The sequence below is a fragment of the Ursus americanus genome, chromosome 7 (genome assembly GCF_024610735.1).
Source record: "Ursus americanus isolate L20-20 chromosome 7, mUrsAme1.1.p, whole genome shotgun sequence".
Lineage (NCBI taxonomy): Eukaryota > Metazoa > Chordata > Mammalia > Carnivora > Ursidae > Ursus > Ursus americanus.
In genome coordinates this window covers 70,705,359-70,775,614 of record NC_142133.1, presented here as the reverse complement: position 1 = coordinate 70,775,614, position 70,256 = coordinate 70,705,359, and the positions used below count along the sequence as shown (strand labels likewise).

At 54.7% G+C, this 70,256-nt stretch overlaps 1 long non-coding RNA gene across 4 annotated transcripts; it reads right to left on the bottom strand.

The window, feature by feature from the left end:
- Window positions 1–33,333: 33,333 nt before the first annotated feature.
- Window positions 33,334–65,448, bottom strand: LOC123802621 (uncharacterized). 4 transcript variants are annotated; one of them, XR_015725332.1, is made up of 6 exons: window positions 64,632–65,448; window positions 55,978–56,834; window positions 51,490–52,200; window positions 49,179–49,337; window positions 43,016–43,156; window positions 33,334–42,760 (listed from the first exon to the last, which is right to left on the bottom strand). It is a non-coding gene; the product is annotated as an uncharacterized LOC123802621 (long non-coding RNA). The 4 variants fall into 4 exon arrangements; XR_006782588.2 differs by lacking the exon at window positions 64,632–65,448 and adding an exon at window positions 46,398–46,590 and having other exon boundaries at window positions 55,978–57,445; XR_006782587.2 differs by lacking the exon at window positions 64,632–65,448 and having other exon boundaries at window positions 55,978–57,445.
- Window positions 65,449–70,256: the final 4,808 nt, after the last annotated feature.

Sequence of the window (70,256 nt, the reverse complement as noted above, 5' to 3'; positions counted from 1 at the left end):
GGTTTAGTCCGAGGCTGTGGGACCGGCTTGCCAGACTTCACATCCCAGCTCTCTGGACTACACGCTGCTCCCTCACTGAGCCTCGCCTCCCTCACCTATAAAATAGCGGAAATAATTGTGCCTACCTCATAGGCCTGTGGTGAGGACACACGAGTAGGTTCTGACACATGTGAAGGGTCCAATAAATGTTAGTTACTAGACTTCATCCAGCAACACTTAGCGTGCACCTACGGTATACAAGGTGCTGTTTGATTATTTTTTCACCTACGCGATTGGGAGAAGAACCCAATACAGCTATTTTCTTTTTTTTTTTTAAAGATTTTATTTGTTTATTTGAGAGAGGGGGTGGGGGGAGGAGCAGAGGGAGAGGGACAAGCAGACTCTCTGCCAAACACAGAGCCCAATGTGGGGCTTGATCCCAAGACCCTGAGATCGTGACCTGAGCAGAAATCAAGAGTCAGATGCTCAATGGACTGAGCCCCCCAGGAGCCCCCTTTTTTCTTTTTCTTTCTGTTCTTTTCTTTTTTTTTTTTTAAGGCAGCAGAACCTAAAGAAATGGAGAAACATACTGTGCCCATGGATTGAACAACTTAAGCATAATAAGGGTGTCATTTTCCCTTGCACCTACTGACCTAGCGGTTAAATGCAATGTCTATGAAATTTCCAGAAAGGTTTCTTGCAGACATAGACAAATTTATTCTAAATTTTATATGGAAATGCACAAGATCCAGAATTGCTAAAATAATCTTGAAAAAGAAGAATAAAGTAGGAGGGATGACTCTACTCGATATGGAGGCTCATTACACGGCGACAGTGATCCAGAGGGTGCGGTATTGGCCAGGGATGTATCCCCAAATCAATCGAGGACCCAGATATGGACACGTCCGTCTGGCCAGCTGCTGTTTGGCAAAGGTAGAAGGGCAATCGAAGGGATGCAGGAGAGCCTCTCCGACAAATGGGGCTGGAGCAGTCTGCCCAGGTGGAATTCAACCTCAAACTCACACTTTATCTACAGTATTAACTCAAAATGGATTGTGGACTTCGAAGTAACATGTAAATCTAGACGACTTTCAGGAAAAATAAAATGGAGAAGATGTTTGCGATCTCGGGCAAGGCAAAGAGTTCTTAGACTTGGCAACAAAAGAGTGACCCATAAAAGGAAAGATAGGTAGAGTGGACCTCACCAAAATTAAAACTCTTGCTCTACCAAAAAAAAAAAAAAAAAAAAAAAAAACTCTATTGAGAGGGTGAGAAAAAAAACCCTACAAACTGGGATAAAATATTGGCAAACTACGTGTACAACCAAAGAGTAATATTTAGGCTTAAGGAACTCTTAAATGTCAATAGTTTAAAAAAAAAAAGCAAGCCCCATACCCAACCCCATTAGAAATGGATGAAAGATGCGAAGAGATGATTCAGAGAAGAGGATGCAGAGGTGGGAAGTGAGCAGGGAAAGAGGCGCATCACCATTAGCCTTCTGGGAAATGCAAATTAAAATGCAATGAGCCATTATGGCGCATCTAGCAGAATGGCTGGAATGACCAAGGGTGACAGCTGGTCACGTGGCCAGCAAGGGGCCTCCTGGTGTCCAGCCGGCGCTGTTCGGAAGCCAACACCGGGAAGATTCAGTCCAGAGAGTGGACACCTCTCTGTCTGCAAGAGCCCGCCCTGTGGCCTCCGTCGGCGCCACCACACGGGCGAGGAGCCAGCCAGGGTCACGCCGCCCTCCATCCAGCTTGAAGCCAGGCTCCCTGCTCTGCCTCTCTGGACCACTCAGAACAAACTGTTTTGTTTTTTTTTTTTAAAGATTTTATTTATTTATTTGACAGAGATAGAGACAGCCAGCGAGAGAGGGAACACAAGCAGGGGGAGTGGGAGAGGAAGAAGCAGGCTCATAGCGGAGGAGCCTGATGTGGGGCTTGATCCCATAACACTGGGATCACGCCCTGAGCCGAAGGCAGACGCTTAACCACTGTGCCACCCAGGCGCCCCCAGAACAAACTGTTTCTAAAATCAATTTAGTATGAATTCCCAGCCTGCTAATGTCGTCCAGGATTTCCTGGGGGGCCAAGTGATTGCTTTGCTTTCTTTTGTCTCAATTTCCACTCATGCTTTTTATGAAATAAATCATAGTCATATGGACCACCTAACCGAACTCTTCTGACCTCTTTGTGAACAGGGAGATTATTCTTTTTACAAATGGGGAAACAGGTTCAGAGAAATTAAGTAACTTTCCTGAGGTCACACAGCTTCTAAGTGGCCCCATCAACACAGGAACCCAGCCACACCTCACTCTAAATCCTCCGCACCCACACTGCCTCGCCACAGAGCAGCTAAAATGTCAGCGTCACTGGTGTTGACTCAGGACAGGCTTATTGCTGGCACAGGCACACTCACATTTCAGTGACAGCCATGTTATTCCGCTGGTTAGCGCTTCGTTTCACGGGCCTCACCTAACTGCAAAAGCGGGTGGGACATGTGGCCCCACGGAGTGCTGAGGACACAGGACTTGGTTAACACACAGCAGTGTCTCAGGCAAATCCACCTCCAAATATTTTTCTTCTCACTGGAGCTCATGTCCAAAGTCAGGGTCCAATCGGGGTGCACAAAGGCCCCAGTTCATATTCGTGGTAGAGCCAGCGTAAGACACCGTTCTCCATGGAGGACTTTAGAGAATAGATTTTCAGGCCCCTTTGTCCTCTGTCCGTTCTTGCCCTAACTGCTGAGAAGTTGTGCTGGCCAGACTGGGCTGGAGGCTGGGCTGGAGGCTGCACAGGGGTGAAAGGAGGCTCCATCATGCCTTCCACCCTGGGTCCTGGGCTGAATGGGAGCCGCTCCCCTCACCACCCCCCGCCTCTGAGCTCCTTGCTCGACTTTGCCAGGCGACATGTGTGAGCAGCCAGGACCAGCTGGGCATTGGCACGGGTCTCACGGAGCCCGGCCTCTGCGCCTGCCCTGCCAACCCAGAGCACATACAGGTCCAAGCCGAGCGAAGGCCTCCGGCAGCCCAGGCAGCAGTGCCACGAGTTCTCTGCCGCTGCCTCCCTTAGCCTTTGTCTTTCTGACCTGCCAAGTCAGCCTATTTCGTGGACAACTCAACTCTAAGAGACATCAGGAATTCGCACTAATGCAATTAAGCAATTAGCCTATCAAGTGGTAGGAAATGCCTGGACTATACCCTCTGTTGAATGGAGCAGGACTGTGCTCCAGCTTCTGTTTCTGGTCTTCAAAAGGCAGGCGCTTGCCCAGGGGACCGTGCCTGCCTCCCGTCAAGGTCGTATACCAGAAACAATGGCCTGTCTTTGAGGATTATCTGGTTCATATATTTTATTGGGCATGCCGTACGCACAGCTGGGAGCTAGGAAACCGAGCTCGACGGCTGGCTCAGTCATGGACTTTTTGTGACTTTGGACAAATCCTTTCTGGCTCTGGGCCTCCGTTTCCTCACCTATAAATGGAAGTGAGTAATGCCTGGTCTTCCCACCTTGCAAGGGGATCCGGGGATAACTGGGGGGGGGGGGATTCTAATAAGTAGCCAACATACACAGAAGGAAGCCTCGGGGTCATGATTGTCCGTGTGGTGGACTGCTGGCTGGATGACCCGTTTCCCGTCCCCCTGCCCTGGCCATATTCGGGTCTCAAGGCTGAGAAGACAGCATCCTCATTTTCTCAGCCTCCGGAGGAGCGTGGCAAGGCGTGGCCGCATGGTGCAACCTCAGCCCCTGAACAAAGCGGAAGTGGGCTAGAGGTTCCTGGGAGGCCTTTACTCTCCTGATTAAAAAACAGAGCAGAACGGGGCGCACCTGGCTCTTCTTCCTTTCTGCTTCTTTCCACCTTGAATTCTGAAGGGATGCTGAGAGCTGCCGTGGCATCTCGGGACCATGAAGAAGACATTTAGGGGCTATCCTAATCACGTATGCGCCATCTTAATTCCATCTGCAAGGACCCTTTTCCAAATGAGGTCACAACCTGAGCTTCTGGGTGGGCATGAACTTGGGGAGAATGTTATTTAACTCACTACCACTCCCCACCTCCATTCCCTGAATCTCATCAACTGGCAAGTTCTACTAACCTGACCTCCTAAGTATACTCTGGACCTGGCGCCCTCTTACTATAGCAACCCAGCCACCCTACCCCAAGGCCTATCATCACTTACCTGCCCTGACACCTGTCTCCTGATGGGCCTTGCTGCCCATGGCAACCCTCTTAGGCAGGGAAGGCAGGTGGTGGTGGGGCAGGGGAGGTGGGGTTTCAACCCTGAGTCAGCGCGAGGTAAAATCTTCTTTATGGCTCACGGTTCTAAAGGCTTTGATGCTCTCTGCTCTCAGCCCACCCTCAGGCCATGTGACTCCCGAGGCCCTGTTGTGAGAGCCACAGCAGCACTGAGAACATGGAACCCTCAGTGATGACAAGGTCAAGGAGGGAGAGGCCAAACCTGTCCCCACGGACCTGTCAGAGAGGATGGAGCTGGGCAGATGTCCCATGTGCGTGCGGAACTGGCTGCCTCTTGGGTGTGGACTTGGATCTGGGTGGGTGGGGAGGCAGTGTGGGAAAGCGTCCCAGGTCTGTCCTGCTGGGAGCCCTGACACTGAGAAGCCGCGTGTCCTCCAGGAGGGTCCCCAGATGGAGGCCTCCCCTTCAACAAATTGACTAAGTTTCTGGGCTCCCTGGAGCTTCTTCTGTGCCCTGCCGGTGGCAAAGGTCCTGAAACTTGATGGAGGGACAAGGCTTTGAAGCTGCGGAGTGCTAATCAGTCACAGGTGACTCCAAGGAGACGGGCCAGTCCGCCGCGAAGCGCGAAGAGAGGCTTTGCGATCGGACAGGCTGGTTGGTGCGCGGGCTGATTCAGGCCACAGGGCACTGAGTAGGCGCCTGCTGTCTGCTTGGCACTGTGGGTTGGTGGGTTGGGGGGGGGGCAGGGCAGGGGACATGCCAGCATATCCCTGCAGAGGTTTGAGGAGACAGCCGTGGGGAGGTGGCAGGTGGGAGGATCCGAACCAGACGGGCAAAGTCTCCGAGCGCCGAGGGTGTGTCTGTTGTTAACCCGAGGTAGTCCTCGTGGGTCGTTTCTGCAGATAGAGGCTGCCACAGCCCCCGGCCGCAGGATCCTAACTGAATGTATTAGACAGAGGACAGGCCCTTCTTAGTTTTTAAGGATGGTTCCCCAGGAAGCAGAGGTCTGTCAGAAATGACTGGGGAGCCTGTGATTCTAAAAGTAGACAACCTCGAGCTCTCTGGGTTTCTGCCTTCCCAGCCTTCCCTCCACCTTCCTTGGACCAAGGGGTCATGGTGGGATCTGAGGCTCATTCTTAGCTGAAAATAATATTAAGCAGAGTTTCTATTTTAAAGGGAAACACTTTCATAAGGTATCTTTCAAAACTTTCAGTTTGTTACCTATTGAGGGAAATATAAAACAAACCTTACAAACACAGCTTGGGAGAAGAGGCTTCTCTCCCCTCCCCGTACCCCTACCCCAGGTGGGTGGAATGTTTTCTGCAGCTGCACTGGCTTCTCAGAGGGACATCCTGGCAAATGCCATGAGCCTCCTCGGCCAGGGCTCGCATCCTTCTGCTCACTGCCTGTCCTCTGGCTGGGTCAGCAGCGGCCGCAGGGCACCTGCTAGAGACTCCAGGGAGGGCTGGGCACCCCTGCGGGGGCCGTCAAGAGGACCACAGCTTCTAGGTTGTGTTGATCTGGGACCTTGATTCACACCTTCTGGCTTAGATCCCATATAATTGTCTTTGCACCACAAGCTTCTTGGGGATGAGTGAATGAAAGAGAGGGAGAAATAAGAAGGAACATTCTATGAAGTTACTTTGTTAAATCTTTCCCATCTCCATCACAGACACAACTTCGAAATTCCAGAAGGAAATGAAATGAAAAGAAAAATGTCACGTCTCAGACCGTCCCCTCAGTGACTCATTTCAGAAGTTGGGTTTCGTCTTTTTTAAAAACAGAATCAATACCATCTTTCATGAAAACAACCTTTCATTCATCTTCAGCTTCAACCCAGATCCACCCCTGCTGGCTCTGTGCAGAACCAGAGAAGGAAGCCAACGAGCAGCTCTGCTCATGGACCTGGCGGAAGTGTCAGGGCGGAGCCAGAGAAGGGGCTTTTAGGAGGGGGAGAAGTTGGAGGGACCTTCTGTTTTCTTCAGGAGGGGCCTCCACCATTAATAACTCCCTCCCAACCAGCTTCTAGGCCCTCAACCCACACAGTAAGGCCAAACACCAAACACTGGAGGTCCCCATCTTCTTGGAGCACGCTGACCGGTGGGTTCCAGAATGGACCCTGGTACCCTGGAGAGACATTTGGGTCTCTTCTTCAGGCCCCACTACTGAATGGGGTGGGTCAGTGGACAACATTGGCAATGGCTTAGGACATTGTTTATTCCAATGTCTCGATGATTTGGGGGGAGGAGAAACGCAAACGTCGGCGGCCTATGCACCGTCTCTTCCGCAGTCTGATACACAGTGCAGTGCAGATAGAACGTGTGCGTGTTTGGAGCACGTTCCTCGGATCTGGGAAATTAAACATGCTTAGGTTCATTTATTTCCCCTGTTACCTGTAATAGTTTCACAGAAGGAGAGAAATGTAGCTCCAAGAGGGCTACTCCATTCTACTCACCCATGTGTTGAGGGTCCTCTCCTACATTACTGAAGAGCTATGGTTTGAGCTGTGTTTGAAGATGAAAAGACGTTTTCCAGAAAGACAAGGAGGTTAGTGCTCTGTGCAAAGCAGCATTGCAGCCAACAGGTTTGGTCTGCGTGGGATCCAGCAGTGAACCCAGCGCTGCTGGGGCCCAGGGAGCCTGTGGAATGGCAGGGGTAGCTGGAGAGGGAAAGTACAGGGTCTTGTAAACTACGCTGAGAAGTCCAGCTGTTATTCTGGTGTGCATGGGAGCCCCTGAAATGATTTAGGGGGAAGTAAGCTTCTGAGAGCGACATTTTACAAGGAATCTTAAGTCCTCCAACCGGGAGCACATCTACAATGGTCCCCTTTCTCCAACTTACCCTGCTTCTCAGATCATAATCTGGACTAGGACCGTCCAGATGGCGAATGATGACTTACCAGTCCCCTGGGGGAAGAGCCCCTGTCCGGCCTTTGTCCCTCACAGGGCCTGGCACGAGGGGCCATCTAAGCAGATGCCACAGAGATGGGGTCCTGCCTGAACCCCCTTGTTGACTGCGGTAGCTAAGCACACTGTCTTGGCCAAGAGGGTCCCTGGGGTGATCTCAGATGTGTACAGGCCCCAGGGGAGGAGCTATCCCCATTCTCGGGCCATCAAATCTGTTGAGTTTGGACTTGGCAGGATAGAAAGCAAAGAGGAAGAGAATGAAGGAGAAAAATGACTCTGGACACTGGGGTGTGCCCAGAGTTAGTGATGCCCTTCTTGCCCCAGCTTCCCCTTCCTGTGCTCCTGAGCCTGGAGCCTTCCCTGGAGGGGCTGCAGAGCCCCAGAAGAAAACCCTTTCACTTCCAGAGCTATGGACCTACATTTGCATTTGGCCCACACAACCGACCTCCATCTGCCCAGAGGCTGGGGCTGGTGCCGTTTCCGGTATCCGGGACCCAGCAAAGTGCTGACTGCAGACAGGACATATGGTGAGAGTCTGTCAAGTGCCGGATGGAAACAGGCTCCCTCTTCCTCAGCCTGAGCCCCGTGTCTCTGAGACCCCCTTACGCTACAGAGCACAGCTCTGAACACTCTCTGTGGTTCGAGGGGTCTGTCCCTGTGAGTCACCACTTGGCCAAGAGCCACTGCTGACTCCTCTTCCAAGTCCCACGTTCCTGCCATAATGTCCAATCAATCCCCTTTGTTTTCTTCCCTTCTGTCTGCTGCCAGAAACTTTCTGTGTTTTACCAGGAAGGAGATGCTCCTGTCCTTTCTGCTCCCTGCCTCCCTGATAACTTTGTTCCTTGATGAGATTCCTGGGACCCGGCCAGGAGCAAGTCCCGTCCATGCCTCCACCCCTCAGGTGCAGTCCTGGGGCAGCCAGCACCTCAGGGCCTCCCCAGGGATTAGCAGCACCAGGCTCCGCCAGGACCTGGAACCTATTTGGTTTTACGCCACCCAAGACAGAAGCCCAGGCCCACGTCTTTCTCCCCCAGATTCTGGAACCAAGCTCAGTGTGGCTGTAAGTAGCAACTGTGCTGATAAGAACACCCTCCTGTGAAAGCTGGCGGGGACCTTACGAGGCAGCCGCAGGGGAAATCTGAGTGGCAGTGGCTTGAAAGATCAAAGTCAGACACGTCTTTTGGGGGGGAGGGGAGATCAGGTTTCAAAGGGTTTCAGGAAGGAGGGATTACTCCTGCCTTTATTTTGCTGGCACCAGTTCTTTCATGGGGGTTAGTGGGGTCCTCTCCTTACAGAGGCTCCATCCCCAGATGCAGAGGAAGCCTGTTTTCTTACCGTGAGGGTGAGGAATGGGGTACTCTTCCTAGCAGCCGGGATAGGCAAGCCTCAAGGACACAGCATGTGCCTAGAGCCCCCCCCCCCCATTACTGCTGCCCCATGGTGAATGGTCAGCAACTCCTCGCAGGGCTACTGTAACCTGCTGCTTCTTATCCAAGGTGAGGCCAAGGCTGAGTTCCTCTGTTGCCAGTGGCATAACTCAAGGCCAAGTTCTGATCCTGACCTCACTCCCTGGGGCCAACAGTTGACTATTCACTCCACTTTGGGATACTGTTCACCGTCCCACCAAGGGGCCCACGGTCTCTGGGATAGATGTCAATGAGACATCAATGAGGAGCAAGCCAACAGAGTAAGGTTGAAACTACAGTGAAGGGAGTAAGAGGACAGGGTGTGGCAGGAGGGTGGCCTTTGGTGTAAGATGGACCTGAGCTTTAGTCCCGGCTCTGCCTCCTAGTAGCTGTGTGACCTTGGGCAGATCCCTTCACTTCCTGAATCACCATTGTCATCGATGTCATTTAGTACGTACTGTGTGCCAAGCAACTACCGCCTCATGTAATTCTCATAACGACATTATTCCAACAGACATTATTCCTATTTTAGAGATAAAGAAACGAGTTTCTGGGTGATTACCAACCTTGCCCAAGACCAGTTTAGCCAGTGAATAGTTAAGACAGGATTTCTGCCTGGCTCTGTCTGATTCCAAAGACTGTGTATAATAGGTTGAATGGTGGCTGCCAAGAGGACATGCCCTATCCTAAGCCCCAGAACCATGACTGTGACCTTACATAGGAAAAGGGTCCTTGGAGATGTCATTAAGTCATGGCTTGAGATGAGACTGTCATGGGTTATTCAGGTAGGCCCTTAATTCAAAGACAAGTGTCCTTAGAAGAGACAGCAGAGGAGAAGACGTAGAGAAGAGAAGGCCACGTGAGGACAGAGGCGAGTTGGGAGTGATGTGGCCACAAGCTAAGGAACCCCTGGGGTTACCAGAAGCCGGAGGAGGTAAGGGCGAAGCCTCCCCCAGAGACTTTTTAGGGAGTGCAGCCCTCCCAACATCCTGATTTTGAATTCCGGCCTCTAGAACTTTGAGAGAGTACGTTTCTGCTGTTTTGAGGCATTCGGTCTGTGGTTTGTTACAGCGGCCCTAGGACTTTCACATACCGTGCAATGTATGGAATTACATTTTATTGCTATAAAGTGGTCATAGAAAATCTTCTTGCTGGAGCAAACGGTGGTGGAAATGTTCATAAGGACTCTTTGATCCTCCCAGACAAGCTGCACCCGTTTGACCCCAGTCCTATGCAGCATATCCCAGCGGCCTTGAGCCATTTTACTTGGGAAGCGGCTCTCTGCAGGGACAGAGTGATTCCCAGATACGGAGCGGGCCCAGCCCGGGCCAAGGGCTCTCTCCTCCTGGCAGCTACCCTGCTTTTGTGCTGCTGTTTCGGGTGTAAGCCCCACTCTCACTGACTGAGGTGCAGGGGAAGGATCACTGGCTGGCTATCTGGGGGGTGGGGACAGACCATGTAGGCAGGGACTGGTGTCCTCAGGTTATTAAGGAATCTGACTGAGTAACTTCCTTTGCTCAGGAACAGCCTGAGCCTTCAGAATCAAGTCCAAACTCCTGAGCCTGGAATGCCGGGCACTTCAGCATCTGGCCCTGGGCCACTGCCAGATTCCTGGCCCCTGGGGATCCCAGGTGCTGACCCCGCCCTGAGAGGCCTGGCTCTGTACCTAAGATGCCAGGCTGCGTGCCTGCACCTCCGAGCACTCGGCTGGCCCCAGCATAGCTCTCTGTCCATGAAGCCGGAACGAGCTGCCTGGACACGCCTTCCCCAGGGCTCCTCCTCTACTCTCATCTCACCTTGCAAATTCTTGAGCCCACTCTGCCCTGCATGACGCCCTCGGTCATTGCCTGGGTCAGCACCCAGCAAGGAACCCGGAGATGCAGGCCCCCACGGCCCCCACAATTTAGGCAGATGGCTCCTGAGTCGCACAGCCCTTAGTTACTGTCGAAGAAATCTGTAAAACTCAGGAAGTAACAAAGTTGCCACCTGCAAAGTCTGTGGGATGCTGTTCTGCCTGAGAGGACACATGCGATGCGCCATGTTTGCAAGAAAAAAATCACACCAATAGTTTGCAGCTTGATGAAAGACCTAAATGCGAGACAGGAATCCATCAAAGTCCTAGAGGAGAACACAGACAGCAAACTCTGTGACCTCGGCCGCAGCAACTTCTTGCTAGACACGTCTCCAAAGGCAAGGGAAACAAGGCAAAAATGGACTATTGGGACTTCATCAAGATAAAAAGCTTTTGCACAGCAAGGAAAAGTCTACAAAACCGAAAGATAACTGACAGAATGGGAGAAGATATTTGCAAATGACATATCAGATAAAAGGCTAGTATCCAAAATCTATGAAGAACTTACCAAACTCAACACCCAAAGAACAAATAATCCAATCAAGAAATGGGCAGAAGACATGAACAGACATTTCTCCAAAGAAGACATACAGATGGCCAACAGACACCTGAAGAGATGTTAAACATCACTCGGCATCAGGGAAATACAAATCAAAACTCCAATGAGATACCACCTCACACCAGTCAGAATGGCTAAAATTAATAGTCAGGAAAAGACAGATGTTGGCAAGGATGTGGAGAAAGGGGAACCTTCCTACACTGCTGGTGGGAATGCAAGCTGGGGCAGCTACTCTGGAAAACAGTATGGAGGTTCCTCAGAAAGTTGAAAATAGAGCTACCCTATGACCCAGCAATTGCACCACTAGGGTATTTACCCAAACATACAGATGTAGTGATCCGAAGGGGCACATGCACCCCAATGTTTATAGCAGCAGTGTCCACAATAGCCAAACTATGGAAAGAGCCCAGATGTCCATCGACAGATGAATGGGTAAAGAAGATGTGGTATATATACAATGGAATACTATTCAGCCATCAAAAAAGAAAACTTGCCATTTGCAATGACATGAATAGAACTAGAGGGTATAATGTTAAGTGAAATAAGTCAATCAGAGAAAGGCAAACATCATATGATCTCACTCATGTGGAATTTAAGAAACAAAACAGAGAATCATAGGGGAAGAGAGGAAAAAATAAAAGAAGATGAAATTAGAGAGGGAGACAAACCATAAGGATTCCTTAATCATAGGAAACAAACAGAGGGTTGCTGGAGGGGAGGGGGTGGAGGGATGGGGTAACCGGGCATTAAGGAGCACACGTGCTGTAATGAGCACTGGGTATTATATAAGAATGATGGGGGGTGCCTGGCTGGCTCAGTTGATCAAGCATCTGCCTTTGGCTCAGGCCACGATCTCAGGGTCCTGGGTTTGAACCCCATATCATATCGGGTTCCCTGCTCAGCAGGGAGTCTGCTTCTCCCTCTCCCTCTGCCGCTGCCCCGCTTGTGCTCTCTCTTAAATAAATAAATAAATAAATAAATAAATAAATAAATAAATAAATAAATAAAATGTTGGGGAAAAAAGACTGATGAATCACCCACCTCTACCTCTGAAACTAATAATATATTAAATGTTAATTAATTGAATTTAAATTAAAAAAATAACAACCCCCGCTTGTAAGCCATCGGGGAGCTGGGAACCTAGGCGCGTTAGCTCCCTGTTCTCCTGGGTGGCCCCACACCAGGAAACAGCCTCGCTTTCTTCACCGCAAAAGCTTGGTGTCGGTTGCTGCCTTCCTGTACATCGGGGGGAAGGGCTCTCGTCCGGTTCCGTTACAGTAATTGCTCAATGCTTGCTGACATGACCTGAGTAAATGGATTTCAGGGACCTTCCCCGGATTGAGAGCCATTCCTCTCCTTCTTGAAGGTGTACTCTGCTCCTGAGTGTGTAGCTTCTCTGCTCCGCACTTATTCTTGTCCTTGAACCCGATCTAGCCTCAGCTCTCCAAATCCTGCTTGTCGGTGCGCGCTTTAGGCGGACTGCTCTGTACAGCCGGGCAGGCTGGGTGTCGGACAGTTCCAGGGGCACCATCTGCTGAGACCGTGATGCGAACGGGACCCTCTGGAGGTTTGCGAGGTGGTGGCCCTGCTCCCGGGTGTCTTCTGTCTCCAGAGGCTGGTCCTGGCTCAGCAGGTCCAGTTTGCTTTTCCTTCCTGCTGTGTTTATCTTGCCCAGCACCTCTGGACACAGCCGGGGCTTCCTCCGGGGGCTGCAGAATCTCCACGCAGATGCGGCCAGGCCCTTGCAGCAGGGCTTTCAAGGGGACCCTTTCTTCTCTGTCCTCTCTAATCACAGAATTAGATGGGTCTCGAACCACGTTGCCCACCAGCTGCCCGGATGCTGTTCCTTTGGCCTTAGTAGGGTGACACGCAGTGTATGGTCCTACCCGGGGCATTCTCCGAGGAAAAAGGAGCTCTGCGGATTTTTATACCAGGACAAGAGGTGTAAACTGTGACCATCCCTGACAAGCCTGGTTCCAACCCAGTCCTGCCTGACGCCACAGAGTGAAATCTCCCCACTACTCAGCTGAGGGGGAATACATACCAGGAGGGGTCACTGCGGGACAGAAGGGAAAGGCAGGCCCCAAGCAGGGAGAACTCTCCAGGGAAGGGGGGGGGTGTTGTTTTGCTTTCTGTGTGCTTCACTCTGCTCCCATCCTAGGCCGACCTCTGTGAGCCGGGCCAGCCGAGGCCAAGGGCCCTCAGCTGGAGGTCAGGGGCCTGGGAGTTAGTTCTGGATCCGTGTAAGTGGAGCCGGCCACCTCCCTAGCTGGGCCCCAGGTCACCCCTTTTATAAATTGGCCATAATTCCTGCCCTGCCTGCCTTCTGGGAGCCTTGGGAAGCATCTGAGGGATGGTGTGGCTGAGGGGTTTTGCGCCTTGCAAGATGCGGTCCCTGGTCCTGCCCGGTATCGGTGCTAGGTGTTCTGGACCACCTGCTGCAGGACACACAGACACAGGGGCACTTCTAGGCTCCCAACCCACACACTCACTAGGCTTTCAACCCACACTGTTGCGGGCCTAACCCCAAGCACATCTCCTGGAGGGGTAAAGGGTCTATGACATTCCTTCCTCAAGAGCATTCTGGATGCAGTGTAATAATACAGCAACCGGGGTCTATTCAACAGCAAGAATGCAAGAAATTGAGAAACTTCTATGAGTGAGGAGGAAGCGGATATGGAGTTACGGGCCAGCAGTCAGGATGGGCGGGAGGCATGGAGACTGGCTCTGTGTCGCCCGAGTAGAGGCTCATGGTGGCAGGGGCCCTGGCAAAGGCAGTGGTGGCCACAGTGGAGGAGTCCAAGCTTCCACGCCTCCCCAGAGACACACTAGTTACTGGGGATCCCACGCCCTGTGTGCACATGGTGCGGAGCCAGAAGCCACAGGTAGCTCTTCTAGAAGGAAACAGCCTCATTCTGGGCAGGCACGTGGGCCTGAATGAGGGGCTGTCATAGGCTCTCAGAGGGATGTTCTAGATGGGCCAGGGCAGGAGAAGGGCTGGGGGCAGGTTGAGGTCAGCAACACCCTGTTCAGTTTCTGGTAATTTTAGCCTCAGAGGGAGGAGGCCAGTAGTTCTTTATCTGAGACCATTGTCTTCAGATTAAATGAGCCCCAGGGAGGCTCTGGTGGGACAGGAAAGCCCGCAGAAGCCCAGAAGCCGGGAGGGCTCAGGAGGCTGACAATGGCAGTCGGGGACTCCTCCCCAGGAAGGAGCAGCCCCGGATCAGGGGTGGGGACGCAATCACATCCCGAGGAGGCCCCCGAGGTCACTCTCTGATCTGGAAGAGGCAAGGGATGGATCCCAGGAACGGAGATATGGGAAACACGGCCAGAGTGAGCAGAGAAGTGCAGCTGGAGTCAATTGTCAGCTCATCCACTTGGGGACTGTCCACAGGACAAAACCCACGTTCTCCCTATAGAAGACGGGCTCAGGGGACCCTCGGGCAGGGGGGCTTTGTTTCCCCGCTGCCCTGCAGCCTCTCTGTGTGACCTCGGACGAGGCCGGCGTGCCAGGGGGACCCCTCCTTCCCCAGGGTGGGGGCCGGGGCTGAGGATGCGGCAGGAGAGAGGGCTCGGCAGACGTGCCCACCGGGCCCCTGTTCACGTGCGCGCTGTCCTTCAGGACGGTAGTCTCATAATGAAGGTGTCGACCTGTCGGACTCGGCTGTCCTCAGTAACCCTACTCCCTGGTTAGTATCTCAGTTCCGGTCCACCCGGCCCTGGTAACCACAGGTGATGGGCATCCTCCTCGTCTCAGAGGAAGTGTGGTGGGGGCCAGAGTCAGGAGTCTCTGCAGGGCCCACCTGGGCACTGCGTCACCCAGCAGATCCAAACACAAGGTCCAGATAACTGTCCAAATACTCGGCCAGGGAAGCGGGCCGGGGAGAGGCCCCCGGGAGCCCCTCGAGAGGATGTAGTCAGTAAGGGGCAGAAGGGGAGTGTGGATCCCTATCGGCCTGGTCTCAGCCTGCATTCTCTCTCCCCGGGGAATATTGTGGGAGACTGTTAGGGGCTGACCCTTGTTACGGAGGACTTGGCGCTCTCTCAAGCCCACAGCCGGGACGGTCATGTTATTTTTTCAAATGAAGCATAGGGGTTCTATACAGATTCCATTTCATGATAAAGCAGGACCATGCAATGTATAAGGCCTGGTCTTCAGAGCCAGAAAAGCCCAACTCTGTCACCTGCTTGCTATGTGACCTCGGGGCAGTCACTTAACCTTTCTGAGGCTTGTTTTTCTCATTTGGTTAAAAATCAGTAATCCTATCTACCTTCGACAGTTCCCTTGAGAATCACATGAGCTATGTTTATAAAGTGATCGGACAGGTTCTGGCACAAAGTTTTCAGAAAAGCACTTCTCCCCCTCCCCCCACCATGACGGGGGAGAAGTACAGCTTGACTGATATGTCCACGCCTGTATTCACAGATCTCTCTGCGCATTGAAACCATGTCAGAATCCCGTGGGTTTCTCCAGCCTTCCTTCTACTAAAAGAGAAGAAGCAAGCCCCTGGCCCATCTCGTGGGGTTGCTTTGAAAAATTACTAATGAATGTGCTCAGAAAAACTTCTGCTAAATGTCAAATCCTTAAAGACACCATTCAAGGAGAGGAGGCTCTCTGCCAGGCTGCACACCCACTGGGGCACAGAGAAAATCAGAGCTCTTGAAGTCGAGTGTGTGCGTGGTCATTACTTCAAAACTTTACAGAAAAAGAACGGAGACACATGAGCCTCTGGCGACACGGCCCTAAACCCGACTTCTGATCCTTATGGAATCTTGTAGAAGAACGGGATCTGCGTAGACACGTTGGAAGGTCGAGAACTGATTGATCTGGGGCTTATCAGGATCCTCTCTGGGAACTCTGAGATGTTGCAAAACCAAGAATCCTGCTCGTACCCCTGAGCACCCCTGGGGAAATGGCGAAGGGGCTTTGGGGTCCATGTTGAGGCCCCTGGGATTCTGGTGTGGCGTCTTTTAAAGGGGGAGACCTCCCCACTCCCTGAGGAGCTGGCAGATGGCCAGGGAACTCACCCTCAGTAAGAAGAGCATCCTGGACCTGCGCCTTGTGAGGACAAAGGCTCTAGGCCTGTGGGGGTGATCTGCACGGCCCCCCCTCAACCAGGGGAGGCTGCTGGAAGTGCTTCATGTAGCCTCGCAAACCAAGCCCAGGCCAGTGTGCATCCTGACTTAATTTCCTATAACCTTCAATCCCTATTATCCGTGATAAAATAGTTCACATGCTTAGGCACTGACTGCATAGCAAGCAGTTCCAAGTACTTCACAGGAACTAGCTCGCTTCAGCCCCACAATTACTCCACAGGCGTTTCATCAGCCCCCTTTTCTAGCTAAGAACACTGACCAAGGGCTGGACAAGCGTGCGGGTCACACAGGCCGGGGACCTGGCCCAGCCCTCAGGCTGTCTCGTGATAACGGGAAGTCCTACCTGCTGGGCACTTATGGCATCTCAGAGGCTGTTGTAAGGGATTAATCCACTTAATCCTCTTAACAGTCCTGTGAAGTAGGTCTTACCATCCTCAGCCCCACTGCACACATGTGGAAGCAGAAGCATGAAAGGCTTTAGAATTTGCCCTAGCCACGCCGTCCAGAAGTGTCGGCTAGAACCTGGGTGCTTAACCACCACACCCTGCCCCTTGGTGGGGGACTGCCTCTTCCCTGCTGCCCCCAACCCCACCTCTTGTTACCCAAGACTCCATGGCATTGACCTCAGATTGGCTCGAACACCCTCTGCTCTTGGGCGTCTGGGTGGCCCACCAGGCCCATGCCTCCTGCCTTGTGGGGCTTCCTGGCATGGGCTCTGGAGACTTTCCTGGTGGGGGCTGGCAGGAAGCTGAGAGGTGTCAGGATGCTGTGGAAAGACCTGTTATTAAAGAACAGTGCACCCCTGTGAGCCTCTGAAGGTCCCCAGAGAGGAAGAGAGCTCCAGGACGGCCGAGGCCCCTCCTAGCTCTCCCAGGATGGCCAAGACAAAGGCCTAACCAGCATTTAGTTTCCTGCCCCATCCTATAAAACCAGACCGGTAGGCTCCTGAAGGCTGCGTGCACACCAGCCCCTGCAGCCCCCTAAGTGGGCACCCAACTGGGTCCAATTCAGGTTGCGGCTCTGGCTTTGCCTAGGGGCCACCAGGGGCCGGGCAGGAGGAGCTGAGCCCCAGACTTTTTCAAGGCCACGTTGTTGCCTCTATCCCCTTGGCCTGAAACTGAGGACTCATAACCCCCCAGGGGTAATGCTTTGGAGGTCAAGATGAGATGGGAAGGACGCTGGGTTCTGTCCTGACTCTGCTAGTGTGTCTCTGGGGCTTACTTCCTCCTCTATACAATTTGAGGGCTGTGAAAATACATCTAGATCTGACAGTATTCATTACTATTTCCCAAAGTGTGTTCCATGGAAGAAGGCATCGCTTGAACCAGGGGTTCCGTGTAGTCAACTACATTTGAGAAAGGCTGCCTATCTTGGCCTACCCTTAGAGATCCTCATGCATGTCAGCACATGCCCTGAGAAGTCCCCCTTTAAAGCACCCGTTGAGCCCGACTTAAACCAGCATCTCCTGTATTTACTTGCTGACTGTCAAGCCTTCTAGAGAGGGTGTGTTCCTCTGTGTCAGGACCGTGCTATGTTCCTCTGCAGGCCTAAAGGTGAAGGAGACAGCCCTGCCCTCCAGCAGCGTGAGACCCAGCAGAGGCATGGGGCACCCACAACCTGGCCTGAGAGCCAGAAGGGAGTTCTGGGAAGGAGACTCAAACATTTCCATCCAGGCATCAGGGAAGGCTTCCTGGAGGAGGTGGCCCTAGAGTCAGGCCTGGTGGGGTTGGCTGGGGACAGGGCTGGATGAAGACATGCGTGTCTTGGCCTGACTGAAGGTGGTATGGGGGAAGGGAGGACAGGGTTCGGCGTCTCCTCTGGGATCTTGTGCACCCTGACTCTGAACCTCCGAATGCCCCTGAACAAATCAAACCCTATCCAGTTAAATGGCTCCGCCTCCTTCGAAGACGAACGAACAGCCGTCTTCTGTGACTCGATTCACCCCACATAGCTCGCTGGCATTCCTTCTAACCGCATGCAGTTTTATTCTTCAGAAGAGTGCTACTGAGTATACATTCTCTCTGTCCCCTTTACATTCTACAGATACTTCAGCGCTCCTTAAGAAACAGAACCCGTCCGGCTCATGAATCTAGCTCTGACACGGGAAGGACGTAAGGAACTGGTGTTTCAGGCAGGCAGGATTTCTGTTCATTCATTCTTTTAGTTTTTCAGTAGACAGGCATTTCCTGAGTACCTGCTTTCTTGTTCATTCATTCTCTTATTTTTTTTTCCCCATCAACAAAGAGTTGCTGAGTGCCTACTCTGTTCCAGGTGTCGTGTTAGGTGCTAGGAACCCAGAGTGGCATCAAACATATCCTTTCCCTTAAAGAAGCCCAGAGTTGTAGGCCTCAGAAAGACATTGCTCTTGTAATAGAACTCTAAAACTTCCATGTATCACAAATAGAACATTTGTGAGAAGCTGCTGTGTCCCAGGATAAAAACGGGCCATCTACTGTGTTAGGAGCAGGGACTGAGAAGGGTACAAGCATCCTGGGTGCAGGGACAGCTCTTGGGAGAGGAGTGAAAAGGCAGTCCAGGCAGAGGGAACAGTTCATGCAAAGGCACTGTGGCCTAAAGAGCTGAATGTGGAGAGCTAGAGTTGACATAAGAAGCTAAACAGGGCCCAGATCATGAAGTGCCTCTTAAGCGGTGTTTGGGAGTCTGCACTTTGTCTTGAAAGCTGTTAGTAGGGAGGGGACTTGATAAAATGTGTGTTTTTAGGAAGATCTCTCTGGTCGTGAATGGAGTGTAGGGGCTGGCAGGACAGTAGTTGCCAGGAGGAAGGGACGCTCCTACCTAGTGAGGACCCAACACAGGAGGAGACCATTATGTTCCCAAGGGGCAGCCCAGACCCTGGGTTCAGAGGACACCTCAAAGGCAGATGGGGGCAGCTGTGCTGTGGAAATCCTGGGAGCCCCTGCCCCCGACAGGCACTGGCCTCTGCCCAGCTAGAGCCTGCCAGGCAGTGAGGACAACGAGGACGTAATTCCTAGGACACGGCATCAACAACAGACGCAGGAGCTCTCAGGACCTCTCCAGGGCCCATGTTTCTTTGAGAAAGCAGACAGGTTCTGCTCCAGGACAAAACCTTTACAGGACCCAGGCAATTAATTATTTCTTATCTCGCCAAGGAAGGGGCCCATGTGGAAATCACTCCCATTCTTCTGTTCAAATTTTATGTTGCTGTTTATTCTGAACAGGAAAAGAGCAGAAAATAGAACTGTTTTCAGATGAATGCCAATGAGAGGGTTTTTTCGTTTTATTTCTGAGTGGTGGGAAGAGGGAGAAAGTGGGGGGAGGGGCCTTTTCTTTGGGGCTGTCGTGGTGAGAGCAGGCACGCTCGGGGGTATGCTTGGGGACTGGCCCCCCAGCACCACCCTGAGGGGGGCCCAAGAGTGCATACAAGCCGGAGCCCGGAATCTGCCTTAGACCCCACCTGGGAGTCCTTCTCAGGGTTATTCCATTGTGGAGAATGCTGAGAAGGAGCCTTTGTTGACAGAACACAAAGCCATTCAGGCCAGCAGAGTTACCGAGGGACTGGAAGGAGAGAAGGGAGCAGGGCACAGACCCTCCTGGCTGGTTGCCTGGTGTCCCGCAGTGAGCACTGGACTGGGAGCAGGAGCCCCCCAGCTCTGGCCTCTGCCAGACCTCCTGTGTGATGCTGATGAATTATGTTCTTCTTCTGGCCTCAGTTTCTCCCTCTTCCGCCCTCAACAAATGCCCTGGAGAAAGTGTGATGCGGCTCCCTAACTCCCACACACCCACAGAAAACGCATTAGAACACCCCCAAGAGCAACCGGGCTGGGAGTCCAGGTTGGATACTGTGAGGGTGGCGTGCTGGTCGGCAGGGCTGGGGGTTGTCTCTGCACTGTGGTTTTGCTGCAATTCACATCTCCCCAGAAACTGCAGGGAAATGGCCCAGCACGGGCCTTGACATCATCGGAGTTCCGAGGAGGGTCCCCAGAGCCTTGGAAGCTGGGTCAGGGGTTGACAGGCCCTGGAGGGTGGGAGGTGGAGCCCAGTCAGGACTGCCTGGCATCGGGGCAGGAAGGAGTCTCTCTGCCACGTCCTTGCTGAGGGTCCCCGGGTCCAGGCCTCTCTCTGAGCTCCCGTTCCTTCCTCTGTACGCTGGGGAGTGTCACGGGCCCGTGTGACCGGGAGACACAAGTGAGAGGACAGAGCGGTCATGTCGACAGCGGTCACCGCCACATCCCTGGTGCCTAGCTGGCCTCCGGGAAATGTCTGTTTGTTGAATGAATCATGCCAGTGACGTGCATAGTACAGTGACTGGCCAAGAATCAAAGCCAGGGTAGCTGCTGCCCTCGATAGGCTGCGCCTGCTCGCTGCCTCCATTGTCTCAGTGGCGCTTACTGCCTCTGATGTTTTGCACGCTCAGGGATCCGTGCTCACCCCAGCCCTGCGGCCCTTTCCATTCAAACTTCATCAAAGAAGGATGTCAGTGTCCAGGTAACCATGTCCTGTTCTCTGCGGGCTGCTGGAAGCCTCCATTGTTTAGGTGTGTTGTTAAGGCTATCTCCCCAAAGGAAGCAGGGGGTCCCTGGGCTCCATCAGGGTCAGCCACTTCTGCCCTGCCCTACTTTCTCTTGTCCTCCTGCCCGGCTCCCCTCAGTGCCGGCCTGGCCTCGTCTACCACTCCCTGACCTGCTGGATGCCAGGCTGTGGGCTGCCCCTCTGGCTTAGATCAAGAGTTCCCTTCGCACACCTGCTCCTTTCACGCCCACACCCTCCCGCCCAAAAGCCCAACTGTTGTTTTCGGGTCATCCCAGACCCGTCCCTAGCCTCTGGCTGGCTGCTCTGGGATTTGAGTAGAGCGCTCAAGTTTCTGCCACCCACTCCAAACCGACTGCTTCTGGAAGAGTGCTTAGCCAGTGTTGTTCGCAGCACTCCGGGAGGAAGAGGCGAGCACCCTCCCGGGACCCTGTGGGCCTGCTGATGGAGCCAGGCCCAGACACTCACCTGGAACTTCTTGTGCTGCCATTCCCCCAGGGGGTCTGCACCCTGCCTGGTGTCCGGGAGGCTAGAGGGCCCTGTTTCTCCCCAGAGCCCTCACCCAGCCCCCTCCTGCTCTCCATTCATTCTCCTGCTTGCCTAGGAAAGCATCGATGGCCCTGGGCCCCGAAGAGACAGCCACACCTCCCCTCATAGCATGTATCCAACAGAAGCTTGCTAACCCTTTGAATAAGGCCGGGATGGCCTGCATGTTGTTGAGAGGAGGTTGGTCCTGGTCCAGGGTTCTTAGCCTTGAGGGGTAGGGTCAGGACAGGGTGGAGTCCACCTGGGAGGTCAGTCCCCTTGCCCAGAGCCCAGGTGGCTCACTGGAGCCACCCTGACGCTGGTTCTCCTACTGAGTGCACCTGCCAGGCCAAGGCATGAGGCTGGTGAAGCCGTGAATCGAGCTGAAGGTTGTGACCGGAGTACTGCATTTCCGGAGCACCTGTGGGGGGGCGGGGGATGTAGCGTCAGCCGCACCTGCCCTGTGAGGAGACGGAGGTAGCCGGAGCTGCGGTGGGGCCACAGAGGGAGCCCTGGGGAATGAATGGGGGGGTTGTGACTCCAATGTGCACATTGGGAAGCCCTCATGGAGGAGCTGGCCTTGAACTCTGCATTGATTTTCAACTGGCAAAGATGAGGAAGGGCTTTCCAGGTGAAGGGAATAGCATTTGTCAAGGCCAGAGGTCAGAAGGGATGGCCATCTTGGGGGGTATGAATAATCTGGGCTTTCTGGGTGGGTAAGGGCTCTGGGAAATCCGGTGACCAACTGTCCTGCTTTCTGGGATTGAGATGCCTCCCAAGACATGGACTTTAAGTGCTAAAACCAGTTCTAGGCAAACTGGGATGAGTTGGTCATTGTACTGGGAAAGTGAACTTGAGTTCTGATAGAAACAGGCTATGAATATACTGGTAAGAAGTTTGGGTTTCTGTTCTCTAAGCTATGAGGAGTTACAAAGCTTTTTTTTTTTTTTTTTTTTTTTTTTAAGAGGAAGGAGAGGAAGTATCTTCTACAAGCAAGCCCACTGATCCCCACATCGATAGGAATATTTATCTCCCTCTTGCAGAGGAGGGAACTGAGTGTCAGAGAAGTTAGGTCACTGGCCCCAGATCACGTAGCAAATAAGCAGTTGCTGATTCCAGAACTTACACTCTGAAGCACTCTGAACCACTGAATCGTCATCTCAGCGCGAGGGTCGACAGGCCAGGCACTGGGTATGGTGGCCTGAAAGCCGAGGCTGCCTGGGATCTCTCTGAAGATGGGAACTTGCAGGCTCCTAGGAGACAGGCTTGCACTGGCCCTTGATGTCCCTGTCCGAGGCATAGGCCCCGCCAGCAGGCAGCCCCAGGGCCACTCAGCCTTCCGAACTCTGTGTCCCTGTTGGCCACCCTGGGGTCTGGCCAGGGCAGGCTTCAGTGAATAATATTGAAAGAACCCCCTGTGACTGAGAGGGACCATGAAGGGCTGACCAGCTGGCAGCCCCGCTCAGCAGCGAGAAACAGCATTGCAAGGAGGCCACGGGGTCCAGATGGGGACCCCGGGGGAGGAAGGCTCTTCCCTTGCTGAGCAGATGGCATACCCTCTGCTCTGGGGATCAGCAAGAGGAGGCCCAGGTCAGCTCTCCCCTGACCATGTCCAAGCTGCTTGAGACGTGGCAGCTACTCCTCCCTGACAGCCAGGCGTAGACGCGTTAACGGGCTAACCCAAGGAGCCCTCACCTAGAACCAGGCGCTGGTGGACTGGGGAGAAGCAGGCAACAGGAGGAAGTCCAGCCAGACAGGTGGAGCCAGGGCTGGACGGCCCAGCAGCAGGTGTGGTGGGCAGTAAGCATGTCTGGTGGGAGAGCACGAGTGTCTGGACAGGTGGCTTGAGCCCGATGACAGGAGTCTGGCAACGACCAGCCAGGTCCCGAGCATGGCGTCTAGGGCAGGAAGCCAGGCACGCTGATGATCTAGGTGTGTTATAAGGTGGCAGAAGGTGGTCTGGGTGGCACTGGGCCCTGGCACATGTCTGGATTTTAGGCTATCCCCTGTTCAACACACCCCTGTCCGTGGAGTTACACCAGGGGGCCCGCCTGCTGAGGAGGGCACCCCAAAGTCAGGGCCGTAGTCGTGATGCTTCCCCTCGCATAGCCGCTGAGGCTGCTGGGGCAGTGGAAACTTTGCGTGGGGTGCCTTGCTGGGACAGCCCCACATTGGCCCCCAAAGAGAAACACGAGTGGAGGCAGCTCGGACCTCAGCCAGAGGGCTCTTGGTGGATCTGTGGAAGGAGGCAGCTCGGCCTTTGTTAGCAAGCCAGAGAAGAAGAGGGGCAGATGGGGGTATTTGACTACTCCTCTCCATCCTTTGCAAGCACACAATTTGCTATGGATCCAGGACGCACGTCCACCATGGGCACCACGAAAGGGCCACCTCCACAGGACTTTTTGTGCAGTTCTGGGGTCTAGAAGGACTAGTTCTGGTCAGGAACAACAAGGCCTCTTTCCTGGGCATGAGGCTGGGTTGGGGGGGCCCTCAGAGCCTCTCAAGGGGTACTTGGGAGAGGGGAGTGGGGGGTTATTGCTTCATGGTTGCCAAGTTTCTGTTTGGGAGATGAACGTTTTCATCTCATCAGTGTTCGGACATTGATAGTGGTGATGGTTGCACAGCACTGTGAATGTAATTAATACCACTGAACATTTACAGCCAAAACGGCACATCTTACGTTGGATTACATGTAGTTTACCACAGCTTTAAGAAAGCAAAAAAGAAAAATTGTCAGGGTCATAGAAAACAAGGAATGACTGAGACCGTCGGAGGCGGAAGGAGACTGGGGAAGCAAAGGCAATCAGATCCTGAACGGAAGAAAAGGACCGTTCGTGTTTATTAAGGAAAAATTGGTGAAATTCGATGAGTTTATAGTTTTGTTAATATTGTCCCAATGTTAATTTCTTACTTGTGACAAATGTTCCACGGTTATGTAAGATGTTAACATTAGAGGAGGCTGGGTGATGGTGTGCGGGAACTCTCTGTACTCTCTTTGCAACTTGTCTGTAAATCTAAAATTATTCCAAATAAAAAGTAAAAAAAAAGAAAAGAAAAACAAAACAAAACAAAAGCCGGACCTGGACTAGCCAGGAGAGCTGGGGCCCGGTGTGGTCCTGGGCCGCTGGCTGTGCCCAGGAGAGGCCAGGGTGGCCAGAGCTGGCTCTCAGCTCCCGGAAGGATCGGGCGCCAAGTCTGTGGAGGTGGGCCAGAGAAAGACAGACGCAGGCAAGAGGTGGGTGCACTCCCAGTGCCCGAGCCCCCACAGCCGCTGGTCTGTGAGTTTTGCTGCTTTTCTGGTGTTCCCTGTTCTCCAACAGGGGCCTTTGTGTCTTCCCTGGGCGAGAGCAGGGCCTTCGCCAGCCAGCATTGGAGGGGGGCTTGGGAACCCGCGGAGTTGGGTGGGTCCAGCAGGCAGTTGAGGCCTTTGTCTGGCTACCCCCTCCTCCAGCCACAAGCTGAAGACAAAGGGCTGGGGCCCCATTCTGGTGCTGCCCTGGCTCCATCCAGACCCCACACCAGGGGCGTCTTCCTGAAGGCAGCTCTGCTCACACCATTTTGGCGGCTTAAAGAATGAATTGCAGCTCTGTAATCCAGCACCTGGGTCTTTCTCAGCTGCCTCCAGCCCCCTTTACTGGCCGGCTTCTCCTCCACAGTCACTGCTGACCAGATACGCCAGCCCTGCCCCCCAGAGTGCCAGGCTCAGGGCCTATTGCTTATTCTTTGCTATTGTCTTCACGATATTCAAATTCAGTTTTTCTTTCTTTCTTTCTTTCTTTCTTTCTTTCTTTCTTTCTTTCTTTCTTTCTTTCTCTCTTTCTCTCTTTCTCTCTCTCTTTCTCTTTCTTTCTCGTTTTTAAAGATTTTTAATTTATATATTTTTGTGAAAGAAAGAATGAGAGTGAGCATGAGAGGGGGAAGGGGCAAATTGAGAAGCCGACTCTCCACTGAGCAGGGAGCCTGAACGTGGGACTCAATCCCAGGATCGTGACCTGAGCCCAAGGCAGCTGCTTAACTGACTGAGCCACCCAGACGCCCCAATTCAGTTTTTAAGGTCCACATCAAACTCCATCCTGATTTCTCACGGCGTTTGCCACTGGCCTATCAGGAGTCACTGATTTGTTCTCACACTCAGGTCCCACAGGGCTGTCAGACTGCCTTTCTGTCTCCCCAAGAGCCCAGCCCAGGGCCTGGCACCAGGAGATCTGGGGAAGGAATTACATAGGCCGAGACATTTGTGGGGCTCTGTCAGGCCTGGGCTCAGCTAAGTCATGAAGGCATCTAGAGTGCTCTGTCCCCGGGGCACCTGGGTGGCTGAGTCCGTGGAAACTCCGACTCCGGATTTCGGGGTTGTAAGTCTGAGCCCCAGACTGGGTATAGAGATTACTTAAAAATAAAATCTTAAAAAACATTAAAAAGAAAAGAGCACTCTGCCCTCCTGCCCAGGTATCTGGCTGTGCCCCTGCCTCAGTGGGTCCCTGAAGGCCTGAAATGCCTCCTGGAACAGGGCCCCAGGCCGGGCAGAGAGGAGCCACTGCCCTGGGCTGGTAGCTCTCACTTTTCCAATGGCCCCGCCCAATGTGTCCTCTAGTTCTCGAACTGGGAGGGTGGAAGGCTGCCTTTCAGTCGGGAGCTTCCCAGGTGATGGCTGCGGGGAGCCTCAGGGCACAGGACACAGGGACCAGCCTGCTGTGTTGTCCTGCCTCTACCTGAGCCAGGCCCGGGGTGGGGGTCCGGCAGCCCTCACACTGCATAATGTGCCTTCCTTGGTCACTATTTTGCCGTTGGAGGGACCACAGACATCCTGGAAGATGTCTGCCCTGGATTCTGTCCCCCTCCCATCCTGCCATCTTCCCAGGCCCTGCTTTGGTCTTCCCACACCTCTGCCCCGCTGGCAGACACTCCCTGTAGCAAGGAGCCCCCAGAGAACCTGGGTGGTCTTCACGTCGTCTGGCCCCCACCATGACAGGCACTGGGCTCAGGCCTCTGCACGTAAGGGAGCGCAGGGCCAGGCCGAGCTTCTTTGAGGATCCTGGGCATAGACAAGTGGACCGCATGTGGGAGGTCCCCGCTGGAGTCCAGGCCAGCCCAGGACACTGCTGCTCTTTACTGAGCCTCTTCTCGGAAAGGCAGGCCCTACAGCACAAGGCCCCAGTCCAGGCGCAGACCTGCCTTGCTGCTCTGGGTACAGCCTCTACTCTGAGCTCTGCTCCCCCAGCCCAGAAAAGGGGGTGAGCCCAGAACGTTCTGTGATTAAGGCTGTGGGTGTTGGCTGTGACTGTACAAAAAAACCGGAGTGTTTCCAGTAAAACATTGAGTGATCTAGAAAGCAGTGACCACGCCCACCACAGTTATTCTTAGAAATCCCAGAAAGCTCTTGATTAGCTCACTCTTGGAAACTGGACTCTGGCAGAAGACAAGGGGGTCTGCTGGAGACAACCTCCCTGGTTCCTGCCCTGAGCCGAGAGCGGTCTGGGAGCCGTCGGGGAGGGGCGGCTTGCAGGGTCCACGGCTGTCATGAGTGTTGCAGTGACCTGGGGCCATCCTCCCCGCCTCTCAGCTGCCTTTCTGGCTCCAGAGTCCTTTGTTGATAAAGACACCTGTGTCGTGCGTTCTACTCCCTTCTCAAGGAATTCCATCCAGCATTACCTCTGCTGGAGTCTCTCTGGAGGCTAGGGGGATCACGGTTTAAAATCCCTAACCTTGAATGCCTTGTCTTTGGCTTTGGGGAAGTGTGAATCAGACTATTGCTTATTCCTTGCTTATTTCTTTGGAAAGTGTTTGTGGGGGAGGGGCCTGGGGCAGTGAGACTCAGACGCTGTCTGCTGTCCGTGGCCCCCTTAGGAACTCAAGGTGGCAAAGTCAAGAGTGTGAGTAACTCTGAAACAACAAGTGTGAAAGGGCCAGAAAAGGCACCTAAGGTTACATGGTGAGGAAAGAGGTTTGGCCCAGCTGTGTGGACTGGGCAGGCTTCCTGCAGGAAGGGGCATTTGACTGAGACTTGAAAGAATGACTTTTTTTTTATCTCGAGTTTTGGAAGGAGAGTGAGGCCAGGGGAAGTCCTTGACAACAGGAGTAGGAGAGGCGAAGTGGGATGTGGCCAGGACTGTGTCAAGCGGACCCAGTCTGAATCCCGTTCCTGAGTGCGGGTCCTTTTCTCCCTGAGGGCATTCCTCACCTGAAGAGGAAGCTGGTAAGGATCCCATGCAGGAGCACAGGAGAACACGCCCGGCCCCAGGGTGGGGAACGTATGGGCCACGCTCCAGCCATGCTCTCTTAGCCCGAGTGTGGTGCTGACCTGGCCGATGCTCCAGCTTGCCTCCAGGCCGGTCTGGATGGTCTGGGGGCCTGGTTTGCAGGGAATCATTAACCATCAAACAGCCTCTGCACAGAGTAAGCTCGAGAACACTACCGGAAGAAGAGCTAAAGATCGTGACTGCTCCAGAGCCATGGGTGGGTGGCCAGCACTGTCTGTGTGTCAGTGAACACAGCCGGCAGCCTGGACTCCAGAGAGCCCCGCCCCGAAGCCCCTCTCCACAGGGAAGGGAGGCCGAGGCCTGCACCCAGTCACGCGGGGCACCAGAGGGGCTCGCCATGGGGCTCCGTCCTAACATCGCTCCCGTCCTCTTCCTGACAAGAGATCCCTCCCTGTGTCATGGCTGGAGGCGACCTCGAGCCAAGATGTCCATCAGGAGGAACGATTTACATTCAGTTAAGGGACATCTGTTTATACTTCTCTCCTCAGACCTAGTTAGTCATTCAAGGCCCTCTGCCCGTCAAAGTGGCTCAGGGCCTGGCCTCCTCGGGTGAGGAGCAGCATTGGAGAGCACAGAAGCCTTTTGCTGTCCCTGATAACCGCCAAAACTTTTGCTTGAATCCTCAAGTAGCTTCCAAAGAGCAAATAGGGGGCTGGGTCCTGACCCCCAGCTGCAGGTGGTGAGAGAGTGGGGAGAACCGAGGGAGGAGGGCTCTGACAGGGTAAGTCTTGCTCCCACCGGATGACAGCGTGCTGCCCCAGAGTGGGGACTACTGGGAGCCTAGAGCATAGAGAATTTGAAATGACCATTCCTTCCGTGGGCAGTGATGAGGCTCTAGAGAACCCTGACTCTTGCTCCCCTGCATGAATGAGGAAACTGAGGCCCAGGGAAAGGTGCAGGGACCAGGAGTGGGGTGTAGGAGCCTGGGGCCTGAACTGAGAGTTTAGAAAACCTCCAAGCTGGGCTCGTGGTGGGGGAGGAGAAAGAGGGGGTGGGGGTGGCTGTAAAAGGGCACCAGGAGGGATCCTTGTGGGGACAGAACCTTCCGTATCTTGGCTGTGTTGTCAGTATTCCAATGTCCCGGTGTGGCATGGCACTAGGGTTCTGCAAGATGTCACCATTAGGAGAGATGGTAAAGAGGATACAGGAGCTCTCTGTATTATTTCTTATAACTGCATGTGAATCTACAATTATCTCAAAATAAAAAGTGTAATTAGAAAAAAAGAAAGGAAGGAGAAAAGTTCAGAGCTGGATACGCACAGAGGTCTGAGGGGCAGGGGAGCCAGCCGGGAGTGGACGGCGGAGCCGTGTGAACACTGGGCCACGGCGCTCGGCTGGGCTGGCTCTGTGAGCACAGGGACTTCTGGGCCCAACACGGTGAGTGTCAAAGGACAGGAAGCAGAGCTGAGAGGGTGCCGGAGGGAGGGTGCTGCAGGGGGAAGGGTGAGGAAGCCACCGCAGACTGCTGATGACTGGCGAGGAGGGGCGTGGGGCAGTCGGTGGGGCAGGTGTCTGCTCTGTGGCCCGGTGTCACTGCAGTCCCAAAGGGAGTTGCCAGCCAACTGAGGACAGGAGGGCAGGGGGGCTCTGGGATCTCTCTAACCAACAGCTGTTTACATTTCCATGGGGAGAGTTCGGATGGGATGCCAGGAAGGCAGGGCCTAGCGGCAGGAAGTGCTATCAGAGGGGGTCTGATGAGCTGCTGGGCTGTGTGGCCTGCAGCCGGGTCAGATGCACGCGGACTGTCCTGATGTGTCTGCACTTGAACCCCGCTGAGCACCTCAGGGTAGCGGGCACGGGAGGAGATGCACGAACACCGACATCCCTTCCTCAGCATGGGGCTGGTGACTGGAAAGCGGAAAGATGACTTTAGTAGATGAGCTGGAGTCTGGCAAAGGGACTGGCAGGGGCTGGGAGCTCTGTGCCATGGCGCAAGGTCTGTGGTTTGCAAATGCTTCTTCATAAATGCCTAGACAGAGCCCAATCACGGGGCTTCCCTTCTGCTCACTCAGTTGGCATCTCTGAGGCTCCTCACGCGCCCGGGGAAACCCTCAAACATTTTCAGACCTCAATCCTGTTCCCTTTTAGTCTCCCACTATACCTAACACTCCGTGCCTGGCCCAGGCAGGGAGGCCAACACAATCTGAGGGTCCCTGCCTCTGACCCCGATGCTGCGGGAGGAGCCCCTGTCCACTGGGCGGGGAGACTGACAGAGCCGATTGCCCGTGGGCCCAGAGCCCGCCCAACATTCTGAAAGCAGGCCCGCAGAATTGCCGTCAGCCCTGCTGGGGCTTGCTTTGTGCCTGATGGTCCGGCAGGCCTGGGGGACAAGGCAGACAGGAGGTGGAGGGGGAAAGACCCACGTGCTGCCCCACAGAGCTCCTGGCCATGCTAGTGCCATGTGAACTCATCTCACCGAGCCAGAGGTAATTAGCAGGTGGGGGCCCAGCCCATCTGGGCTGCGGGCTCGTGGGAATGTTGACATGGGCGGGTTCTTCAAGGAGGAGATTTGGCCCAAGCGTTCCACAGGTTGGGGAGGTAGATGGATCAGGGAAATCTCCTGCAGAGGAAGGAAAGGAAGGGCAAGTGGGCCGGGGTGGGTACATGGTGTGTTGTACAGGATAAGCCTGGAAGATTCCATTTAAATTCCTGATCGTCTTCTGTGCTGCCTCACCACTCAGGAGGCGGTGTTCCCTCCAATTCAGTTGATGGAAGCAAGGCCGGCGAAGATAAAGGACCACCCACGGGCTTCTCAGCTGTAGCGTACCCAGGCCAGTTCGAATGCGCTGGAAAGGAGAGAGCTCCTTGGCTTAGGCACAGAAAGGCAGCTGGGATGAAGGCTGCAGTCTGTCTGCAGAAAGCCTCAGGAGTCAGACCAGGGGACCCCCACCGCGGTTGTGGCGGCGAAACACTCCGCAGTTCCCATGGGACTGAAAGGCCCGCCCCTCCAGCAGCTCTCCCTTTGCCACCGGCTCTGGTCAGGCTTCTAGAGGGAACCTACAGGGGCAGCTGGTACAGGGCAGGAGCACAGGCTGGGGCGCCACTCTGGGCTCCAGCACCTCTTAACTGGGTGGCCTTGAGCAATCCCGTAAGCTCTCCGATCCTCAGTTTTTCAGTGTAGCGGGATCTAATAATACCCGGCCAGCTGCTGCAGGGATTGGAGGAACCGCAGGCAAAGTGCTGGATATATGATCGCGCACAGCAATGAGGAGCTATTAATATTATGTCAGCTGCTGGCTGCGGGCCCTTCCTCCTCAGGGTCCCTCCTCAAGCACCTGCTCGCCTCCACGGGGGTTGTTCCGACCCTCGTCAATGCTGCACGATGGAGGTGCATCTCCCGAGGATTTGCGACAGAGCCCCGTGTGCTGGGAGAGGGCCCGAGCATAAGGAAATCGAGTGGCATCCGTAATCCTGCATCGCACACATTTTACCCAGCATCTGAGAGGAGCTGCCGATGGAGCAGCTGGTCCCGCAGCGTTCCCTCTCCGAGGAGCTATTAGCTGTGTCATGCATCCATTTGTAATGAAATGGAAGTGTTTTGATTTCTCTAGGAAGCCGGATTTTCTCTCAGATCCTTGCTGCTTTCATCCTTGGACATGAAACAGCCCATCCTAATCTCATATGAAGGGGCAGCAGTCGTAAGGCCCCGTGAAATGGGACCGGCAGCTCAGGTCCCGGGCGGCAGCTTTGATCGCCAGGAGGGAGCAGGGCGTCCCCAGCTTGGCGCTAATAGCCGCATGCATTATTGAAGAGCCACGGTCAGTGGCAGACACGTTCGGGGAGATACCCAGATTGCAGGCCGGAGCGTCAGCTGCTTCCCTCGCTCCGCCACCATGGAGCTTTGTCATCGGGCAGAGCCACTAAAAATAGGCACCTGACAGAGCTGTCTACACCGCTCGCCCCACCCTTGCCACATGCGAGCTGGGGGCAGCTGACATGGAACATGCGAAGAAGGTGAAACCACCACTTTCCAATTCTCTTAATTGCTGTTCCTCTGATCCAAAGGTCTGAGGAATAAGCAGCCGCCCAGGGAGTGTCCTTAGGAAATGCACTTCTGATGCCTCAGCTGACTTCGGGCCGGGCTGTGGCCTGTGTTCTCTTGCCCTCTGTGCAGGACACAGATGCCCAGGCTTTGAGGTCTGGGGCAAGGCAAAGGTCGGGACTTCATCATCCCTGAGAATTTGCTGGAAATGCTAAGGGAGGCAGGCAGGTTCCCTCTACCCACCCTTACTTACTGTGTGGAGCGGGTAACTTCGTCAACCCCTCTTTCATTCATTCAAAACCTGTTATTTCAGTATCTGCAGCGTGAGCAAGGACAGATGGGATTCTCAGCTGTGGTAGATAGCCCTTCAAAATGGCCCCCAATGACTCCTGTATTCACATACTTCCATTTCCCCTCCCACGCTGATTGGGGCTGACCTGTGTCATCAATAGAATATTGTGGAAATGGTGGGGTTGCAAGTCTACAGCAATGTTGTAAGAGACATGGCAGCTTCTTCCTGACTCTCTTGGATCATATGTTCTCTGAAAGAAGCCAGATGCCATGTTGTGAGGGCGCTCAGCCCTATGGAGAGGCCCAACAGCCATGTTGGAAGTGAACCTTCTAGCCCCACGCAAGCCTTCAGAGGACGGCAACCCTGACACCTTGACTGCGACCTCGTGAGAGAGCGTGACTCAGAATCACCCAGCTAAGGTGCCCTCAGATTTACGACGCATAGAAACTGTGAGGTAATAAGTGTTCACTATTGCAAGCTGCTATGTTTTGGGGAAACCTGTGGCATAACGATAGCAGATACACCGGTCTTCAGAGAATATCACGGTCTGGGTGAGAACTAGATATTGATTAATGACACCAATAGCTATAAAATGGCAACCGTGAAAGTTGCTATAAATGCCTTCACTGAGGGGCACTGACCTAGTCGGAGAAGTCAGAGAAGGCTTCTGGAAGGGAGTGATGGCTGATCTGAGGCTAGGAGGTAAGTACAGATCAAGTAGGTGAAGATGGGGCAGAGCCCTCCTGGTGGAGAAGCAGCTTGAGCCGAGACCCTGGGTTGGGAGGGAGCCAGAGGCACAGGAATATCAGGGAGGCCGAGGGTTTGGAGGGCGGTGAGGGAGAGAGGCACCAAGTGGGCCTAGAAAGGCAGGAAGGGCCTTCTACAGCTGAAGGATTCACCACTGAGCCTAAAGGCCACGGACGCCCCTGAGGGGTTTTTAGAAAAATGAGTAAAATGTTCAGGTTTGTGTTTTCAAAGGTTCTTTTAGTTCCCCTGGAACCTGGTGGGCAGATTGTAGTAGAGGGGGCTCTGGCAGGAGCCCAGGCAGGAGCCCAGGAAGGGGATGGGGTGTCTCGAACCATTAGCGGTTGGTGTTAATGAACGCGGAGTGAGGTGGACAGATTGAGAGATATCCATGGTTGAATTGGGGGTACTTGCGATGGAATGGCCATGGGGGTAAAGGGCAGCGGGGTGCCTGGGAGGAGTTCTAGGTCATACAACCGTGGATGATCTGGGGATTGAACTGGTCTGAGAGACCCAGACAAGTACACTTCATGGGGGTGGGGGCACTGTGTGACCCTGACATTCTGTCCGAGAAGTGCCCAGCAGTCTCAAGGACATAGTTCCGCCCACCCCCGGCCTCTGGGCGCGGCCCCTATCAGAGCTCACAGTCTAGGGGAGCAGATGGCACCCTTGCAGGAGACAGTGAGGAGCTAGAAGATTGGTTTGGTTCCTTCCAAAGGGCAGGTCTGTCAGGACAAGGTCTAGAGCCATGGCCCCCTTGAGGTGCTGACATTTTTTCAGGGTATTCAGGGCTAAAAATCTATTTTCATACCTGTACTAAGACATTCTTTGTCTTTTTTCACTGTCATTCTTTCTAATAAAGTGGAATATTCCAGAATCCATGTGGTACATCATTTTGCAGGAGATTGAATGTAGAAGCAGATAGAATCATCTCCCTATCACACCAGACACTAAAGACTATTCCACCTTTGTCACTAGTTATTTTTATTTTGGAAAATAGAGTTATTTTCCCAAAAATAAACATGCCAGCATATAATACATTATTGTTTTTAAATACACAACTTAAAAATTTCTTAGCTTTAATTTCTAATATGGTAAATATTGATAGCTGTCACCCATCTACATAGAGGCTCTTATGGGTCCTTCAATAATTTTTAAGAATATAAAATAGGGGTCCAGAGACCAAAAAGTTTGAGAACGCCTGATGTGGAGCAAAGAGGCCCCTCTTTCATTGGTAGCTGAGTCATTAACAAGCTGTCCAGGACAGTACACATATGTTGGAAATATGTCCTTTGGACATGAATGGCTGTAGTAATCAGGGAAAGCCCACCTACACCCCCATCCATGGCGTTCATGACTGTTGACCTGGGCTGTAACATAAACCAAAGCATCACTTCTTGTTCGTAGGCTGAAAATGCCCTGCAAAGGCAGACGTTAGGAGGACCTATACCCCTATAAACAGAGGGTGTACATAAGAGCAACTCTTTTCTAAACCCTAGCTCATCTTCTCTCACTTGGAGAGTTTCTGGTCACCTCTCTGTCCCCTTATTTTCACCTGTTAATATAGGCATTGATCTTCCTAAAAACACTTTTGTCCTATTTCTCCCCGATCAGAAATCCTTCAACTGTTCCAAATCGACTTGCAAAATTAAATCCTAAAGTATTATTAAATCATGCAAGGTCCTCCGAGGTCTGGTCCCTCCCAGCATCACCACTTCCCACCAGCCTCCATCAGCTACTGGAAGGTTCCTGAAATCCCAGGATCTCTCTTGCTTTGACTTTTTGTCTGTGATGTCCGCCCTGCACCCCACTTATGCCCGAAATGCCTGCCTCCTTCCTTGCTTCCTCTTGTCCTGCAAGATTCAGCTTAGAAGCATCTCATCTGGGGAGCCCCCCTGACCCCTCCTATCAGCTCCAGGGCTGAGTTCTAGCCTGTGGGAATCAGAAAATGTTGGCTGTTTATAGACAGTGTCCATTCTCATTGGTCAGTTCTTCATTCTGAGTGCTTCTCCAGTACCATCCTAGTGGTTAAATATTTTTAAGACTACCCCTTCCAAAGGCCTCGAAAGAAAGCACTCAGTAAATATTTGTTGAACGAATAAACGAAATGAACAAAGTGATCTGGGCTTCAAAGTCACAAAGTGAGTTGGTTTAAGGACCCCACACTCAGACTCCCAGTCTCAGAGCTGGTGATTAAGGTGGTTCTTCTTTACCACTGGCCTAGCATTTGAAACATCCTGCACTGGCTGGAAGCCTGAGCCCCTCAGCCAATGATAGTTTTCTCTGAACCACACAACAACAAATAATCCCTTAACAGACAATCACTTTCCAGCTTGCTAGATCTTCACACACTTGCACCGTGAGAAGCAGAGAAAACCCCCTATCCTACAAAGAAATGCACTGTATGTTTTTTGGGGGTAAGTCAGCAGACATCCTTGGTCCAAAGGCATCATTACTGAGGCCTCACCCTTTGTGATTATAATTTAACAGCTCACACTACAGGTTAAGCACCTAACCCAATGAGCTGCAAAGTGCTCCAATTACTTGAAACAATTATGCACTGGAGTATCTTCATAAATTGCTAAGAATTGTATTCTGAATCCAATCCAGTCACTGCCTCTATGTTGGAACACCCCGTACAACCCCAGTGGCTCTGGATCTGGACACTCTCACTCATTGTTCATTAAACCTACACTCTAGGGTCAGAGTATGAAATTGTTATTTGCATGTGGATGGGCTGCCTGTGGTATAAACAGGAGGCCCCCCCCACAGAGGAAGCCCAGACTCCCTTCCCAGATAATTAAGATCATTTACGCTCTCCCCTCCAGCCTTGCCTAACCAAGGCCACTCATGCCGACAGATGAAGGTCAAGGCCACCTGCTCCAGGGAGCCTGCCATCCTGGCATGACACTGTGCTGGGGCCACGTGTGCCTATATGAACACTTTCTCAATGTGTTACAGCACCTAGTGAAGACTTGGTCACCAGTTAAGGAACTAAATGCACAAAGCTCAGCTGATAAGATCGGATATTCCAAAACTGGCCCCAAATGCTGTTGGATTGATTGCTTATGGCTGGCGGGTGGCAGAGGCATTGTGGCCTCATTGTTTCCATTCATCTGACGAATGTTTACTCAGTGCCCGCTGGTGTACTAGGCTCTGTGGCTCAGGCCCCAGCACGTCGCATGTGAACACGCGCGCACACACACACAGACACGCACACACCCTTTTGCTTGGAAAATCAGGGAATGCAACTTCACAGGAATTATCACAGTGGTAAAAATTCTCCAAGAAGAAACAAGAAAGAAGCCTCCTCCTGCCCAGTTCCCTACAGACAGCTGAGCCAGCCTGGAATCCATGGTCTTCCTGAAGTCTACCTTCTGGGCCTGGGAGTGAAAGGGGCGTCTGTGCCTGATCTCTGGGGCTCAAAGGCCAGGCTCTGCACTCTCCCCTGGGTACCTCTGCTCCCTCCAAATGTGGTCAGACTGCCAGGCTGGCCAGGTGGGCAATGCCACAGGATAGCAGGCACGTTGTGCGGGCAGCCGAGATCCGGCCTGGGAGCTGCCCCCCTGCTCAGCCAGCTCCTCGGCAGCTGATAAAAAAAAAAAAGAAAGAAAAGCAAGCAAGCCAGCAAGTCAAGGAAGGCAGAGTCTTGGATGATCAATGGGCTGTGTGTGTCTTTCTCTTGCTCCCGTGGATTTTTTCCAATCGGAAAGAAGGGGCTTATCTCTCATTTTTAATTGATTTTAATGTGGCTCAGCCAGGCTAGATCAGATCTCAACTCCTCTGTGGCCTTCGATGAATGTGTGAGGAGCTGCCTGAATGTTAATAAGACGGGTTGAGAGAAGCCAGAGAAGGTAATGAGGCCATCGTGGGCCTGCGAGGCCCCCTCCGTGGCTGTTGAGGCTGAGCTGCCAGCAGAGACCCATCCATGGATTTCAGGGGTGGTTGCGGATATGGGATTGGGGGTAGTTTGATCTCTAGATGATGCAGACGAATATAAATGTGGTTGTGATACAGCCTGGAGGGCTTCTGGCGCATTCCATTACAAGGTTTGGGGCTCCGGCTAGCCTACCTCTCAAAACACTTACCCACCCTCCTCCTGCCAATTCCCCTCCGAAAAGCCTTCTTGGCGCTTTTGCAGATTTTAACCATAGCGTACTCCGTACCTCCCGACATCAACGATGCTCTTCCCACTTCGCGTGTTGTCCCTCCTCCCCGCCAAGCCAGGCTGGGCGCTGCCTTCTCTGCATTAACTTGGACCCATTGCCGAGCTCCTCTGGTCCTCGGCTCTCTCAAGTGGGGATGACAACACCCACCACCGGGCAGTATTTGAGGGGGCAGAGAAGTTAATGCTGGGAAAGCACCCAGCGCTGTGCTCGAAACAGTACATCCTCAGGTGTTCTTTTTCCACCCAACCTCCCTCTTCACCAGGCCAAATGTGTGGAGAGATGCAGACAAAATAATTGGAAACAGGAGGGGGGGCTGAAGTGGTATCCTGTGGGGATGGACTCAGGCTCCTGTTGGAACCACATGATATGAGAGTTAATTGGTAAATGCCCTATTCTGTTTTCTTTGCTGGAAAGAGATAATAGGCACCTTAAAGGAGAGGTTCTTAAGCTTTGCTGCTAGAGAAGAGATACTCAGGGAGATTTTTAAAAACCAGTGCTGGGGCTTATGGCCCAGAGTCTGACTTAATTGACCGGGGTGGGCCAGGTGTGGATAGAGCTTGTAGAGGTCGGGGAGGTTAAGATGGGGTGGGGAGAAAGAACCCATCCCACAAAGCAGGGGCCCCTTCTCAACGACTTATTCCTGTATTTCTGCAGCCGTCCCAGGGGAGACGCAGTATTCCCTCGGGGGCCCCCAGAAGCCTAGGTGGCAGGTGGGTAGGTGGAGGGGGGACATCTGTCTCTCCATGTTCCTAATTCTCCATCTCCTTCCTATGGCTCAACGAGGAGAGCTGGGGTAGCCCATATTAGATATATGCTCCTCATTTTCCTGTATAGACTCCAACACCCAAAAGCTGGTTTCCCAGTATATATAAGCTCTGGAACCCCTTTCCTCAGACACCACAGCCCTCTAATTCTCACACGTCCATACCGATGTGGTCAAAGCCAGACTCGCTGAAACACACGCATTTACAAACATCTCGTCAATTATGGAAGGGCTGGGATTTTCTCTACTAGCTGGTTAGTGGGTTGGCCCGTCCCGGGTTTGTGCATGCTGGCCGAAAACACAAGCTTCCAGAGTCAGGGAGGCAGGATGGGTTATTTCTCACAGTGATCACAGTCGCCAGAGTCACAGAACTTCGGTGCCAGTTCTCTGAGCCCTAGTGCCCACAGGGTGATGCGAAGAGGATCAAATGACACCCCACGTGCTGTGCGTTGCACTAGAGGGAGGAACTCTGAGCCCAGGGTGCCTGCGTCTTACGGTAAGCGCGAAGTGCGCCTGGCCTTTGCTCAGGAGGGAGATGTGAATTCCATCTACCAAGACTGTTTGCTCTACAATATCCTTGAAAAGATAAAACGGGGGGCTCCTGGGTGACACAGTGGGTTGAATGTATGACTCTTGGTTGTTGCTCGGGTCATGCTCTCGGGGTTGTGGGATCGAGCCCCACGTGGGGCTCTGTGCTCAGCAGGGAGTCGGCTTGAGATTCTCTCTCTTCCTGTCCCTTATGCCCCTCCCCAACTCTAAATCTTAAAAAAAAAAAAATCCAGAGCAAAGGGTATTGGCGCTCACTTTGCAAGATGGCAGAAACCTGAGATCCGTAGAGAATTGTCTCCTGCCACTTCTATCCTCAGATATGCATCCCTACAGTTTGATACACTCCCAGCACACATTCACATGAGCATGAACTCACTTCAGTTTGCCTAGAAGTCTGCCCAGCATCCTCCCACACCCGCAAAGCTTAGGAAGTGCCTGGGCAGGCGGGTTCACAGCGCCTTTCTTCCTTGCAAACCTGAGAACGCCTAGTTGGAGTCTCCCCCTGGAAGCCGTTCTCCACATTTACCCTAAAGTGGCCCAGAAATCTTTAAAAACTATTTTTAAATTTATTTGAGACAGAGCACAAGCAGGGAGGAGGGTCAGAGAGAAACAAGAAGCAGGCTCCCCACGGAGTCGGGAGCCTGATTCAGGGCTCAATCCTGGGACCCTGAGATCATGACCTGAGCCGAAGGCAGACACTTAACCCACTGAGCCACCCAGGTGCCCAAAGTGGCCAAGAAATCTGATGGCTTATCTCCTGTACTTAAAACCCCCTGCCTACGGGACATGGTTCCAGCTTTCTAAGGTGGCCTGTGGCCCCCCGTGGCCTCCTCTCCTTCTCCGCAGCCCAGCACCCCGGGCCTCAGCCAGTGTTCCTGCCTGCTCCTCGCTCTCCGGGGTACCCCCGCCCACTCCCAACATGCGCCCCCTCACAGATTGAGATCCACCCGGAGCCACTCATGGGCCTGCAGCGCGAACTCTTCCTCCATTCCCCCCACATCCGCGTTTGCGCCCAATGTCCCACTAAGCTCACTGTTGTATGCCTGCCTTTTCCTTCCCTTCCTTTTCTTTTCAAGATTTTATTCATTTGACAGAGAGAGAAAGAGGGAGGACAAGCGGCGGGGAGGGGGGAAGCAGAGGGAGAGGGAAAAGCAGGCTCCCCACTGAGCAGGGAGCCTGGGGCTGGATCCCAGAACCCTGGGATCATGACCTGAGCCGAAGGCAGACACTTAACCCATGAGCCACCCAGGTGCCCCCCCCCCTTTTTAAGATTTCATGTATTTGAGAGAGAGAGAGAAAGAGAGCAAGCGCGCACTGAGTGGAGTGGAAGGGCAGAGGGAGAAGGAGACTCTGCACTAAACAGGGAAGCTGATGGAGGCTCAATCCCAGGACCCTGGGATCATGACCTGAGCTGAAGGCAGATGCTTAACAGCCACCCAGGTGCCCCCTGTCGTTTGTTTTCTTGGCTTTCTCCCCATTCTAGGCTGGGAGCTGCCCTAAACCAAGGCCCTTCTTTGACTCCCCTGTGCCTTCTACCCTCCCTGTTCCCTGACACACAGCTCCAGGTAGAAACACCAGGACCGTGACCCCTCCTCTCTTCAACACACACGCAGCAGCACTGGGGAACCTTCTCAGCTTTCTACTGTGATTTCAAAAGATGCTGAGCTCTGTCAGCTGCATTAATGAATCACAGCCCAAGAGGCGCCAACCTTCCTAAAAATATCTGAGAAGCCTCAATGCAGAGAGAGCCTGCAAAGGCGTGTGCGTCCCTAACGGAGCCAGCCTGCCCTGCCCCGACGGCCCAGGCCCTTCCTCTAGCCCCCTCTCCAGCAAGGCCCCATCCCCATCTGCTCTGAGCCCCACAAGCCTGAATTGGTAGGTGCAGAGCCTCCAAGAGAGCCTTCATTCACCCCCCCCCATTATAGACGGGGAAACAGAGGCCCAGAGGGGGAAGGATCAGAGGCTGAGGCCTCTTGGTTCCCAGGGAGGGGCCCAGCAGTGTGCTGCCCTTGTGGCTAGCAGCCAGCTGAGGGTGGGGAGGAAGAAAGCTCCCGTCTAGGGTCCCGGCTGGGCTGGCCCCTGGTGGAGATGGGGCCCCAGCCGCCCCACGAATCGAATAAAGAACCCCTTCAGGCCTAAGCAGTTCAGCAGGGACAGGTGGGGTTGGGGGGAGGTGGCACAAAGCCATGATGAAGCTATCTTCCTATAGCGGGTTCATGCTTCTCAAGCAGGGGGGACTGGGATAGGCCCCCAAGATGGAGAGTGGAGGGATGGACTTAGTTCTGCTCTAGAAAGAAGAGTTCATTCTTTTGAGATTCCTGCACTGGAGCCTTCTTAGCATTCCCCCCACCCCTCCACCGACTCCCGTTGTAGAATCTGGATGGCTCTTGCTCGCGGCTACAGTGTTGTTTCTGCACGGGCGGCCCCTGTCAGGACCAGTGGCAGCTGGGAGCTTGCTATAAATGCAGAACCTGAGGCCCCGCCCTGGACCAGCTGGATCCGATCCCCAATCATTCTTACGCCCACCAGGGTTCTGGAAGCCCTGGCCTATGGACCCACTAAGCCGCAGGCCTCACCTGGCAGTGACTCACTTGCAGGGACACCTGCAGGTAACTGCACATGAATGCCGTTATTGATTAGCACGGGGGGGGGGGGGGGCTGGGATAGGAAAGGAGGGATCCTGAGGAAGGCAATGCATGTGAAAAGGAGAAACTGCTTCCCAACTCCTCTGGAGAAATGAGGTTCATAGGATGATTCAATCTGGGAAAATAAGGGGCGAGAGATTTTGTCCTGCCCTCTTTTGAAGGCTGGGAGCTCCTTTGCAGTCTCTCTCACGGTTGCCCTCCAGGCCCCGCCTGGGCTCCCAGCCTGACGGGGAGCTCACCACCTCTCAGGCAGTCCATCGGAGGACCGCAGTGGCCCTGGTGAGGCCCCCCTGACAGGGAGCAGAGCTGCTTCCGTGGTCCTGGCCGGCCTGCTCTCCAGCCCTTGGGGCTGCTGGTAACCGGGCCTGTCCCTCCTTTAATCCTTGACACCCCACCACTTTGCTCTTTCTCTAGTTCCAGAAATAGTCTATTTGTGTGTGGAGAGTCTCTCTTCACTGCACGTGGAGGTGCTGAAGAGGCTTCTACAGAGGCAGAACTTGTGCTGCCAGGACTCGCCGCGTTGGCCTCATTCCTCCCTCCTTCCGGCCACCGGACCAGGAGGCACCAGGCAGGCTTGGGGCAGCCAGAGGCACAGGGAGGGGGCGCCTCCCCGGGTCTTTGGAAGCGGCAGACACAGGCGCACCTGGAGCGCAGAGGTGCTTAGGACGGCGGTCAGCTTGCACAACATCACCCCTTGCTACGGGCAGGGCCCCCGGGAACCCCAGTGAACGCTGTTAAAGACAGCAGACGTGCGCAGCGCTGGGGGCCCCAGCCCGCACTCTGGGGGCTCCAGCTCCTGCCCTCGGGACACCTCTGACTGCCCAGAGGCCTCAAACTCGTCCTTCTAGAGCTGAGCTCATCCTCCCCTGCCCTGCACCATGCCGTGTCTCATCCTTCTGAGTGGTGCCTGCCATTGGTACCCAGAGTCCAAGCCACAACCTAGGGACCACCTTCAGCTCTGCCCTCCTCCTCCCTCCTTATCTCCTCCATGCTTCCTATGGAGTTCAACGAATTCTGGAATTGGCTCTGCTAATTCCATTTCCTTCTGATCTCTACTCTTTTTTCTCCTCTCTACCCCGTTGCCAGTGACCCTATCCAAGCCCTTCAACTTTTCACCTGTTGCCTCTTAATTGGTCCTACACCCCTAGTCTCTCCTACAGTCTACTGTAAACACGAACGGCAGAGTGATCTTTCTGGAACATCAACACTATCACAGAAACCTGCTTGTCTGCAATTCTCCTGTCAAACCCCAGGCCTGTGGCATCAAATCCAGTCTCTTTAGTGGGGCCCACAAGGCTCTCAGAAAGGGTTTGGGGGGTTGAGGGAGCACTATGGGCTTTGAGGCCAGACCCGCTTGGGTCCAGATCTTAGGGTTCTCTGAAGCCCTTCCTCATCCCTCTCCCTACCCCTTTTTCTCCTCTCCAGGAAGATGGCACCCACCTTTGAAATCTCTTGTGCTCCCCCAGAAACGTCCCTGTCCCACACACTGATAACCCTTGCCATTAAGGATCAGGTCCCCAAATCCTTTTGAATCTTGCAAAGTTCTCAGCTATGGGGTTAGAGGCCGATGGGGTCCCCCTGCCCAGTCACTGCTGCACTGTGGAGCGGAAGGATGGGCTCTGTCCCAGGGTCCCCCAGCTTCCTGGACGAGGCAGACAACAGTACTCACGAGATGTAGCTGGTTCTCCTCCAACTTCTATTTATTTTTATTATTAGTATTTTTCCTCCTCTAGCTTTTAAAAGTCAAACCAGTTTCCCTGTGTTTGGTCTGCTCGGGGTTCCATAACAAAATACCGCAGAAGGCGTGGCTTGGCCACGGTTTATTTCCTCACGTTTTTGCCTGCCCCGAACAAGGCCTGGCAGGGCCGGTTTCTGGTAAGGGCCCTCTTCCCGGCTTGCAGATACCCACTTTCTCACTGTATCCTCTAGGGGTGGAGAGAGCCGGCAAGTTCTCCGGTCTGTCTTTATATGAGGACACGAATCCCATGAGATCAGGGCTCCACCCCTATGATTTCATTTAATCTTGATCACTTACAGTGGTGAATGCTGACTGTGGTCCCCAGTCGAAGTCCACCGTGTGCTCTAGTGTGTCGTAGGCTGCTTGTCCATGGTGGGGCACAGCCTGCCCTGTGTCCATTCCCAGCGGGCCCATCTCTACAGCTCCAGCCGGGACTGGTTGTGGACACATCGCTAGGCTCCTGTACCGCCAAGCTTAGTGTTCACACCTGGCTGCCTCCTGAGATTCCAGGGAGCCCTCTGTCTACAGAGCGATAGCATCCAGGGCCGGGTGGAGAGAGAGGCAGGGTCAGGGCCTGGGGTCGTGGTGGCAGTGCTATGCGGAGGAGAAAACATTGGCCTCAGAGCCCAGAGACTCTGGTCCCACCCTGTCCCTGATTCACATTCTGATCTCTCTCTGAACCTTTTCCCCGTCTACACAATGCCAACCTCTACGGGCCCTCTGAGCTGGGTCACTCTAGACCTGCGCTGACCGATGGAAACCACTGGCTACCTGTGGTTATTTAAATTTAAATGAACTAAAGTTAAATAAAAGTAAAAATTAAAAATCCCTCTTTCGAATCATACTCACCACATTTCAAGTGTTCGTCCAATGTGGGTTGCGTCTGTGGCATCGGGCAGGGCGAGCGTAGATCCGTTTCATCGTCACAGAAAGTCCTAGTAGCCAGTGCTGCCCCACGGCTCAGTGAATTTGAAGGAGCCTCAGAATCACCTGGATTTTATTTATGTATTTGAGAGAGACGGAGAGATTGAGAGACGAGTGGGAGGAGGGGCTGGCAAGGGAGAAGCAGTCCCGAGGTGGGACTTGATCCCAGGACCCTGGGATCATGACCTGAACCGAAGGCAGACACTTCACTGACTGAGCCACCCAGGTGCCCAGAATCCCCTGGATTCTTATTAAAATGCAGACATGGCCTCAGAGGCTGGCGGAGGGGAAGGTTCTGCATCTTTGAGAAGCTGCTGGGCCGAGCCCAGCTCTCCAAGCAGCAAAGACCCGTGGTCCCGCTCCGAGGGGTCGGGGTGTCGGCAGCATCAGTACCAGCAGCACTGGGGGTGGCTGGCAAAGCAGAGTCTCGGGCCCCACCCTGGACCTGCTCGCCCAGAGGCTCTGGGGGTCGGGCCCAGGAATCTGTGTATCCGTTGGCCCTGCAGGTCAGTCATATGCACATTTCAGTTTGAGACCTCTGATCCAGAAGGCAGAGTCCATCGGGGCTTCCACGAAACAGTTGCTGAAGTGCCACATGTCCTAAAACATGTCCTGCTATGTCCAAACTTGCTACCCTGAAGCAAAGACACGGAACCTGTGTCCGTCCATCAGAGTTCCATCCTGCTCTCTAGGGACTCAGGACAGGGTGGCAGCAGCCCCAGCCTATATCCACACCTTGTCCTGCCTTGAGCTCACTCTGGGGGAGCTCCCACCTCTTCCCAGCGGCAGCCAGCGCTCTCTGTGGGAGAATATAGGGTTGCAGTGTCCAGCCACAGACAGGGGCTCACTTTTGAACCTTCACACCAGAGGGAGGGCAGGCCTCTCCCACCGGCTCAGCCAGCCAACAGAGAGGCCTCAGTGCCAGCTGCACACGGGGCTTAAAGTGGGGGCAAGGCCATACCTAGGTCAGGATCCTGAACACTAGTGGCCTACAAATATTGCACGCTCCCCTGTGGCCCACATCTCTTGGCTGCCTCCCCGGGCCCGCAGCTTGCTCTCACCACACTGCTCCCTGCCATTCCTGTCCACTTGCCACACGGTCTAGGAATCCCTCCAAACACCCTGGCCCCCGCCGGCCGCATCTCCACAATTACTGATCTTGGGAGAGGGTTCCTCCCTGCCCATACCACGCCCGACCCAGGGGCGCTCAGGAGGCTGCCAGGACTTGACCCCTGCAGACATCTGCAGCCTGAGGCACACCCAGAATGGGCAGCAGTGGGCACCCGCTCCGTGCCGTGGGCAGGCCAGCTATGCCCCGTGGGACACTCCCAGCATGCCCTGCAGCTCGGGTGAATCCCATACCAGCAGCAGTTATGGCGCTGGAAGATGAATGTAGGACCTCTGACCCAGCTCCTCCTGCAAGCAAGACCCTCCCGGGACAAGCCAAGGCCACCAAGCAGGCTGGAGCAGGAAGTTCTGTCACTCTTCTCAGGATACAGAGGGAGAAAGAGCAGCCCAGAGAGAGCCAGAGACCAGCTGGGACCACACAGGGCTCTGGATGCCGAGCCAGGGCTCACAGGCCAAGGCTTTGTGGGAGCAGCCATTACCTGTAGACAGAGCTCTGGGCTAGCGATTTCCCGGGCATTGCCACTCGGCGTAGTGGTTATGAGGCTCCTATTTTACTGATGAAGGAAGAGCTTAATGAACTTGCCAAAGTCATGCAGCTAGCACATCTCTAGGAGCTCTGAGCCCTCAGGGCTGGACATGACCCGTTGCCCAGGATGGGGACACTCTGCAGCTCCCGCAGTCAGCAGCTCTGTCTCACCCGCTGCTGACTGGAAGCTCTCCCTTAGGGAGCCCTTCCTGAGGTGGCCGGACTTAGTCTCCCTGTGGTTGAGTTGACGCTGTTTCCCTGTGATGGCTATGTGCCCCTCACCCTTCGTGGCCCCCACTGTGCCTGTGTAGGGATCTCAGAGTCACAGATGGTGCCCAAGCTGACCTCCTTCCTGGCCCGGCCTCTGTGCTGCCCAGGGATCCGGAGCATGTGGACCAGCCCAGGACACCCCTGCAGCCCCTGCATTTCTGCCCCTGCTGCCCGAGCTCCGAGGCCCTGGGAGATGTTGAAGTCACACTGGGCTGTGCAGGACATCCAGGACGATGAGGTGGAGTGGGATCCCCCCTGAGCACGCCTGCACCCTGGCCTGGGGGCCGCTCCCTCAGCTCACAGCTGGGAGTCCGGCGGGGGCTGTTCCAGGTCTCCCTCTCCTCTTCCCCGAAGCCTTGCTGCCTCCCTACCCCCCAGCCCCTGAGGACAGGGCTTGTGTTTCTCCAGCCCCCTCTCCCTCTCTGAGCCTCCCAACACCATGGGATTCACAATGATTGGGTGTATGTGCCAGAAACTTCTTTTCAGTTGCATTACCTGGTGAGTCTTGCTAGCCCATTTCACAGATGAGAAAACTAAGATTTGGAGGCTGACGTCGCTGGGAGAAGGCCACCTCCTTAGTAAGCAGCAGTGCTGGGATTCAAACCCATGTGGGTGACCCCTGGGTTTGAGTTTTCTCAACAGGCCAAACTGCATCCCATTTAGATGATACTTCTGGAATGAGGGGCAGAAGCTTGGAGCCTTCAACCCGATCCCTACTGGACTGCCTGAGGCCAGGCTTGAGCCAGCGCTGGGCAGGCAGGACCCATTAGGGCTGTGTGCCTGCAGGGTGGCAGGGGGCACCCGCAGGGCACTAGCCCCGGGACCCCTGCCCCGCCCCCACCCTCACCCCAGCTGCTCAAGTGGGCCAGACAGTGGCCCCCGAGGAAGGCAGGCAGTGCTGGCAGCCAAACAAAGGGGTCTGCAGTCAGACACTTCCTCACTGCACAAAGCCCTACTTCCCCCCCAGACGCAGACCTCTGGCCACAAGGACCCCAAAGAATGCCTGGAATGTCGTGGGGCCAGACAGCCTCCTGCAGAGGGGCAGGCTGGCTTTGTGTGCAGTTTGCCTGGACAACTGACCCCAAGCTAGAAAGGTCACTCCCTGACCTGTGACCCTGCCCCCTCGTTCCGATTCTGGGGGAGCCCGGGGCTCCCTCCTGGGAACCTCAGTGTCCCTTCCATGCCAGGGGGACCTGGCCCCACCTTTGCAGCACCTTTGGAAAGGAGAAGAGGGAGAACTGACAGCCGTGAGCACATACAGATTGTCCCCAGGAGGCTGGACTGTACCCTGAAGACGCATCTGGGTCCCTCTCCTCCCCTGGGCAGTGGCACATCCAGCCCCCACCTCCCCTGTTCCCCCAGGGCCCTCCCCCAGGGCCATACCCGTCAGGTGCCGGGTGCCGTGACAGTCCTGGGAGCAGATGTGAATCCCGTCTCACGAGCGTGTGTGCTAACGAGGGAGATGGACGATAAGGCCAGCCCTAAGGGAGTTCCAGAGCGTGAGGCGTGCTTCTGAGAGAGGGTAGTGCTGGCGCGTCGGAGGGGGGTGCAGTCTTAATCAGTGTGGCCAGGAGGTCTGAAGGGGCGAAGTTTGAGTGAAGATTTGAAGGTTGTGAGCCTTGTGGGGGGGAAGAGCATTCCAGAAAAAAGGAAGCAAGAGTGAAGTCTTCCTTGTTCAGGGCGGGACAAGAAGAGCAACATGGGCGAGGGGAGGCTCCTGGGAGCCGAGTCCGACGGCGATGGGGGGCAGAGTGAGGGCTGGGCCGTTGCCAGGCCTCGGTGCTCATTCTGGGTGAGATGGGTGTCCTTTGGGGTTTTGAGCAGAGGAGTGCTGGGATTTAATACAGCCCTCCACTGCCCATGCGGACCAGACTGGGGCGGAGGCGGGGGTCACACTAGGAGGCTCCCGGGCCCAGTCATAGCCTGGCCACACGGCCCACGTCTCTGCCTCTCCCATGGCAGCCTTTGCCCAGGGCCTGGGGCCATGCAGTTGCTGAAGCTACACCCTTTCTACACTCAGCGGACAGACAAAGCCCTGGGTTGGAGCCCAGGACGGGTCACATAGCCACGGACACTGTCCCTCCCTATAGAGCCCCCTACTGATGGGGAAACAGGCCCAGGCAGCCTCTCCTAGTTCTGGGCCCTGGAGCTCAGGGTTGAGACCGCCTTGCGGACACACCACACTCTCTCTACATCTGGCTCGGTGCCTGCCTGCTGCCCAAGAGGCCTCCTTGCTACTCTAAAGCTTGGCCCCCAGTCTGGCCTGTGACCCAAGGACTCCGGCACCCACCTCCAAAGGGCACGGGGAAAGCTGGTCCAGTAGTTAGGAGAGGGACCCTCCCCGTTTGGGTCAGCGGAGTCAGGAGAGGCCTCAGGGACCCACTGAGGCCAGGAGTGGCATGGTTGATGGGGGTTCTTGGTAAACTGAGAGTCAGGGCCCAGCCCAGCCCACCCAGGCCAGCTGGGCCTTGACGAAGGTAGCAGAATGAGTGAATATGCAAAGAAGGGAGAAAGAGGGGTCGGTGTCCACCCTACCCCCAAAGCCAGAGACATTTTCAGCTTGCCTGTGACTCACTCTTCCTCAGCAGAAGACTGTTTTTTCCTTCAAAATCACAGACTTCCACCTTCAGACAATAATGTGTTCTCAGGAAGTTACACGTTTTGTTTTTCTGAGCAAGCCCCCCCGGGGCTGGTGTTTGTTTTCGAAATGTTTTATTGTTATGGGGTCTGTGGGCCATGCTGGCCCTCAGATCAGGCTGACCCCTAAATAGAATGGCCCTATATGGCAAATAAAAATACAGGACGTGCAGCTAAATTTGAATTTCAAATGAACAAATACTTTTTTAGTCTAAGGACGTTCCATGCAATATTTGGGACATACTTAAACTAAAAAAAAATTATTCATTTATCTGAAATTCAAATTTAACTTCTATTTTACTTAGCCACCTGCCCCTCAGTCCACGGAGTGTGCCACTCCTGGCCACCAGCCCCCTCCTGAGTCCGTTGAACCTAGGGAAGAACCACTGTCTCCCAACCATTGGCTCAGCTCTGCCTGTGTCCCTGGAAGTAGGCCCCGGGGCCCTCAGGTCACAGGCCGGACTGGGGGCCGAGCTCTGGAGCAGCCACGAAGCTACAGCCCACACAAGCCTAAGCCTTGCCGTGCTTCCCATTTGCTCCCCACCTCTCCGTTCTCCTTTCAGGAACAGCTGACAGGAGGCGCTGCCCCCTGCCCCTTATAGTCTTCCTCTCTGAGGTCGGGACCCTCAACCTGGTCCTTCAGGAGGAGCAATGCCCTGACCCCGATCCCTGCACTGGCTTTCTGGCCTCAACATGAGGGAGGCAAACCAAAATTGGGCCCCTTATAAGGGAGGCTGCCTCCCCCTGAAACAGTCCCGCATTGCTGCCCCCTGGCCACAAACCCCTCCAGGGCTCTAGACAGCCCAGAGCTGGGCCTCTTACCTCAGCACCTGCCCCGGAGGGCAGCATTTGAATGGGGAGTTTTCTCCCTCTTTGCTGGCTGACATACCCGAATCTGAAGTGCCGTTCCATTTGAAAGCATTACATCATAACCACTGAGGTACATGTATTTCCAACTTTATGGACCCCCTAGAACAGACGAAATACCTCTCTTCTATTCTACCACCTCCACAGATCACCTGCAGGTCGCTGACTCTGAGCTCTTTGGCTCACTTACCTGGAAATACCCTCTGGAAACCTGCTTTCAGCAAGGCCCAGCTTGGTCTCGGGGATAAAGACATAAAGAAGCTCCACTGTGGCCTCAAGGGGCTGAGAGAGAGGGGCAAATGTCTCATTACCTTATGATGATTCAAGGTATGCCATGGCGGGTGTTTGGGGGCTCCCCAAACTGAGAAAGCAGGGTGGGCTTCCCAGAGGAGGCAATGCCTGAACTGAGTCCCTAGAGGTTAGTTAATATCCTACTGGGGAAGGAGAGAAGAAATGGTGTTTCAGAAAGGGGAGCAAGGGGAGCAAAGGCCTGGAGACTTGGGAGCGAGTAGCTCTCTGAGCGAGAGTATTTGGGGGAGGTGAGGCCCAAATAGGCAGCGGGGCAGGCCTTGGATGCTGGCTGGGAGCTCGGATTTTACCCTAAAGAGCCATGGGAGGGCTAGGAAAGATTGCAGAATTTAAGGAGAAACCTTAGCTCACCTGAGCCATGATAGGAGCAGAAGGGTGTTGTCCAGGTTCTAGAAGCAGGGACTATATCTCCTTCATCACTCACTCCCTTGTAGCCCAGACCTTGTATGCAGCAGGGGCCCAATGTTTGCTACGTCAACTTGGGTCTGAACAGACAGAAATCTCTGCTCCCTAAAACAGAAAAAGACAGAAACTAAGGCCCGACTCTGGAGACAGCTGTTCCTCAGCCCTTCACACTGGAAGCACCTTCCTCTGGCTGCACCCCTTTTTCTCAGGCCTTCCCCTTTCTCTGCTCCCTCAGTGCTTTTACACCTCTGGGCCCAGGCCCCTTCCCCTCCTGGCACTGCCTGAGCTCTGGGTCACCCATGCACTTCCAGACTCCTGGAGCCTAGGCCTGCCCGGGGCCCCCGGCCCTGTTCCCATCTCTTCCTGCTGAACACTCCCCACATTGTTCGCCTTTGTGTCCTTTTTCCTGTGCCTGAGCTATTCTGACTTTATTGCCCTGGTTCTCTCCAGGGGTCATTTGCCAGACTCAGACTGGCGCCACAGACGGGAGAAAACAGAGTCCCGCAAAGCCCCAGCACCTTGCCCTGCTGAAGAAGACGGCAGAGAAGCTCCCCGTCCGCTTCCTCCCCTCCGGCCCTCCCAGGCCTCCCGGGACCCCAGGGGCTTCTGCCATCCTGCCTGGACCCATGTCCACCCGCCTTCCCAAGAGAGCCTTTCTCTGGAGGAGGCCTGAGTGCCCCAGGGGCAGTGAACCCGTGAAGTCCGTGGGTCCCCAGGCAAAGCTGGTGGCTGACCCCAGTGGCAGAAGGCGTCAATTCATGAACTTGAAACGGAAACTGCTACCTCCCCGCGGCCACTCCTGGGACACCGGGACAGACCTCAAACCACTGGGTCTTGTCGTCCTGTCTGCACATCTCGTTGGCAGGGCGGGAGCAGCTGAGGGGAACAGGGCTGCAGACTCGCGACCACCTCACAGAGGCCGCACGTCTCACTCTATTATATTTCCTCACTTTATTTCCAAGCAATTGAGGCTCTGAGGGGTTTGGGTCATCCTGTAAGGCCACAGAGCTGACAAAGCCAAGACTGGCCCTCAGACCCGGACTTCTGGGTCCACACCCAGTGCTCTTTCCTCCCTGTGTCCAGGGCTGAGTTGGTCCTGAAGCTGGTTCTGCGGAGGGAAGGAGGGGGAGCGCGAGGCCCAGGGAGAGGCTGGGAAGTGTGGCTCAGGCCTGACTCTGCCCGCCAACTTCTTATGTGGTTCCCATCAGGCTTTTATCCCACTCAGCTGCCCCTTCCAGCTCTGAGCACCCAGATTTCCGGGTTGGGGCCACTTTCCTCTGACTGACATTTTCCCTTGGCTGGAACTCTCGTCGGGCTCTTCTGTGCTCTCTTCTCAACTAGGCCTTGGTTTGGGGGCTTCCATGTTTGTCTCTACATGTCCAATTTAGGAAGAATCCCGCTAAATCAGCTTCTCCAGAATTCCCCCTCCTCGATATCTGGTCACCCTCAACATCTGAGGGGGTTCCCATCACCCACCTTCCCTGGGTGATTTGTGGCCACCCTGGCCTGCCTTCAGCAGGAATCCTGTGAGGTTCTCGTAGCCAGAATCCCCTGAGCCCTGGTGTTTCCTCTTAGTACTTTCCCATCCCCACCCCACCCTTGCTTCTTGGCTATAATTCCCTTTTCCTTGTAGTCAGAGTGAGCCCAGTCTCTCTCCCCTACTGCAAAACCCCATTGCTATGGTTCCTGTACCTATTGTGACAGTCCCCTGAGTAACGTATGCCTGACCATTCTGTAACAAGTGTTGTAATAACTGTTTTTTGAAGACTTCTGTTCCTATCAGAATCCCCTCTCACTGACCCAAGCCACCCATGACCCAGGCCCTGGGGCTACCAAGACTCCTGATTCAGGTCTTGGTGTAGCCCCCAAGGCTTTGAAATGCTTTCCTCACATCCTCCTCCCCACCCTCCCCCATGCCTGTGATTTAGAACTCTAGGTTCCTTCCAAGGAGAGACGCGATGTTGTGAAAACACCAAGGACATTTTCCTCTAACCAGTTGGAACATGGGTGATCGGGCCCTTCCCTCTTAATGTGGGGGAGGGGGAGTTTGGGAGCCCCGACACTTGGGAAAGGGGAGACTTGTCTGGCCTTTCCCCCACCGCATCCTTCCCACAGAAAAACCCTCTCCTCTTCAGCCTTGAGACTCCCCACCCCCACCCCCAGTGCCTTGGGTCTCTCCAAGAGGTGTGTTTTATAATTGTTCTTTCGAGGGAGACCCCAAAGCCCCCATCTCATCCATGTTAATCCTGAAACCCACATTGTTCAGCAGGTTGTGAGCTGCCTTTTGTAGACTGAAAAATCTAAGATTCAGAGGTTCCCGAAAAAGGACTAGCTCAGGGTAGACCAGCAGTTCCAAAGAAGTGTTTTTGGAGGCTTCTCCAAACCTACAATTCCCAGCAGTTCACTCAGTAAGGAGCTATTGGCTTTCCCCTTCCTGTTCGGATACTGGTTTAAATGCTTTTCCTTTTTCTGGTCTGCAAGTTACAAAACCAAGAAAATTTCTCATAAGAACAGCAATCACCAAAGCCAGAGTCCAGAGAGCTTCCAGTCAGAGCTGGTAACTTCTGGCTGTTCACGGGACCCAGCACTCTCACCGTCACTGGCGCAAGGAGGGCTGAGGGCTTTGCTGCACTGGCCTGAGACAGAGAGTGAGCGGGAAGACCAGTAAGAGCAGTCCACGCGTGCCCGCCGCTCCACTCAGTTTGAATGCCACAGAGAATGCCACAGAGAATGCCGAGCCAGGGCCTTGCTGTGTGCGTTGCCCTCAAAAATCCAGAGAAATGTCCTGTTCACAGCAGGGAAAACAATTGCGCTGATTAATTGTGCTTCTGTTGATGTCTCCGTTCTCCAGACTTCCAAGTGCATTCCAGTGAGGCCGTCTGCCAGATGGAAGTGTTGTCACACGCAACTTCTTGGTGCAAACTGCAAGGCTCGGGAGACTCGAGCAAGCCTGTTAGAATTCCTTTTCCTAAATGGCCATAATCAAAGAACAAGCTCTTAGTTATCTAGCAATGAGCTTTAGAAATAGATGAGTACGCAAAATCACAATTTAGGAGTTCAGCACTTTTTCTTTTGCTGCTAAAAATAGTAGCCTGTGAAAATCTTACAGTGTTGGAAGAGATACGGGCAATTGTTAATTGTGTGTAAGAGGTGGGTCCGTCGCTACCTTCTTCCCACCACTGCACAGGGCTCGGGGCTCGGGGAGCAGGGCTGAGCTGGCCTGGGAGACGGCATGTGGGAGACCTCATTCTCAGACCCCCAAGGCCCAGGCCTCCAGCAGGAAGACGGGAGTACTGCCTGGCCGGGGGGCGTGTGGCTATAGCCAGGGAACCCCGTCAGCCCAGGCTGATGAGAGGACGATGGCCTGGCTGGCCCCACTGGGCAGGCACCTGGCCTTCGCGCAGTGGCACTTGGCGGCAGGCAGTGTTGGGTCAGCCTGGCCTCCTGGCCACCTCACGAGAGTCTGCTTCCTCATCTGGCTCACCGTGTTGGGAGGCTCAAGGGAACCAGGCATTTCCTTCAGACTGATCCTGTCCCTGGCCTCGGCTCGTTGCACTGAGATGCATGGAGAGAAGCTGGGGCCCTGGGTTCGAGCCTCAGCTCCAGCGATCGCGACACTGGAGGCCATGGGCCTCTTGGAATGTCAGCCCCTCAGCTCTGTAAGGGGTTGCTCATATTGGCCTTGCTTGGTTTTTGCCAGGATTAGATGAGAACATGGAGGGGGTGGTGGTTGTTATTACTGGCATAAAAAGAACCATTTCCTAGCTCATTAATGTGGAAAATGTAAACGTCTGGCTGCCTCAGGACAAAGGCCCCCACTGGCCCTTTCCGTCCTCCCTCCTCACTCCCATATTGTTGAGAGTTTGTTTTGGTTGTTTTGGAACTTCCAGAACAATGGGTTCTGGGGGCTGGCTCTGCAGCTATTCACACCCCCAAAGGATGCATTTGCTGAGCTGAGGCCACATGCCAAGAGTGAGGGGCCTGGAGGGATGTTTACCTGGCTCAGTCCTGCGGCCTCGGGAGCCAGGGGCGCCACCGTGTCAGCCCCGCAGGCCTCGCCCGAGGCCTCCTGTGCCAACTAAGAAGGCTAAGAAGTGCCAGCTCCTTCCTCCAGCTCTGATGGCCTCAGCAGTCTCTAGTGACCAGAGGCGCGCTGCTTCTGCCTTGTAGGACCCAAAGGTAGTGAGCTGCTCTTTAAGCACCCCGGGGGGCCTCACTGCAGTGTCAGCTGAGGGGCAGGGCCCTGGGGAGGAAGCCAAGCAGGCCTCCTCCGGGCTCTCCGACATGATTTATCCGCAGGCCTGAGCTCTTCCACACGGGGGACCATGGTCTGTGACTCCTCCCGGTCCTCTCTGCCACCCCCTCCCTCTGACTCACCGTCTCCAGGGAGGATAGGAGCAGCTGAGGAATTCCTTTAAGGTGTGAGCGGCCACGAGGCCCTTGATGTCCGCACTCAAGGAGGGACTGCCCGTTAAACGACAGCTAGATGCAGAAGGGGTGATGCCTAAGGAGCTCCTGACCGGCTCCTGGGGAGGGGGCCTCCCATCCATCCCGCCCCATCTTCGTTCTGGCCAGACTTCTCTCCCTCCGCCTTGCTCGTGGTCTTCCTTCCACTGGGCTCCGCCTGTGCCTCTCTCTCTCCTGCCCTCTGAGTTTTACCTCCTCCAAGAAGCCTTCCACGCAGACGCTCCTGCCACTGGAGCCACGGTGCTGGCTGCCCATTTTCTATGCTTTGTATGGGGGCCTCCCTGAGCCTCGGGCCTGATTCTAGAGGCTCTGCCATTTCCAGGCCATGGGACTTTCTCTCTGGAGCGGGGACAGCATTACATCCCTCACGGTGTTGGGAGTGCCCGGCTCATAGAGGGTACCCCCATGTTCTGCAGACGGGGAGACTGGAGGGGTTCCCTCAGTGTGAGTCCAGGGCACGTGCCACAATCTGGGAGTTTTTTATTCCACAACAGAAATGGAAGCTGACCCCCTCACCCTAAGCCTGTGGGGTTTCGTGGGCCTTCCCTCCTTCTGGGAAATGGAGTTTATCACCAGAGGGACAATGCAGGCTGAAGTTTCTGTTTCTGTTCTGCACCGAGCGGTTGCTTTCTATGAACCGAAGGACACACAGTCATATCCTTTTGTTCAGGGCAAAACAAGTGATAAAGTCAGAACTCCCCCTAATGGATCTGTTCCCAGGGAGATGTCCAGGATGGATGGTTTCTGGGAATTCCCAGGAGCAACTTGTTTGGGGTCTACCGTCTCTGACCAGCCCCTTTTCCTGAAGGTCTAGCTCCAGATCCGACCACTGCAGAGGAAGGCCAGGCCTGGACTGGCGCATCATGCAGTGTCCCCAAGGCTCTGCCCTGGGGCAACCCTGATTCCGGAGGGCTTCGTGCGTGGGCTGCACGTTCGGTCCGGCCGCGGCCAGTCTGACTTTGGATTAGTGTCCTGTACGTAGTAGGTGCTCGTAATAACGTGGATTAGACTGGGGCTCAAAGACCCTAACTTTGTGGAGTAATCAAGCCCACAGGAGTACAGAGGAAGGCAAAATCATGGCAGCTATGGTGGCCAGAGAGGGTGACCCGCGGGCGACTGACGGCCGACCTGGGCCTTGGAGACGGCAGTTAGGGGAGAAGAGAACATGGCAGGTGGAGAAGAGTCAGCGGTGGAGACCCAGACCTGGGGTTGAGCGTGAACTGTACAGGAGCCCCAAAGAGGCCGATAGGCCGGGAGTGGAGGGTGTATGTTAGAGGGGACAGTGGCAGGAGTGTCACAGGGGCCCCACGTGGGGGGCAGTGGGAAGAAGTGGGGCTGAGGCTCTATCTGGAAGGCGGATCCTGCCTTGAAGAAAGCGGGGGCTGGGGACTCCTGACCTGCTGCCTCTGGTACAGCTGGCGGGGGTCCAAGTAGAGAGAATTAGAACCTGGGGCACCTGGGTGGCTCAGATGGTTAAGCATCTGCCTTGGGCTCAGGATGTGATCCCAGGCCCTGGGACTGAACCCCGCATTGGGCTCCCTGCTCTGCAGGGAGCCTGCTTCTCCCTCTCCTTCTGTCTCTCCACCTGTCCCCATCCCACCCCCACTCGTGCTCTCTCTCTTTCAAATGAATAAGTAAATCTTAAAAAAAAAAAAAAAAAGAGGGTATTGGAACCTGAATTTGGGGTCCGGCAATCAAGGGTGGGGTGAGGAGGACGGATGTGCATGGATTTGAAGACAGCAGGTGTGCTGAGCTGGCTAAGAGGCTGCTGGGGCCGGGCAGGAGTGTCTCTGGTGCGGGAGAGGGCATGAATCCGGTGTAGACACTTGAGGTGATCACATACACGTGTCTCTGCACGCACCCCTACCTACGTGAGCGCATGCTGGGCTGTAAGGGGGCGTCACGCCGTGCCCATCGTTGACTCGGGGTAGGAGGCCTGCAGTCATTGCAAACACGGTGGAGAACAAAAGCCACAGCTGCCGCTGAGTCAGGTTTGCGGGGCGAGCAGGAGGGGGCTGCTGAGACGTGGGGCAGCCCTGTGCATGCTGGGGACATGGAATTGGGGACACTAGAAATTGATGTTCTTTCAATGTCGGCTTGGTGTTTATGTGCGGGGAGGGGCCGAGAGTTGAGTGGGAAGCAGAGAAAGGAGAACCCTTTCTTTGGGCCCGAGCCGTTCAGCCCTCGCCCCACACGCAGCCCATTCGGAGAGACCAAAGGCCTCCTTAGAAAGCTCCCAACCGTCTCCAAGACCCAGCGTGATTCCTGGGGGTCTTACCTCCTCCCAAGCATCTTGTCCAAGACGTCCAAGAAATCGCGGGCACTGTTCTCCCCTAGAGAAGTTCAAGTTCACGTGATCTTCCCAGCTCCCCGCGTTCCCTGGGACACATCAGTGGCTCTCATACAGCTCCGACGTGGGCAGAGGGGGCGTGGGGAAGAAAGACCCTCTGGGGGGAAGAAGGGCCCGTCTGGGAAGTGTTTCATCAAACTTAGCACTGTGACTCTTCGACTCACCTCACAGGTGCATGTTTTTGTGGCCAGGGGCGACCGCAAATTTGCAAAAGCCACGGCAAAGTGTCTAGTTTCTCATGATGATCCACCAGGCGGGGAGCCTCTGACACGGAACTCAGCGCTGTGTCATTTCCCCTTCGGTAACGTGCGCAGCCCCGGTGCGGGTACAGGACGAAGGCTGGGGAGCAGCACCCCTGCATCTCGGACAGAGGTGTAGGGCAGCCTCCTCCCTGTAGCTCTTCAGTGGCTCAGGGTGGCCCTCAGAGGTGGGATGGGTTCAGTCCGCGCAGGAGGGACCTTGGCCTCAGTGATTTCTGGGGTTGAGCTCTGGGCTCCCCACACCTGCAGGCCTGGACTCTATGCCTACGGTGCTTCCAGGTTGTCCTCAGAGCAGGATCATTCATCCTGCTACCCAGTCAGATGTGAAATGCCAGCAGAAGGCGACAATGACCCCATTCTTGCGCCTCAGACGGGCTGGGGAGGTTCTCTTCTTGGAGGCTCTGGGGGTGGCCCCGCCCGTCCCCTGCGTCCAGAGGAAAGGTGGGCCGTCTAAGGAACGTGTTCAGCGGTGAGCTTCTGGAGGGCAGAACCAGAATAGAAGCCCAACCAAGAGCCTCTTCAAAGCTGTGGGGGGGAGGAAGGGAAGAGAGGAGACTGCTGGTTCCTGAGGGCCAGCTGGGAGCGGGGTAGCTGGCGTCTGTGCACTCGGACCTGCCCACAACAGCCTCAGACGCGGCACCACAATCCCATTTTATTGAGGGGGAAACTGAGGCTCAGAAAGTTAGAGTGACTTGGTCAAGGCCCCACAGTAAGCGGGTGTGGGCTCTGGGACTCCGCAGCTATGCTCTGTACCAGCCAGGGAGGTGTATTTTAAACAACAACAACCATTAACAGAAATGTCCAAGTTCCAAGAATTGAAATGGCCTCAGTACCTCATGGCTCATTGTTTCTGAAGTCTCTGTTTCATCCAGCCAAAGTCCGACCCTTGTTCCCTTCCGAGCCTCGCAGGCCAAGCCAGGATCGGTGGCCACCCCAGCCCTTGACTTCCTGCCAGTCCCAGGTCGGCCCTCCCTGGGGTGCTCCTCATACACTTGTCTGGGGCCTCCCCCGAGTTCAGGAAACTCCCCAGGACACATCTGGAGCTGGGCGGCCCCCACGCGCGTGCGGAGCCCAGAGAGAGCAGAGCGGGGGTTTCCCTGGACTCCATGAGCACGGGGTCTTTTCTTTCTGTTGACTCTGTCTGCCCAGCAACCCCCCACCCCCACCCCCGCCTCCAGGAACTCGCTCAAGGCCGGGGGACCAGGACTCTCCTGCATTCGTGGGCGGTGAGCTTCCCGGGGCTGTCCATTGACAGGGCTTCCCCAGAACAGCCGATGAGATCATCTGCCATTCCAGGCTGGGCACAACAAAGCAGGCCCAGGAGATATCCTGCATGACTCATCGGTGGGCCACGCACCAGGGGCTTCCGGCCCTCAGGAGAAACCAGACACAGAGGACCATTGTTTGCCCCGGAAGCCCCCCTCTGGCACTGCAGGCTCAAAGGGGTCAATTGTGTTTTCTCCCTGGTTTTCTGGAACTATAGTCTGGGGGGTGGGGGTCCACCAGGCAGCCTGGGTCCCTGTAACAGGAGGAAAGGCAGTATTCAGTCACTCACCCGTATATCCCACAAGAATACCCCTGATATGGACCCCCTCTTTCTCCCTCCTGGCTTCAAAAAAAAGCAAGTGAAAAGGTTGTGGATCAGCAGGAGAGGCAGCTAGGACCTGTTCCTCTCTGCTCTCTCCAGGCGCTCACATAGGGCCCTCTGGGACACAGACCCGAGGGCTGGTGTGGAAGGCACAGGGCAGGTGGCCTGAGCTGGGGTAGCTGGGGAAGAAGGAGGCTGCCCTGGGGGACGGACCAAGCTGGGTGCCCTTAGAAATCTCAAAGGGAAAAAGCAAAAAATCTATTTTTTTTTTTTTTAGAGGAATCAAAGTCTATAAAAGAGAATTCACAGGAAACAAAATCCAAAAGCCTAACAAGTTCACGAAGAGGTTGTAAACCTCACTGCTTATCAAGGGAATGCAAATTAAATGCAAATTAAAACAACGAGGTACTGTTTCACACCCATGAGATTGGCAAAAATGACCAAGACAGATACTCTCAAGAGCTGGCGGCATGGGGAGGAGGGAGGCCTCAGGAGCTGCTGGTGGGAATGAACACCAGGCAGGCAAGTGATGAGTTTTCCCTGAAAATCTCTACGTAAATGCAGTGTGTATAGACCCCTGAACAGGAATCCTGTTCCTGTGGAGCTCGGCCCCAGAGAATTGGATGAGGCCCTAGAGAACCAAAGCAGAGGACCCCTCCCTAGGTAAAGCTCCCCCCCAACCCACATACTCCCCAGCATGCAGGCTTTCTCCAGCAAGACCTGGAAACCAGGCCCCAATGAGGGTCTTCACCTGCTGTCCTGCCTGGAGCCGGCCACTATCAGGTTGCGGACTCTGGTCCTTGGGGGCTTGGGTTCAGGGCTCTGACCCTAAAGAAGACAAGAAACCCCATTCTCGTTCCGAGCTTCAGGTTAACATCCCAACCCTTCCAACTCAGTATGAGCTTTCTGTCTTTGGGTAACAAAGTACCACAAACTTGGCAGCTTAAAACAGCACGCGTTTATCCTCTTATCTCACAGTTGCTGTGGGTCAGGAATCTGGGCCTGGCCTAGCTGGATCCTTTGCTCAGGGGCTCATAAGACTGTAATCTACGCGGAAGATGGCAGCGTTCTCATCGGGAGACTCAAGTGGGGAAGAGTCTGCAACTGAGTTCAAGCATTTCCTTGTAGCTGCATGACTGAGGCTCCCACTCTTTCTCTCAGCTGGAAGCCACCCCTGATCAAGAGCACCTGTGGTTCTTTGCCAGGTGGGCTTCCTTGACGGCTGCATGTTCCATCAAGCTGGCGACGACGGGCTCTCCACTCAGAAGGGGCCCAATCCCATGTTTAAGAATTCTTACCCAATTAAGCCAGCCCCACACAGAATAATCTGTTTTGATTAGCTCAAAACCGACTGATTTGTGATCTTCACGACACCTGCAAAATCCCTTCATATTCTATGAGCTAGGACCAAGTCACAGGTCCTGTCCACACCCAAGGGGAGGGAATCATGGACTGAACGTGGGGCAGGAAAACATGGGGCCAGTCTAGGGTCTGTCTACCACCTTTTCTGTCTTCCTGTAGAGGAAGGCTCCACATCTGCTGAAGGGAGGTGAAGCCTCAGGCTGCACAGAGCAGCCCCGGGAGACACAGCCTTCCCCGTGCAGGGTGGGACAGGGCACCCAGCTCAGGGAGGGACAAGGCAGGGCTGTGGAGGGTGGCCGACAGGGGTGGTGCTGGGATGCTTGTCCACCTGAGGTGTGGAGGATGCTAGAGAGAGGGGTGGGTGGGAAAAGAGGTCCTGGGGAAGGCTGGCCTCTCAGGCAGCATGAGTAAGTGAGGGAGGGCTGGGGGCAGCAGGCATGGTGCACTCTGCAGGTGCCCTGGGATGACCATTTCTCCACTTCCAGCTGAGAGGGTCCCAGAGAAGGCACCTCCCTATACATGTCAGCCCCTTACATTGTAACCTCTTCTGTCCTGTCTTTGCCATCTGGGGACCTATGCCCTCCTCCACTCGGCTTTCATAGGCACCTAAGAGGTCAGCTAAGGGGCAGATGGGAGGGCACTGTATGTCCCCACAGAGGGACAGTGGGAGGATTGTCAGCCCGCTGGCCTCAGCTTAGCCTGCTCCGGGGAGGGACATTGTCAAACAGGGACAAACACCTGCTATGCTGGGGCTCCTCTCACTGCGGGGTTCAGATCCAGTGGGGACCCTCTCTGACGGCAGCCCAGGCTTCAGGACTCCATGCCCTGCTGAGAGAAAAGGCAGAAAGCACTGGTGGCCCCAGGCAGGTGTGAGTCCTTGAATCTGGGATCCTGCCCCGATTTCCTGCCCTCCTCCCAGTTCTTGAGAAGTTCTCCCTGCCCCTGCCTCTGCACCTTAACCACCTTTGATCCCTCTGTGCCTGCCAAGCTGTGAGCTGGATGGGGTGGGTACCTGCCTCCTCTGACCAGGCCAGCGAGGAGCCCCAGCCCTGTGCCACTGACTGCCTCAATTTCCCCTCACCTTCTGGCCTATCTGCCACTCTCACCCTAAGCTGAATGCTCCAGGACCAGCTCCCCCACCCAAACCCAACATCCTCAGTCACGCCCCCAGCCTCTGCTCACACCTTAATCAAGCAAGGATTCTAGAGCAAGACATATGCAATCAAAGGTGGGGCCCTGGCACTATGGATAACTCCACTGAGCTGTGCTCGCCTTGGCACACGCTGGTCTGTTGCACTTGGTCTTCATATGCAAACCACAGGAATCAGCTTTGGCTAACTTACTTGGAAAAAGATTTTTGTGGAAGAATATTGGGCTGCTCACACTGGATTATCGGGAAGGCTGGACAACAAGGGAGGTGTGCACCGTTGGACAATGTCCCCCACTGGGACAGTGTGCTAGTACCTGCCACCCCCGGATGGACCCTAGTGGATTCCCTAGTCCTGTCAGCCTCTCTTGGAAGCTTTGTATCACTCCCTCCAGATTCCAAGAGCCAGGGACAAGGGTTCGACTGGCCAGCTACCACTTTGGCTGAGGAATGAGAAGGCGACAGCAGCTCCCCGTCATCTTCTACGGTGGGAGGAGGTGGGCTCCCCTTGCTTGGGAGTCGTCCAACAGAGGAAGGGCGTGGCCACGACCCTCTCAGGTTAGTTCCCTCACCTTGGCCATTGTGACCCCTGGGGCCCGGCATTGCCAGTGCTCACCAGACCATGCAGGAGGGGTTGAGGTCTCTCTGACCTGTCTCAGGGTGGCTGGAAGACAGGTCGTCCTGTGGACCTGGCCAGCACACTCTTTCACTTACAGTGATGGCAAGCAACCGTGCCTGGTGTCGTCCCAGAACTGGGTCCCCCACCATGCTGCTCAGGTGTCCGTTTCAGGCCAAAGGGCCTGTGTTTCTTATTTGTGTTCCGTTCCTTGGGGTCTCTGACTGGCCATACTTGGTACTGGACTCACAGACTTCGGCTGAGCCGGTGTTTTGCTCCTCTAGCGAATGTCCGCCCTCAGAGTCATCAAATGCAGGATTTCTTCTATGATTTTAAAAGATTGCCTAAACAATCGTTTGGTGGTACTGCACAAGGACGTAAAGAAGCCCTGGCCTAGGCTGGGCCAGGCAGAGCGTGAGTGACCTGGGACTGCAGCCTCCCAACTGAAGAGAGCCAGCGTCCTGCAGGACAGCGGGGAGGCCGGGAGGCTAGGACAGACTGCTCTCTCAGTCCTGCATCTAGAGGCTTCTCTCCTCTTCCACTGCTCAGGGGATGGGCCTGGGGAGGGGTGGGGTACCCATCCCCCCATGGTTCTGCTTCCAGACTCCCGCCCCTGAGACTCAGCCTGCTTGCTCCAGCGATCTGAATTCTGGCCCTGAACGTGGAATGGGATCCCTGAGCATTCCCTTGACCCCACAACCACCTCCCACCATAAGTCTGCGGGGCAGGGGGTGGGGGGGAGGGTTTGTGAAAGCTGCTACAGAGAGAGCCTGTTCCTTTGGAGCGGGTCCAGACCAGACTCGCAGCCTCAGACCCTCCAGGGCTTCTAGGCTCGCCAGCTAGCTGCCCACCTTAGAATGAGGAATTTGCCCCCCAAGCAAGGGGATCAGATTGCACATTCCTGAGGCCTGAGTCACTCCCGGTTCCTGCTAGTCTTCAGGAATGTGTTTGTGCTAAGGCTGGGAGGAGAGCTGAGGGCCCGAGAGGGCTTGCACACGCCATAGGCAGTTCACTCTGTGTCTGGCGGGCTTGGGGCAAGGGATAAGGGGCCCACGCAAGGGCAAAGGGGACAAGGCTGTGACCTCTGCAGCTACTGAGATGTTGTTCTGCATGGGCCCCAGGGGACGCGAGAAGGAAAGGGCCAGACTCAGACTCAGGCAGGAACTGGAGCCTTTGCCTTGTGCAGAGTTGGCTTTAATTTGATCCCGTGGGACAGAGCGGAGAGGGGCCAGTCCAAGCAGGCTCCCTTGCAGCCACCCTGGGAAAGACACTTGGTCCCTCACCACCTTCTTCCGAGAAAGACAACCTCCCGGAGAGCACCGGGGGCTGGGTGAGTCTCTGGGGGCTCTTGGCTCCCCCTGAGTCGTGGCTGTGAATCCTAGCCCCTTGCCCCTGCTCCATCCAGGGCGCTCTGTTGAGATGGTTCCTTTCTGTCTCCAGCATGAGCCACCCAGCGTGGAGAGAACCCACACTCCTCGGGAAATCGGCGCTGTTGCGGCGGCCATGTTGAGTCAGGCACTGTCCCAGGCCCTTCGTGCCGGGTAGCCGCTTGCCCTGGTTTACCTGGGGCAGACCTGGGTTGCTGGACAATTATTAATAGCATCTCTTTGCCCCTTCAAAAGTGTCCTGGTTTGGAAGATAGGTACATATTCACCCTAATTTTATAAATATTATCTTATTTAATCCCCACCATGCCCTACAAGAGGGGCACTGCTGATAGCCCCATTTTATGATACAGAAACTAAGGCTTACAGAAGAGAAGTAACCTGCCCAAGGTCGTACAATCGGAAGGGGCAGATCCGGAAACTGTTAGGAACTCGGCTCTTGACTTCAAAGCCCCGTGGCTTAGCCACAACACCAAATTTCCTCTCCTAAAATCCTTTGATGCTTTGAAGGACTGAGAATCTCGTATCTCCAAGTAGTAGAGAAATAACAATTCGAGTCCTGGAGTTATCTTGGCTCTCTTCCAGTCCCACACTTTGGCTATCTTTGGCATGCTGTTCCCTTCTCGAGAGAGAGCGTGCACGAATCTGGTTTGCCCACTGGCAGCAGAAGCATCATCGTCATCAGATGAACAAGCCTCACCGTGCCTACTGTGCGCCAGGCGTCGCCTCTAATCCTCACGCCAACCCTGCAAGCTGGTGTGATGGTCCTCCTTGCACCCTGTGTTCGTACAGCTCCAAGGAGGCAGAGCTGCGGTCAGAAGGCCGAGATCCCAGCTTTGAGCCCAGCGAACTCCCCACAGGGTGCCATTTTGGTTGCATACACCAAGCTCAGCAGCGGATCGCTCTGTGGGCTGCAAGGGAATAAGGTTCCAGTGCGCCCATGACAGAGACAAATGGCTGGACCACATTACGGACCCGAAGACCCTCAAGGCCCCCAGGCATTTTGGCTACCAGGGAGCTGGGGCAGCCTGGCTCATGAGCGCAGCCATAAGCCCTGAGAGCTGGTCTGAGGCCCACACACAGCTAGTCTTCGCTGGCAGATACAGCATATTTAAAAGGTTTTCGGACAGTGTTTTCATTTCTTTGGCGGGAAAGAGCAGACAATGTTCGGAACAGAGCATGTCCGCCTTGAAGGTGGAGAACAAGCCATTTCTGGAGCCCAGAGGCCCTCGCTCCCGTTTCTACACCCGGAGATCAGTACACTGTGAGAGCCTCTTCCCGCCCCAACACGCTGGCCCCGGGGGAGGGAGAAACACGAGCAAGCACGGTCCAGATGGTCCAGGGAAAAGGGGATTTGGGAAAAGGATGTTTGTTCAAAATTTACCAAAAATAGAGAACCAAGGGGAGGAAGAGTGCACCCCTTCACCCATTTAAAAAGCTATTTCCCAGGAAAGACTTTCTAAGTAATGGACAATGTCACAAGAGGAAAAGCCAGTGGCTTTGACTGTGTAAAAATATAAAACATTGGGAGGTTAAAAACCATCAAAAACAAAAATAAAAGGAAACAACACACTAGTAAAACACATATGCCACAAACGTCACAACAGCAATGTAGAGAGAGCTTGTAGGATGCGTTTTAAATAAGCCCATCAAAACTGTGTTAGAAAAGCTGGTGGAAAAAGCAAAGAATTGACCCCCAAAATTTAAAATGGTTGATAATTTTGAGCATTTTTGCGTCCTTGATCATCATGTAAGTTCTAATTTTGAAATAACATTATTTGCCTTTTAGATCAGAATTTTCTTTTCTGGTATTGCCATGAGCCTGGTTCAGACCCGTGACACTGGCCCTCTCGGACCTCTGCTGGGGTCTTAGAAGTCAGCGACAACCCTTTTAGAAATACTTTGGCAGAACGTATCAAGGATGGTTAACTAGAAAACATACATGCCCTGGAATTTTCTCCGAGGGAATAATTAGAAATTCAAACAAAAAATTATAGACAAAGATGATCCATAAAGGGAATGTGGAGTAGCAAAAAAATAGATGCCCAGCTACTCCAAAACAGGAAAAATTAAATAGATTACAATGCAGCTACATGCTTACACAGCCCTTTAAAATGGTATTTTTGAAGAATGTTCATGCAAAGCAAAAAGAATTACGAAATGTTATTGAGCAAAGTAGACTGCAAAGCAATTGTATGTTCCCAATTTTAAAAAGCATACATACATCTATGAATAACATGGCCACGTAGAAACACGACGACCGTCCACCAGGTACATCCACGGCAGGAAGAGTAAGTTGTGTTGCTTTCCCTTCAGGCATGATCTCTAAGGCAGGAAAGCTGGCACCATCCCCTGCCCTCCAAGGGTGGTAGGCATGTCATGAGAGTACTTCATGTTCCAGAGAGGACGGAGGCGGGGCCGGGGATGGGGAAAGAGCCTGAAGGAAGGTTCAGAGCAAATGGCCTAAAGAGCAGGACGCCTAGGTGCCACCAAGAATGGTGGGTCAGAGTGGGTCAGGGCCAGTGGACCAAGAATATAACCACAATCCAAGTCCGGATGACAGCATCAAGAACCAGTCCCCAGATGGGCTCCGCGGACGCGGGCATACTCAGGGTCGGGTTGAGCTGCTGGGTGGGAAGCCGCGACTACACTAGGAGTCAGGAGAACTGGGTCGGCCTCTGTCTCTGCCCCAAGTCACCGCATGATCCTGGTGAGACTCTGAGCTTCTCTAGCCTCCGTTAGCTCATCTCTAACACTGGTGTTAGTTCCCCCTTGGCCTGCCTGTGGTGAGGACCGAAGCAGGCCGTGGAGACCGTGCAGGGATCTGTAGATCCTTGAGGAATCTGAGGGAGGGGGCTGAATCTAGGACTTCATAGCCATGGCCTCCAAAGCCAGCCTCTTCCTGGAAGCCTTCCCTATCCTCAAGGCCCAGGCGTGTTTCTTCTGGACCCTTCCAGCACTTTTTGCCTGACCACACAGATCCTTAGTCTTTCGTTGGGTCGCCAGCAGCTTCATGTGTGAACAGCTTGTCTTTACAACTATGTTGTCAGATGGTTGGCTACGAATGCCCCCCCCCCCCCCCGTGCCCCAGGCTCTGTCTAGAGAACAGCATCCCTTAGTGGGAGTTGAGAAATGCTCCTTTGAGGCTGACTGAAACAGTGTCCCCTGCAATTGTGTGGCTGCCCTGCTCTGGCTCCCCCTGGAGGTGGGGGTGGGCACTGCCGCAGGTTACTCAAGGGCTTGTCTAGAGACCAGCCCCTGCACCTGCTGACCGTGGCAACCCACCAATCCACCGAGGGACAGGCTCTTCCTGGGGGAAGGTAGGGTGTTGGAGCCATTAGCTGAGGCTGTTTAACTTCCAAGTGCCCCGATGGGGATGGGCTGTGTGACTTCAAAGCTCGCTTCCAGATTCCAAAGCATCAAGTTCCAGGCCTGTAAGCACCCAGGACCTTGAGATTCAGAGGACAGAGAATTCTAAGTGGTGTAAATCCTAAGATTCTGAGACTGTGTTCTCAGGAGCAGCACCGCTGGCTGGCCGCCCTCCTCCCCAGAAAACACTCGGCCTATTCAAACCCGTGGGAGCCCTGCCTCCCCTTGGCTTTAGGCAGGTCGACTGCCCAGAAGCAGTCGACAGCAATCCTGTCACTAGAAAACCAGGGCTGAGTTCTCTAAAGGGGAGGTGCTAATTAGGCATCTAATTAGGGCCCGTATGTTCTGTCTGGAGAGCGCCCTCCCAGGATGGGTCTTAGATGTTTGCTGTGCCTGGCTGGGTGGTGGAAGTCAGAAGCTAGAGTCCTTGCCCTGGGACCGGGCCCAGATTCTGTGAAGGAGGTGTTTCCACGGGTCTCAGAGTGTTAACTGTCCTCCTCACCGTGGTGAGAAGGGTGGGGGAGGCCAGCGGGTGTGTCCCCGCATCTCTGAAGGTGAGTGGCTGTGCCACAGTCTCTGCAGGGAGGCTCGGGTTCCCTGGGGCGGAGGGGCCTTGAGAGAGGAACAGCTAGTCACAGCTGCACAGCTGCCTGCCACGTGTGGCTGCCTGAACCACAAAAGCACAGCCTGCCCACAGGCTCGGCCCTGGGAACAGCAAGGGGGTGGCTTCTCGCCCTGGCCGACCTGGTGAGCTCATCGGTCGCTCTGACTAATGTGCAGGCCAGAACGTTCCCCATGCCGCAAGAACGCTCAGAACCTGTCCCCTGTCCCCACCCCTGCCTGGTACAGCAGCCTAGAGCTGCCTGGAGCAGGGCTCTATCTGCAGGGCATGGCGGGTAGGAAGCAGAATTGGGGAGTTGCCTTGACCATGAGGTTAAGCATGGGTGTGAACCTCTCTGAACTTGGCACTCGAGAACTTCCATCTGACACGGCTGCCTTCCCCAGGTTCATGTTCCACTGCCTCGGACCTCTGCTCTTCAAAGCCCAGCTGTTTCTACTTAACGCCATGGTTCAGCTCAGCCCTGAGCTGGGGCAGGAGCTGATCCTCCCCCAGCCTCAGCACAGATGCCAGCTGCCAGGTGGGGGCCCTGTCGGCTAAAATGCCACTGCGGGGAGTGGGGGGACATCCCTGGGTCCAGGAGGACTGACTCCGATCACTGAAGGGCCAGAGGAAATGATTGCTTTCCTCTAAGCCGAGAGCCCAGTGTGGATCCGGATACATTCACACACTCCGACACACAGGCACCTTGGACTTTGTACATATGTACCTATCTCTACGGGTTTTTGTCACTAAACAAAAACCAGTGGGTCCCAGTGACTCTCAGTTCACTACTGTGTCCCAGGTGCTTAGTACAGAATTGTCACCTGCCCCCTTCCCACACACACACTCATTAGCCCCTTAGCTGCTAGGCCAGGGGCCCAGAACTAAATGTGTGGGTCCCCTTAGTGAAAGGGGTCCCATGTTGGGTCCGGAGGAGGCCCTCTGTGAGGAGTGCTGTCCTAGGGTGCCAGCATCGGTTAGTCACAGAACTGGCCACCAAGTGCTATGGCCTGTCCCCCGTCCAAGAGGGGAAGAACGGACGTGCCTCAGCAGGAAGGCTCTTCTTCCGGCCGTGTGGTCCCTGCACGAGGGGATCCATGTTGCGCTCACCAAGAGTTCTCCAACCAGATCACTCACTTCCCAGTAAAAGGCCATACAGGAAAAGCCGTGACACCTGGGCTTGGGAGCCCCAGCCAGCTCTAGGATCCAACCCCCTCACAGCTGGGGAGAATTATGGGGTCAGGGATGGTGAAGGTCTCATGCCCCGGAAGCGGGGAGAAAGGGGATGGGGGCTCCTGTGCCCCAGAACCTCTAACTGGACCGGCGGGTTCCAGCAGCTCTCCATTTACAGCTGTGTCCTGGTGCCCGGCACAGAGCTGGCACTTCGTCAACATCTGAATGAATGAATGAATGAGGCCAATGTACTGAGGTCATGCAGGTCTCAGCAGTTCTCAGGCTGCCCCTGCTGGATTCCCCACCCCTGCCAGGTGGATAGATGCGGGTGCTGGGGCAGAGGCCAGGCAGCCCGCTGGCCCTGGCGCTTCCGTCTGAGTGGCTTGGACCTCAGGCTCTGCGCTCTGTGCATGGTCTTTGGCCCCAGGCTTGAGCCTGATCCTCATTCCCTGAATCCACCTCAGGCCCAGCTTGGCTGTGGGCCTCCCTTCCCCCCAGCTGTCCAGGGTCTGGGAGACACCAGGGGCAGGTGAGTGGCATCCTCCATTTCCTCTTCACTGAAGCTGGTGGAAGGGTGTGTTGACGGCCTTTGGGGCTCTTGGTGGGCAACGGTGGATTTGGGTCATCACAGAGGGCCTGTGGGGCCGGCCTCCCTCCTCTCCATATCTCCCTCCCCCAGGTCCCAGCTATGTCTGACTCATCGGCCCCTCATCCCACCCTTCCACACCTGCCAGAGCTGACAGATGGATGGGGCCCCCCACTGTGGGTAACCGGATCAACCTGTATTTCTAGATTCAGAGTCAACGCAGGTGTGGACACAGCCCTGGCACCGAGCTAGGTATCTCACCTCTACTGACTCTGGTGACCCTTGTCGGACTCTGCGAAGTGCCGTGTATTGTCTCCACTTTGCATTCAAGGAGACTGAGGTGCAGACGGTTGAAGCTGCTGGCTCGGGACAAAGGGCAGAGCTGGTGTTTTCCCACACAGCTACCCGGGGCCCCACCCTGGCCCTTGCCCCCCTCCTCTGCCCTTACATGATACTCACCCTGTAGAGGCCCTGAGTGCTGGCAAGCCTGGCCTCTCCGAGCAGTGGTGAGCCCTCAGGAGGACAGCCAGGCTCCAGGCTGGGCATGGGGGCAGAGTGGTCTCACCGGGGTGGGGGGCCCGGACCACTCAGCCAGGAGCTGATACTTTCCAGCTGTCCTCACGATGCAGGGGGCAGGATCAAAGACTGTCGCAGCCGCTGAAGAGGGGCACCTCCATCTGTGCCCGTGTCCCTGTGATGCCACCAGCATCAGAGAAACCTTCCGTCATCTTCCGGGAGCAAGAAACAGCCCTCCTGCGACACTCACTGCCTGGACACCCTTCTCCTGCTTCACAGAAACAGGACCCAGTCTTGCCTGAAGCTACCCACTGCCAGGCCACAAAAAGCCTTGAACGTGAGCATGGCCACCAGGCGCCGGAAAGCCTCGGCTGCTCCGAATCAGAAGCCGCTCGCAGTTTTACCGTCAGGTGTTCGTTGTCAGACTTCGGTACGGGCCGCGCAGGCGGCCTGCTGCTCCCCGGCCCTTCGGAGCCCGTGGGGTCTTGTCTGAGCTTTCTGAGCAGGAGCCCAGCCCCAGGAGGCCGGGTTGGGGAAGCGGTGAAATCCGACGGCCACTGGCCGGTTGGCGAGGGGCCGTTTCCACATCCCCTGCCACCGCCGGTCCAAGCACAGCACAGCCCGGGCATGGAGGACGGATGCCGTCTGGAGGCTCCGGGGGGGGGGGGGATCCTTCCGGGCCTTGTCCAGCTTCTGCGGCTCAGGCCTTCCTGGGCTTGGAGTTGCGTCCCTCCATTGTCTGGCCTTCTCCTCTGCTCTCTGTCCGTCCTCTGAGCATCTCTTGTAAGGACCCTTGTCCCTGGATGATCTCATCTCACAATCCTTAATTTAATTACATCTACAAAAACCCACCTTTTCCAAATAAGGTCACACTCACGGGTTCTGGGGGATAGAATGTAGACATATCTTTTGGGGGGAACTACAATTCAACCCATGACAGGTCATTACATTACACATCGCAGGTCTACACGGGCCGGGGCCTACACTACCCAACCTCTGCACCTCCCACCTCATAGCCCCCAGACCTCAGCCCACCGCTGTCCCCTCATGCCCCCCCCACTCTGGCCCAGGGTCGCTGCCGTTTCTCTAGCATGCCAGGCGCGCTCGGGCCTGGGCTCCGCGGGCGCGGGTCCCGCTGCCTGGGAGAGCTGCGCCATGGTCCTTCCCAGAGCTGCACGCGGCTCTTCTCGGTCTCCTGCTGTATCTTCCCCCAGCGCTTACCACGCTGAACACACATGCATTTTCCTCCTTTATCTTGTGTGCTGTCTGCCCTCCCCTAGGAGGCAGGGCTGCTTCTGCCAGTTCTGCTCACTGCTGTGTCCCCGCAGCTGGATGCCTGGGGCCGGGCAGCCTTGGTGGAACGCATGAATTCGTGAATGAATGAATGAAGGAATGAGTGAATGGACAGGCCTCTGCTCAGGCTGAGTTCTGAGTTCCCAGATTTGCTTACCCCACTTCTCTGAATTCCTGGGACAACCTGGACTCCGAGGGCCCCTAGGTCAACCTGTGAGCATCCTCCTTATCAAGTGTAAGTCTAGAAGGGGGTCGTTGGTTCTGCAGACACTCCCTGAGCCTAAACCAAGTCAGCCTCAGGCCCTGCATCT